General features: G+C 28.9%; 6 protein-coding genes across 6 annotated transcripts; 3 read left to right on the top strand and 3 right to left on the bottom strand.

The window, feature by feature from the left end:
• Nucleotides 1-14,055: 14,055 nt before the first annotated feature.
• On the bottom strand, nt 14,056-14,892 carry LOC114179090 (Plant invertase/pectin methylesterase inhibitor superfamily protein). The gene has a single exon (XM_028065307.2). The coding sequence runs from the start codon at nt 14,860-14,862 to the stop codon at nt 14,212-14,214; it is 651 nt and encodes a 216-aa protein (XP_027921108.2). The 5' UTR covers nt 14,863-14,892; the 3' UTR covers nt 14,056-14,211.
• Nucleotides 14,893-19,724: 4,832 nt separating this feature from the next.
• On the top strand, nt 19,725-21,864 carry LOC114179081 (pectinesterase-like). Its single transcript, XM_028065295.2, has 2 exons — nt 19,725-20,700; nt 21,055-21,864. The coding sequence occupies exons 1-2, from the start codon at nt 19,788-19,790 to the stop codon at nt 21,747-21,749; spliced, it is 1,608 nt and encodes a 535-aa protein (XP_027921096.2). The 5' UTR covers nt 19,725-19,787; the 3' UTR covers nt 21,750-21,864.
• Nucleotides 21,865-22,579: 715 nt separating this feature from the next.
• LOC114164858 (pectinesterase-like) lies at nt 22,580-25,323 on the top strand. Its single transcript, XM_028049633.2, has 3 exons — nt 22,580-23,600; nt 23,706-24,002; nt 24,829-25,323. The coding sequence occupies exons 1-3, from the start codon at nt 22,715-22,717 to the stop codon at nt 25,212-25,214; spliced, it is 1,569 nt and encodes a 522-aa protein (XP_027905434.2). The 5' UTR covers nt 22,580-22,714; the 3' UTR covers nt 25,215-25,323.
• Nucleotides 25,324-27,855: 2,532 nt separating this feature from the next.
• LOC146888565 (L-arabinokinase-like) lies at nt 27,856-30,086 on the bottom strand (the record flags this gene model as incomplete). Its single annotated transcript, XM_085672887.1, has 4 exons — nt 27,856-28,603; nt 28,900-29,103; nt 29,477-29,548; nt 29,970-30,086. Coding segments are annotated over 4 exons (456 nt in total), but the record flags the coding sequence as incomplete, so codon positions are not given.
• A 5,317-nt stretch (nt 30,087-35,403) lies between these two features.
• On the top strand, nt 35,404-40,705 carry LOC114179857 (NAC domain-containing protein 7-like). Its single transcript, XM_085670244.1, has 4 exons — nt 35,404-36,019; nt 37,915-38,098; nt 38,189-38,464; nt 39,718-40,705. Exons 2-4 carry the CDS (start codon nt 37,939-37,941, stop codon nt 40,329-40,331), a joined length of 1,050 nt encoding a protein of 349 aa, XP_085526370.1. The 5' UTR covers nt 35,404-36,019; nt 37,915-37,938; the 3' UTR covers nt 40,332-40,705.
• Nucleotides 40,706-47,835: 7,130 nt separating this feature from the next.
• SKS1 (SKU5 similar 1) lies at nt 47,836-52,628 on the bottom strand. Its single transcript, XM_028060145.2, has 9 exons — nt 52,334-52,628; nt 51,270-51,379; nt 50,902-51,172; nt 50,658-50,796; nt 49,715-50,081; nt 49,005-49,370; nt 48,844-48,922; nt 48,374-48,573; nt 47,836-48,287 (listed from the first exon to the last, which is right to left on the bottom strand). Exons 1-9 carry the CDS (start codon nt 52,472-52,474, stop codon nt 48,179-48,181), a joined length of 1,782 nt encoding a protein of 593 aa, XP_027915946.2. The 5' UTR covers nt 52,475-52,628; the 3' UTR covers nt 47,836-48,178.
• Between the last annotated feature and the right edge of the window lie 4,286 nt (nt 52,629-56,914).

Raw genomic sequence — 56,914 nt, forward strand, 5'->3', positions numbered from 1 at the left:
TTAAATTATTATATAAGTAAAAAGTCAATGAGTTAATTTGAGTATTATCATCACAAAGTCTATTGAAATATTAGTGATTTATTTTATTGGAGTATAAGAATTGAATATTTAATATTATAAAAGGATTTACAATTTATTTTTCAAAAGAAATGAGGTAAAGAATTTGCATCGTTAATGAAATATAGAAAGGTTTATATACTAAATAATAATAATTTTTTGTTGAATATTTGTAAATACTGGTCAAGTCAAGCTACATCAAATTAAATTTGTGTATTTTTTATTTAAAGTTATGGTTTCATACGAAACTGCGTGCTTGAATTTGTTGGGACATGAAAAGCTTAATTAAAATTAACGCTTGTCAATCCGTGATTTGCGTGAAAAAGAAGAGTCAGTAATACATTTTCCAACATTTAATAATTAGTTGATAATGGTTGAAATTACAAATTTTTGAGATAAAAAGTCATTGTATAAAAAAAAACAATCAAAAAATTATGTTTTAAAAATATGCAATATCAGCATTTTTCTCTTTGCATTATTAACTTACTAGTGAAAATTGTGTGTTCATTGTTTTATGCTAATAAAAATGGATAAAAGTATTATTACTATTGTTTATTATAATTCTGAAATTTAACATTAATGGTTTTTATTTATATAGAAGTTTTATGATTAAAAAATAACTAAGTTGAAAAAATGCTTAAATTAAAAAAATAGTTATATTTAAAGAAAAAAGCAAAATTTATAAAATAATTATTTTATTTTATTTTTATTTCAAGGTTAAATTTGAGAAACAAATATGGACATTAAAACCAAAAATCTCTTTTATGTATAGGTATAGATAAATGTGTATCTATATCTATGTTGTAGCCTTTTATTTTATAATATATTTTTAAATATTAAAATCAGCATTCATTTCAAGAAAATTATTGAATAATGATTAATTTTAATGACAACAAATTAATTATATTATAATGATAATTTTTTATACAATTTATAAATTAAAAATGATCGGTAACTAAAATAGTTTAACAAAATTATAATTGATCTCTAAATTTGTAACTAAAATAATTAAAAAAATTATAATTAGTTTAATTTAATTATAAATTTGTAACTAAAATAGTTTCTATTATAAATTGATAATTAAATTAATCACTAACATTAGTAATTAAGATTTTGACTATCAGAAAAATTGTGTATTATCAAGATTTATGATAAATTATTTAAAATAGATTCCAAATTTATTTGCATCTTTTTAAGTTTTAAATTAAATCAAGCAATGATTATATTTTGAATTTTTGTTACAGCTGGGTCATGATCAATGGAAAATAGGTCAAAGGTTTTCATGGGCATGAAGGCATGCAAACATGGCTTAAGAACCCTCACATGGAGTTGTTGGTTTTGTTATGAATGAAGTTGAAGAATTGTGTGGTGTGAGACAGAAACATGTTGATTCAAAGACAAATTCAGCACATTCATTGATGTTGATCAACAACATGTGACTGTTTCGATTCAATGTAGCATCATTGTTCTTACCATTCCCACTTGTCAATTAAGAAGGGTTTCGCTGTGATCATTAGGAATTCATTTAAAAAAATATCTGAAATTAATTAAGGTTTAATTGGTTAGGTTTATAGCATAAACTTGTGATACTACTTGTTAGGTTTACGGAAAAAATTTTATTAGAGAGATATAACACTAATGAGATCTCGGTCCAACCACATTGATATCACTTTCAATCAACTCAAAATTTTTAAGTAATGGGGTTATGAGTCTTTATTCTTATATAGTATTATATTTTGTCATTTATAGTCAATGTGAGACATCGACTCACACTTAACATCATTTAGTTTTAATTCAATATAAAATTTAAATTAATTTTTTCAGTTCAGTTTGATATTTATGCAGTTATTTTATTATTATAAAATTTTCAAACATTGAGAAAACTATAAATGGAGATATTTTGTTAATTTTTTTTTATATAATTGTTATCATGTTCATCATTTCAATTTTTTCTCATCTTCATAAATGCATTGCGTAATGTTACGGTTAAACATTACAATACAATTTCACTATCATATTATTGCTAAAATATGTTTTTTTTTATGGAGGGAAACCAAGGAAAATTGATGTTAAAATTAATTGACGAATTAATTTTATTAGTGACTCATTTGAAATATTGTGATGGACCCAATTGTGATTTAATAAAATTTAAAGACCTATTGGTTATTATTATGGGAAATGATAATAAAATAAAATAAAGATAAAGATAAAATAAAAACTAACTTGATGACATTGGTTTATAAAGGGAATCCGGTCGTCCAAGAGCATACAAGATTATAACATGAAAAACACAATCTCTCATAAATCAAGGTTAATGCTTTATTATATTTTATTGTATAAAAATTATAAATATTAAAGATCCTTAATTAGTTTTATAGAATCATGCATATATTAATGATTAAATATATACTTTTTGGGAAGGTACAGTAATTATCTCTTAACGTATAATTTTATATTTAAATATAATAATTAGTTTAGTTCGTTAGTTTGAGTTTCTATCTTTAATTTAAAATCTAAACTAAATCAATCGGTTAAAAAATAGTCTAAAAAATTAAAAAGATCAATATTTGCTAACATAAGATTGTTGTGATTATGCTGTTTTCAAATTATGTTTTCGAAATTAAGTTAGAACTTTTTTTAACTTTTTTTCTTTTACATTTTCGTATATGTACTTTCATATTTTAACATACAGAACTATTTCTATGATATATTATATATTTTTTGTTTCAATTAAGCAATTTTATTAAATACTATGACCTCGCATATATTATATAACCAGACCTTAGAACAAATAAATATAAGAAAATGTTATTGCAAAAGGAAAATGAACTTCGACAATAAAAAAAAAATGAAGCTTTGAAACCTCTATTTTCTTTATCAAACATTATTGTTTCGTACTTTCACATGGTTGGTTTGTTTTTTATTTTATTATTTAACTTCAAAAGAATGAAACAATGTCATATTTTTTTATAAAGATAATTAGAATTTTAGAGATTCATATATGATGTTATCAATGTTTGTGATATTATGATTGAAACTGCAAAATAAAAAATGTCACGTCTCTTCATTTAACAGTATAATCAAATGTCATAAATTTAATTGAAAAATATAAAATTTTCAATTTTCAATAAAACACAAAATTCAAATAGAAACTTAATTTAAGACGCCATCCCAATTAACAAAATATAAATAAATTCAAATGACATATACAAATATTAAATAAAAACATTTTTCATCCTTTTATTTATTATTATTATTTTGTTATATTATGTTGATGTGTTTGGATAGAGAGAAAATAGCCTACGTGTAATAGAAGTAAAGAAAACTAAGGGAAATATATATATATATATATATATATATATATATATATATATAGTAATATATATATATATATATATAGTAATTAACTTTTAATATATAATTTTATATTGGGTTAAATATTTTTTTTGTCCTTCAACTTTAAGTGAAAATTGGAATTAGTTTCTTTTCGAAACTTTTATCCAATTTAGTACTTCAACTTTAAATATATATGAATTTAGTTTTTTTTACCACATTTTGTTAAGTTTATTTGATGTTTTAAATACACTTTAGAATGACATATGAGTTATTTACATCGTTTGACACATTTTGCTTCACTGTTAGCTGAACAACACTTTGAAACTTCAAATAAACTTAATAAAATTGATTAAAATGACTAAATCCATGTATTTTTTAAGGTTGGAGGACTAAATTTGACCAAAGTTTCAAAGATGAACTAATTCTAAATTTCAATAAAACTAAAAATATATTTAACCTTTTCATATTTGGTTATATGTGTTTTGCGTCTTTTAGATTTGGAATTTGTGTTATGCGTCTTTAGATTTGAAAGTTGTGTTTTGAGTCTTTAAATTTGAACTAAAATCTTTAAATTTGAACTAAAATTGAAAATTGTGTTTGTTTTAAATTTTAATACAATTTGGTCATGTACTTTAAAAATAATATATATAGTCATTTTAATCTAATTATATGATTTTTTTTGACATGTTAAACAATATTTGAGAGTGACATTTTAATTATTTACACTATTTTACACGTTTAAGTTCAAACACCAGCCAAAAATATTATTTAATATGTGAAAAAAAGTTAATGCAATTAAGTTAAAATGACTATAATTTTTTTTTTTGAAAGTTTGGAGACCTATGTATCATAGTTTAAGACAATGATATATTTTAATTTTGCATGCAAATTTATGACTAAAATATATTTAACCTTAATTCTCTTATATTTAAATATAATAAATTATGCTTTTAATTTAAAATCTAAAATAAAACAATCGGTTAAAAAGTTATCTAATTATAAAGATAAATATTTGCTGAGATAATATTGTTCTCAAGTTATGTTTTCTAAAGTTAAGTTAGAACTTTTTTTAACTTTTTTCTTTTACATTTTCGTATATGTATTTATTTAGAAGAATAAATTGTCCAGAAATAAAAAGAAGTTACCTAAATTTCATATTTTAACATACAGAACTATTTCAATGATATATTTTTTATTTTTTATTATCAATTAAGCAATTTTATTATATACTTTAACCTCACATAGATTATAAATATTATAACCAAACCTTAGAACAGATAAATATAGGAAAATGTTATTGCAAAAAAAAAGAAAGAGTTCTTTCTATCTATCTCTTTCACGTTTATGGTTTATTAGACGTCACAAACAGAGAGATATTGACACATTAAATAATTCTTAGAGTGTGTCACTTGAAATAATAATATAGAGTGTCGTTTTTTTTTTTTTTTTCAATTTTAAAATGTGTGCTATTCCTATTGGTAAAAAGAGGAGGTTTATAATTAAAAAAAAAAAAAGATTCTTTAACGATCAACTTACGTATACAACTTTGACTCTTGTACTTCATTGAAAATGGTTTTTGTGATTACTGTGATAAAAAGATGAGGGCTTCATAACAAAACTTATAGAGTTCAATCTATATTATCAACTTAGATTTAAATATGCAAGAAGATTTCGTATAGGTTTAATTACGTGTCAGATAAGTTTTTAATAAAAATAATGAAACTAACTTACTGTTTTACATTAATCGCAACACTACTTTACATAATACACAGAGAAAAAGAAGTTGATAAAATAATACGGTAAAATAATAATCATAATCAATTAAAATGAAAATTAAATAAGAAAAATGTAATCAAAAGATACAAAATTTTAATGTTCAATAAATAATTTTTATTATTAAATATTGAATTAAAAATAATCAGTTTTACAATTGTTTCGACCCCGCCGTGTTCCACCGAAGGTAAAATGAAATAAGAACTTTCTCGATTTAGGTAAATTTAAGAGCATTAAACCCAAAATAGTTTTCTCCTTAGAGTGTTTTATTTATATAAAAAAAAGTCATACATGATCTTGACTTTTCCAAAGTCGGAAATCTTCGCCTTACAAAAAATATTCAGTAATCTTATCTTAATTATTTGCTGATAAACTTGGTCCAGATCTTGTTCGGATTTTTTGCTAAACTCAGATCCTACTCGGTCCAAATCTTGTTTGGATTCTTTGTTTGACCCAGATCTTGCTATACCCAAATTTTACTCGAATTTCTTGCTCGTCATCTCGGTCCATGACAAATATTTAAATAAAAATATTGTTTTATAATAAATATTTATTGGGTCGAAATCAAAATAATTATGTTAAGGTTGACTGTGAATCATACAAAAATGTAATTAAATCCTGTGTCCAACTGAATATATATATATATATATATATATATATATATATATATATATATATATATATATATATATATATAAAATTAAAAAAATGAGAAGAAAAAGGAAGAAAAGTGGTAATGAAGGCTCAAGTTAAAGTTGGAGGATAAGAATACCGAAATTTCGGACTTATAGCATGATTTTTGGTACTTTTCCTGGTTGCGGGTCCCAAAACCATGGAACAGATTTTGTTGAAAGTTTAATGAAGTGATTATGGCCGAAAATAAGGTACCCATTTGCGTCGAGTTCACCTTGGGAAAGGAAGAAAATAAAAAAAAAGATGGCCAAATATTCAAAGTTTGTTAATGGAAACTAAAGATTTCAATAATGTGAATATGACCTAATTCCTCCACCCGTACACTTTAGGTTAGGTTAGGGGTAAGTCCAAATTTCCACCTTTAAGAGATTAACACCAAACTTGGGATCTTTGTTCCTTTGTCCCATTCTGCGTTCTTCTTTCATTATTACTATTGTCGAAAATTCAGTTACATTATCATTGTCCTTTCTTCTTACTTTGCTCCTCGTAAAGATGTCTTTGGCGAATAAACAATTTATTATAAGAATAATATGTAGTGTCTCAACCTTATATATATATATATTGTTTGGATGATGAAGATAATATATGTCTTGAAAAGTTTTACATCATTTAGGATAAGATGAGTGTTAGTGATTATATATAATAAACTTTAAGTTTATGATGTTTCTTGTCCTGAAAGATATTTTAAATTTATATTTGACTCTTCTTATTTCTTAACACTCTTGTAATAAGAATATTGCGAGATTTGAATTAAATTATTATTTTCGAGAATGTGGATATTTGGAACCGAAGCATAGGTGTGTTTTTTATATGTTTTTTTGTGTTTATTTTATTTTTTTACTAATAAAATAATTTTATAAAGTTTTCCATATATATATATATATATATATATATATATATATATATATATATATATATATATATAACTTTTCCGTCAATTTCGTGATATTTCTTCTAGCTTTCCGTTGACCGAGCAGATTGGCTATTGTGCCTTTATTCCACATTTTCTTACCATGACAAAAATATATTCCTTAATTAAGTTGTTAATTATTCACAAAACAAAATGTTGGAATAAAATCTAAGATTGAAAGTTTTTACAAATGTTGTTTTTAAAGCTTAAGAAAATGAATATCTCAAAGACATATTAACAAGTAAATAAATCAAAATGACCCACAAAGATTGCTTCTTTTATAAAGGAGGGACAAATATTATCTACATCACTTTTCATAATTTCTTTTATGTTAAATAACCAACTTTACAATCACCTTACTAAAAAAATAATGGTCGTATTTCTCAAATAATTAAGAATCATGATAACATCAAATCTAAAAGAATTTTTATAAAACTCTCATGAAAAGTTCATAATTATTCTACGCAAACAAAAATTTCTAAATAATGACCAATAGTGACTGACTAATTCTTATTACCAAAATATTTACTATTTAATTTTTTTTTATTGTGATAATATATGGAATAATACAATGACATGTATATGTCATAGTCATCTTACAAATTAGTCTTAAGGTGATATTGAAGTTGTCAACATTGAAAATAATACTCAAATTATAGTCTTAAGTATGATAGTTGTCAACATTGACAATAATGTTTCAAATTAGTCTTAAGGTATTATTGTTGTCAATATTGACAGTAATGCTTAATTGGAAGAACCTGCCCTACTTCTAATTTTATTATTTAATACAAAGTGATATTTTTGTTATATAAACTCAATTTATAACTTTAAGATTATTGGGTAGGTTCTTGAGTTATTTCAAACTTTATAATTCGGTATTTAATAAAATTTTAATTAGATTCCTAAATTTTATTTGTTTTTTAATTAGGTATCCCCATTGATTTTGTGCAAGAAAAAAAATCAACCACAAAGATCTAATTAAGAAGAAATAAAAGTTACAAAATCTAATTGAAAAAAAAAAAAAGAGTTGAAGAGTTGAATTAGAAATTATGGAATAGTTCGAAAAATTGCATAATCATTTAACTAAACAATTTGTTTTTCCTTTGCATACGAGTTTCTTTTGTTGACATTAATTTTTCTACCTTTTAAATGGATCTCTTTTTAATTATGTTATTATTTTATTAGTTTTATATTACTAAAGAGGATTTACATATTTCTTTTAAAAAAAGATAAGATAAAATTGGGAAAAAAATATGTTTTTCTAGAGTGCACACTATAATAATTGAAATTTTAAATTTCTGTTTACGATCTATTTAGATATTTTTAATCTTTTGTAAAATTTATATTTGTGTTTTAAATCTATGGATATGAGTTTTAGCACCGCATTACAGTCATACTTGTTATAAATTCGGGAATTGCAATAATCTCTTATCTTTATATTTTAGTTAATTTTTATCTAGTATTGATGAATATTATGTTCGAGAGGTGAAAACTTTAAATCTCATACAAATGGATCAGAAGTTTAGGTATGAACATTAATTAAGGTATATACAATATGTGTTATTTTTGTGTTGATATGATAGAACCTATGATCCACATATACCATATGTGTATTAGATATAATAAGTATATGATATATTTATTTTTAAAATCATAGGATACGATATATAATAAATATGTGATATATGAATATTGAAAAATATATAATAATTCTTAAAAACATAATAAATATATGATTGTTTTTGTGTGGATCAAAATTAAAACTATATGTACTAAAGTTGTCAACATAAAAAATATAAATTATTGTCATCATAAAAGTACCATTTAAAGACAACTCTTAAATAACGATCAATTTTAGTAACAAAAAATACCTTAGAGAAACTAATTTTCTAATTAGAGATCAATTTATAAACTAATTATTTTGGTAGTCAAAACTTGACAGCTAATGTTAATGATCAATTTAGAAACCAATTCACAATTGAAACTATTTTAATTATCAATTTAGAGACCAATTATAATTTTTGAAATTATTTTAGTTGTTAATTTGATCATTATATAGTGACTAATTATTTTGTCACTAAAATTGTGTTGTAGTATATTACAAATTTATAAATAAATACTTCATTAATAAATATCGATAAAATATCTTAAAATAGATACATGACCCAAATTGTAACCTATTTTCAAATTTTAAAATTTTGTATCCGATAATGACAAAAAAAAAAAAATGAACAGAAAACTTAGCAAATCTGTAACCCCGTGGGTTGTCTTGTCCTTAGTCGACCAATTAATGAATTATTTAATCAATTAGTTAGACCCAATTTTTCTATTTGTACCATCAAGGAGAATATTTTATATATGTGAGAAAAGGGACAATTTTTATACTGTAGTCCACGTCAATTTTTTTGGGAAGATTTTTCAATATAGGTTGTTTTTATTTATGATTCTTTTTTAAAAAATTCACAAAAATTAATTTGTTTGTGTTTGTATGTGGTCTTTGAAAAGTATCTTTTTCTTTTTAAAAACTGATCATTTTTTTTCATATTTTAAAAATAAAGTATCCTTATGATTAAGGAATCTTATTCAAAAGCATCATAAGAAAACAATAGTACTCCTTTATACGAGAGAAAAACATTTGACGTGTGAGAATTTCTTGTCATTAATATCTACAACATTAATAATACTTATATTCAATATCTGCAACATAAAATTTTCTTCGACTCTTGATCATTATCATGTATGTGAGTTCGGATTTTTTCTTTAATTTTTTAGTGTTACTTTTCTATCGAACCTTTAAAATATATTAATATTGATATATTAAAAGTTTAATATATTTTAAAATATCAGAATTAATGTATTTTAATATATTTTGAAGACAGTAAAAAAAATAATACTCAAAAACAGATTACCCAAATTCCATAAAATTTCATGTTATATTGTCTTAGTGAGGTTTCATTCACTTGTTTCAATCATGAAAAATAATTTTATTTACAATTATCTCAAATTTTAATATCTATTTGTTTTTCATAATATTATTTTTAACAAAACATAATTTTGTAGGTGTTTGATGTAACATTTAAATTTTTATTAGGTTAGGAAATCAACCCATATATTTTACCACTTGTAACTCCGTGGTTTTCATTTTCACACCTATTTGTCAATGGGATAACAAGCCCATTACATTTTGCACTAATCACATCACATTTTTCTCTTTTCAGCCCACTTACATTGTGGACTATTGACCCAGGTTCATTCTTAGTCTTCTCACCCCTCTACATTTCTTTTCACACTCCTTACAAATTCTCTCCACTCACAAACCGTCACGTGTTACGTGTCACTTCATTTTCTTCTCTCCTAAATAACTCTTACTTTTTCTCTACTTTCTCCGCTCAGTTTTTCCATCCATTTTATTTATTATTTTCCACCAACCATTTTTTTCATCAAATTTTTTCATCTATCATTTTTAATTATTTTTCTCCACCTACCTTCTTTATCCATTTTTTTTGCTATTTATACCCCTCAACAAACTTTAACCTCACATTATCTTCTCCCTCACTCATTATTTTATCATCCTCCTAACTCCATCACTTTCATCAAATCTTCACCGCTCCATCTTTGATAAAATTCTTTTCTACCTTTTATAGGTCTCTAATTTTGTGAATAAAATTAACTTCTTCATGACTTTTATTTGTTTAATCCTGCAGTTTATATTGTTTTTACATTGTTTTGTATTTTAGTTATTTTTTGGTTTTTTGTTTTTTATTTTACACTTTAATCTCTATTATGAGTGTGTGAAATAAATCAATAGGAAGTAATTCTGGGGGAGAAAAACAAGTTAAAACTCAAGAAAACATGATTAGACAAGAAATATTAATTTTTAGACAAATACTCACGATGATGGGCACTAGAATCGCGCACAACACTGCAAAAAGGGAGAAAAAGACTCACATATAGGTATGAACTACCTTGGACCACCCCTAAACAGCCAAAAAACCAGCGTTGAGCTCCAGGCTGACTCGTTGGGTGAAAATGACAACCCAAATCTATAGTATTAGAGTTGCTAGGTGAAGATATGGCTCGTCCAGTGAGTTATAAGTCAGAGAACAACGATTTTTAGGTCTTATTGGACGAGAATGAAGTCATGTTTCTACGAGAATTTTAGGGCATTCGTCGTTTTGCACGAATAGACACACCTTGGGTGCTTGGGAGAGGTTTTTTTTTAGGTTTTTTAGGCCTTACTGGAAGAGGTTTTTTTGACACGTGACATGTACAAACACGGTGATAACGTCAACCTAACAGAAAGAATCAAACTGAACCTTCTTAAATAATTGGGAGACTAAATTGAAGCAAAAGATAATAATGGGACCAAAATGAACCAAACCAAAATTAAAGAAATAAATTAGTAATTATACCTAAGCTTAATTACAACTTATATCACTAGTGCAAAATCGCGTTTTTAACTCGTCTTATAGGCTTCGGTTACTATGGAACAAAAGCCTATAAGGACGCGATGACATTTTTGAAAATTTTCAAACTTTTTTGCCTCGGGTCCCTATCCAACCGAAGGCTATAAAAGCTTTTAGGCTTCGGTTATCACTCAACCGAGGCCTATAACTCGTCAATGCTTCCCATAATTTCAAAATTGCCACTGACAACAAAGGCTTTGACCTCGGGTGGAATAGGACCGAGGCCTATACGACTTTATGCCTCGATTATTAATGGAACCGAGGCCATAGACCTTATTTAGGGTTCCAAATTCCCGAACCATGCACCTGTTCATCTTCTCAGCGCTAACCCAAATTTTTCTCCTCTTCGTGAGCGTGGTGCAGATGCAGGTTCACGTGTGCAGGTGCTTCTGCTGCCATGACTGTAGCTGCATTCTCCGCTGCCATGGTTTAGGCGAGGTCCATGGTGTTTCGTTGCTGCAGATCTGTTTCTGGCTCACGCGTGGAGGCTCGCGGTGTTTCGCGCATGGTGAAGGTAGTGGTTGCTGCTGGTTCTGATGCGATGGCTGTCATGGTGAGGTGCGTCGTGACAGGTGCATTGAAGCATGGTGACGCGGTGATGAGCGACGCGATGGTGTGCTGCCGCAAGTGCGTCGCGATGAAAGTGTTGCTGCTACGTTTTTAGGTGCGTGAACGGTGATTCCATGGTGGACTACGCGCCGACGATGCTGCTGTTATGTGCGTCTGTTGTAGGTTGGTGGCGCGGTGGCTGAAAGCAGCACTGCAGCTGGTGCGTGGAGATGATGGTTGGATGCGTGAAGATGGCTTCAGTTCTCATATACCCGAAGCAAAAAAGTCCCTCTATGGCTCCCGTTCCTTTGCAACCGAGACCTCTCGTCCCAATGTCGGGTATAAAACCGAGGCAGAATGACGAAAATAACCGGGGCCAAAAGCCTTTACTGCACTGGTGTATATACATGTTAAAATATTTTTTTTTTAAATTTATACATCAAATCACTACACCTAAATATTCAAATTATTTTATTTTTTACAAGTGTAAAGAATTATAAGTTTAAAAATGTAAAAAGTAAAATAATTTGAGTATTTAGATGGAGTGATTTGATGTATAAATTTAAAAAAAATATTTTAACATTTAGCTATAAGTTTTAATTAAGCTTAATTACTATTTTGTTCTCAAATGTAAGATGACCAAATTAGATCATTTTAAAAGACAGAGGGACTAAATTGAATCAAAAATTTAATAGAGGACTAACTTGAAAGCAATCACTACTACTGCCATGTGGCACGACGATAACCTATCACGTGGTATGACAGTAACATAACACGTAACAATTTACATATTTAAAAAAAGAAATTAAAAAATTAAAAAGAAAATTAATAAAAAGAAAATTCTACGACTTGACACATGACATTTATGGACACGAGGTTAATGTCAACTTGACAGAAAAGACTTGAATCTTTTAAAATGATTGGAGGACTAAATTGACCAAAAAAATAACAAAGGTATCAACATAAACTAAACAAAAAAAAATTAGAAGACTAAATCAATAATTATATAAAAAAAATAGAAGAACCACATTTAGTAAAAAATAATTAAATACAAATATAAGAAATTAACCCTATTATTAATTTTATCATTAGATTTATTAATTTATGGTTATTATTTATTATTCTACTGTGAATTTACTTTTACCATTAACATTTTCATTGGTATTATAATAAAATAATAGAAAAAGGAAGAAGTGTCATAGTTCTTTTCATGAAACTACTAATCACTTCTAAAATAATTTCACAAATTTTTTCAAACATCATCGTTGAATTCTTATAGAGGAGATATTTAAATATATAAACTATAAATAAATATATATTAGAGGTAATGAGATTACTTTTAATTTAAATTCGGGGCATAAACCTTGAAGTCTCACTTTTTTTTTTAACCATAAACAAAATTTCTTTTTTTATAATAAAAATCACAAGAGATTGTCACATAACTCTTTTTTCCAACTCATTATTGTTTGTAAATTAAATGACTCCATAATTTGCAGCTTAAGGAACAACATTGGCTCTACGAGGCTCCATAAACCTCTATAATATATATACTTCCTATAATTTAATTGGAGTTGACTTTGCTTATCCTTAAAGTACATGATTCTATTATTCTTCAACTTCTTTAGCTTAGTTAAGTTTTCTTCTCTCATTCAATGTCACAAGAATTCCCAAGTTGACTTAACAGGTTACACATTCTTTTATTTCTGCATTAATTATAACTTGGAATGGGATCTTGTTGATACAGGAACTTGATCTCAAACCATTTTAAATACAATTAACACATATCATAATGCAAACACTATAGAAAATTCTCTTCTGAATCTATATTCAACTGAACTTAGCCATTAATTTTCACACTAATCACTTCATTTCTTAGTACAACACACAACCTGCTGCAGGCTCAATGCATGGTGCAGAAGAAAATTACCATACACTCAGTACATAAGTTTTAGGATTAAATATGTTTTTGTCCCTTAATTTTCAGTAAATTTTGGAATTAGTCCATTTCGAAATTTTGAACCAATTTAGTCCTTCATCTTTCAAAATGTATGAATTTAGTCATTTTAATAAAATTTTGTTAAGTTTATTTGACATCTCAAGTTCATAATAGTATTTAACTTCTTAACATTAGAGAAAAAATGTGTCAAACAGTATAAACAAGTCAAATACAATCCTGAAATACGTACGAAACATTAAATAAACCTAACAAAATTAGATTAAAATGACTAAATCTACGTATTTCGAAAGATGAAGGACTAAATTGGTCAAAAATTTCAAAATAGACTAATTTTAAAATTCACTGAAAGTTAAGGGACAAAAACATATTTAATCCGAAACAAATCAACACATCACAAACCAAATACAAAGTAAAAAGGAAAGAGAAAAAGAAAGGAAAAAGAAAAGAAAAGCCAATTATTGTAATACTAATCAGTACAAATTGTTGTTGATGAAATGCAAAGCATTGCTGGTCTTTCTTGCCACATCCAAAACACCATTTCTGATTTTTGCCGTCAAAGATGAATCAACATTCATCTCATCAAACCCATCAGAACAAGTTTGGTCATTGGTGATGGAAGCACTCACCCATGTCTTTATGTTGCTGATCTGAAACTTTCTCTCAGCACCATCCAAATTTCCCAATGAATCAAGGGAATCTTTGAGTTCACCAATGGAGTCCTTCACATTTCCAAAGCAATCTTGCACCACTTGTTCAGCAATCCTAGTCATGTTGTTTTTCTTCAAAATCTTTGCTATGTTGGTGGATGCACTTTTTGCTGCCTTATATGCCATGGAGAGAGACACACTGCACAGCTTCAATGGATCTGCTCCAATTTTTGCAGCATATGGGGATAAAGTGCTGTAGCATATTGATGGATATGTGGTTGAGTTGCATGAGGTTTTGATGTAGTTTTTGAAGGTTTGTGTAGTGCTTGTGTTTCCATAATTGCTGGCACTGTATTCAATCTTGGTTTGGGTGAAGTTGGTGGAGATGGTAGAATTTTCACAAGATGAAGTGGTGCTAGGTTTGGCTAGAAGAATGAAGAATGCAACAATGGTGAGAATTTGGAAGGAAGCCATGTTTAGATCTCAGCTTTTCTATTTCTTCTATGTTTTAATGTTTTCTTCACCTTGATTTGCATGATTTTTATAGGTGTATTTCTTTGAATATTTTATAAAAGAGTGAGACTTAAGAAATGTGCCGGAAAATATGAATTCTTTTATCGTTCTATGATTGATTTTTTAAAAGTTTTGTTTCTGTATGTACACATATAATTATAAGTAGTTTTATGCTTAAGGAAAAACTATAATATATAGGTTGAAATTTTAAACTAGTTTTGGTAGAAAATATTTATAGAAAGCCTAACTGAAAAAGGGTTTTCTTCTTCTTCTTCAAAAAAAATATATATGTTTTTGGTCCCTTAACTTTTAGTAAAAATTGAAATTAGTCCTTCTTCGAAACTTTGATCTAAGATTGTGGTTCTATATGGTTATATGACATTAGTCTTACACATATAAGACCTTAGACACCACTTTAACCTCAAAACCTTAAGGCAATATTGTTATGGGTCTTTATTCTTATATAGTGTTTAATTTTGTTTATTATATCCAATGTGAGACTTTGACTCACACTTGAACTATTTCCAACAATTTGACACAATTCTACCTCAACGTTAGTTGAATGTTAGCTAAGAAATGTGTTCGAAATGTCAAGTAAACTTAACAAAATTTGGTTAAAAGGACTAAATTCACATATTTCTAAAGTTGGAGGACTGAATTGCATCCAAGTTTCAAAAAGGGACTAATTCCAATTTTTACTGAAAATTGAGAGATAAAAAACATATTTAATCCTATGCATAATAACTACTCATAATCGAGTAAATTAAAATCTGAGGTGAATATATGAAAAAGGGAAATAATAAATATTGATTTCAAGTTAGAGATGGTGTAATATGTGATTTTATATTGTTATCTTATAGGGTGTGGGTAATTTTGTTTTTTATTTTATTTCTTCCTTTCAAAGTACGATAAATCCCTTTTACATGTACGTCTTCGTGACAAGAGATAATATTTTCTTATTGTTTTCAACAGAATCATCACTAGCCAAACAATGACAAGTTATGATAAAATAAAATAGTGTGATTATTAATATTATATATACTATGTATAATGAAATCCTAATTAATATTATTATATTGGTATAATCTCTCATGTTTATAAGATACTAATAATAGAGGCATTACTATAACAATATAAAAATAATCAATATTTTATTCCCATTTGTAATAATGTCTCAATTAATAATTAATATTTTAAACAAATAAAAAATCTTTTACACATAAACCAGTAAAGTTGTAAAACATTACTAGCATATGTTAATAATTATATCTTTATTTCTTATTTAGTTTTTAATTTATTAATAATTATGGAATTAAAACGGAAAATAAAAAATCTCCATGACTATTATTGTTTTTCTTGGTTTTTATAAATAAAAAGCCCAACAATATAGCAAAAAAAGAGTACCCATATTTGATTAATCAAGTAACTAATAAAGTCTAAACATTTAATGTCTTATACTTCACTTCCTTCAATTTATGTAACAATTAACAAAAATTATTTATGAATTATGCTAATATTTTTGCTACATATTAACTCATATTTATATTTATAGCCGGCATTTTAGACAGATAAGCACTTCCAACATTTACACGACACGTATAAAATTTTTAGGGTTTGAAAAGTCCTTAACCAGATTAACGTGCAGGCATTTCACGTTCGCATGCGTGAAACGCTGCACAAACAAAGGAAATTAAGGCCTGGCTAGGGTTTCCATCACAATTTTTTCACTTAATAATAATAATAATTATTATTAATTTATTAATTATGTCAACAATATGGGAGAGTCATGATGAACAAAGAAACTTTGATTCGGATCATAAAGTTATGCCTTGCAACTTCTTTTTCCTCTTTAATTCCATTCAATAAAACTAAATAATTCACTCGAGTTTATGTTTGTTTTTATTTTTTTCACTTTAGAATTAAATTCGAATATATTATATATATGCTCTTTCAAGTGTTGATAAAAAAAAAATACTTAGTTTTATCAACAATTGTAATTAAAGTGTTGGTGATCGAGCCATTATTTTGAATTTGATTTAAGAAAAATAAAATACGTGCCTATGAATTTAACCTAATTTAGCTTCGTCAGCTAAGGGTATAATATAATAGAAAGTGCCAAAAATACATATTTTAAAAAAGAAAGTCAAAATACTTGCTGCTAATAAACACATGCGTCCCCCTTTGATGCAGGTTTTTTTTTTCTTCTCTTTATTCTTGTTTACACACTGTTTTCCAGAATAATAAATGTAAAAGTGGAAACTAATTGATTTATAATTAATCATATACTAGAATTATTACGTCAATTGTTTATACATTTGTAAATTTAAGTAATATATATATTAAATGTTCCACGTAGTTTTCTTAATTAATAGTAAAAAGTGTAAATAAGTATGAAAATAGAACCTGTTTAATTACGATATTGAACATTACAAATTAGAAAAAAAAAACTAATGTAAAATACAAAATACAAAAGGACTTCGGTTATAGCATTGTCCTTTGATGTCTGGCGCTGTAAGGATAAAGTGTTAATTTCAGCAGTTTTTTCCTTTTAGATGATACAAGTTGAACGTTAGATAGAGTTCAAACCGACGTAAAAGAACGTCGGACTCTTATTTTCCGACGTTAGATAACGTCAAATTTTCTTTCAGATGTTAATTTTAAGGTTACCATATATGATGTCGGTATTTTTATAGATATCAAAAACTGAAAAAAATAGATGTTATAAGAACTTTTTGTGTTAGTGACTTATGTACAAAAATACATAATATTATTTTCTAAGTCACATATCGTTTAAAAAAGCTCATTAAAATTATTATAAATTAAAAACGATATTAGATGTTTTAAATATGTTTCACAACTTAAAGTGAATTTTCATAATATTATAATTAAAAATAGAGTGAGCATTGAGAAATGAATTCTAAAAAGGGTATTCTCTGATACTTAATTGTAGTTTTATGGAGATATCTCTCACCTATTCTACGTATTAGAGTGGAGGAATCCGATGAAATTTATACTACAAAAATATAACATATTTAGCGTTGGTTAAAAGCTCACACAAAACAAAAAAGTTAATGTTAACAAAAAGGAATAGTGTTGACTTTGCATTACAAGTTTCTTAATCAATTATATTATTTGTTGATGTTAATAACTATCGGGAATAATCCAAGTGTGAGTCAAAGTCTCACATTGAATATAATAAACAAAATTAAACACTATATAAGAATAAAAACCCATAATAATATTACCTTAAGGTTTTGGGTTTTGGGGTTAAAGTGGTGTCTAAGATCTTATATGTGTAAGATTATATATAAAATCACAATCTCTCGATAACAATAACATATGTTAAGAACATAATAAATTATAATAAATTATGAAGATTAAAATGAATTACTTACATAAATTTCATGGACAAGACTATCTAATTACTTACATAATCATGATCTCAATATCCCGTCACACTATTTTTTTTTTCAATTGTTTTTATCTGACTTATCTCCCCCAAAACCCCCTTGTTAACTTATTCTTCAATAGTTATGCACTATTATTGTCTCAAAAAATGTAATGAGAATTTTCGTAAAAAAGAATATAGTTAATAAAAATCTCAATTTTTAAAATATATGCAAGAAACTTCACGTCAAAATGGGTGATTATTTTTTCGAAATTTGAATATGTAATATTTTTTTTAATATCTTCTATAGAAAAGTATTCTCTATGATATGTTTCTATCACGCAATATATATAGTGTAAATCTTAATCCTTATATATTTATTGAAATTTGGACCCATACAAGCTGGCATCGTCTCCTTTATCTTTCTCTTTGAGTGTGTCCTTACACCATTCACCATTTATCCATTTCAACACATCCATTTTGTGGAATTTGATTCTTTGAATTTTTTTTGTTATGTTCTTCTGGTGTATTATATAATACATTGATTACTATTAATTTTAATTTTTTAGAATATATTTAAAATATTAACATATTATATTTTTAATGTTCAGTGGAGGACAATACTAAAAAAATCAATAGAGAATTTAGACTCGATTTTGTATTTATTTGGACAACGAGTAAGCCACAGATAAGAAAAACAAAGAAACTACCAATCAAAATATCGTTAAAAAAAGCCTTCAACAAAACAAGCCATATCCATAAACACGTTGACACATAGTGCATATCTTAGCAATGTCATTAAAATATACAATGTTTTTTTTTTGGTCAAAATGGCACATACATAATTTTGCTTATTCCTCAAACCACTGCACATGGGTTACCCTAAAAATTTCAGATAAAACACATATGCTTGAAAATGAAGCATGCGATAGTACAAGCTCAGCAAGTGAAAATGCTTCCTACGTTCAAAGAAACTACTCCTTCTCCTATTCCTCAACAAGTCTCCTCAATAAAGGATAATATATTCAATTTTTTCTTTTGCCACATCGTACATGCATGTGAAACCGTAGCATACAACTTCAGACCAACTCAACCATATTATCCTCAAAAATCAAAGTTTAATGTTGTGTTATGCCTCTGTTGTCACAGCCGTCACCGGAACATTAACAAGTAAGCTTCAGAGAGATATCTCTCTGTCAAGATCACAAGACACTTGTTTTTCTTGCAAACACAGTTAGCAAACCCTAATTCACTTGCACTCATTCAAGCAATTGAAAAATAACATTGTTGTGATCCTTTCATTCTTTCTTGCAACTTCATTCACAGTTTGTATCTGTGTCATTCTTCTATTCAGCTCACACGTTTACCCCTTCCACACTCCACATAAATATATATATACATCCAACACAATCTCATCACCAGAACCATTACAAATCAAAAACATATCAAACATTCTCTGTTGTGCAAGTACTACAATTCACGTACAACTTTGTTAATTATGGAAACCCTTATTGCAAAACTATGCATCACACTGCTATTCATGTCTTCAATCCTCTCGGTAGCATCATCAAGAAGAGAACCAGCTTCATCCAGCAACGTAGATTGGTGGTGCAACCTAACTCCACACCCTGTGCCATGCAAATACTACATCACCACCACTCAAACCAAGAACCACGATTTTACATTGATCAAGCACAGAACTATCTTCCGAGGAATGCTCGTTGAACATGCCCTGAACCAGGCTCTCATCATGCAGAAAGAAGCACTTCACTCTGACCAAACCAGCATGCCAACAAAGAACCACAGAACCGTTCATGGTGACTGCTTGAAGCTCTATGGAAAAACCATCTTCCACCTCAACCGCACCCTCGGGTGCTTCCACGGGAACCAAAACTGCTCCTCCGTTGATGCACAGACATGGCTCAGCACCGCCCTCACCAACATTCAAACATGTCAGGACGGAACCATCGAACTAGGTGTCGAAGATTTTAAGGCTCCCAACAACAACAACAATGTGACGGAGATGATAAGGAACAGCTTGGCCATCAACATGGACTTCATGAAACACGACCGTCACACCGAAACGGCTCACGAAGAAGCGTTTCCAAGTTGGTTTTCGAAGCCGGAGAGGAAACTGTTGCAGTCCGCAACGATAAAGGCTCATGCAGTGGTGGCGAAAGATGGTTCTGGGGATTTCAGAACGGTGCAAGATGCTCTCGATTCTGCGGCAAAGAGGAAGGTGAAGACGAGGTTTGTGATACATGTGAAGAAAGGGGTTTACAAGGAGAATATCGAGGTTGCTGTGCACAACGATAACATCATGCTGGTTGGTGATGGAATCAGAAACACTGTAATCACCAGTAGCAGAAGTGTTCAACAGGGTTACACCACTTATAGCTCTGCAACTGCTGGTGAGTCAGTTTTCATCTTTCTTTTTATTTTTCTTTTTGTCGAAGAACTCTCTCATCGACTAAAGATAAGACAATTTCATAATATAAACAGGTTTTGTAAAATTGAGTTAGGCTTAAATCTCACTTTTAACATGATATCAGTCCATTTAAAGCTTATCGTAATATTACCGACTAATTTTTAGTCCCACGCACGAATATACTCAGCATAAGGACGTATGTGATGCAAACCTCGTTTTACAAATCAATTTTATGGAGTTGAATTAAACTTAAAGTCCACTTCTAACATTTCTTTTTTCTTTAACATCGTTCTTAGATGAAAAACCCTAACTTTACTCTTGAATTACCGAATTTCAGGCATAGATGGTCTCCACTTCATTGCAAGGGACATCACGTTCCAAAACACCGCCGGAGCTCAAAAGGGTCAGGCGGTGGCGCTCCGGTCAGCCTCCGATCTCTCCGTCTTCTACCGGTGCGCCATCATGGGCTTCCAAGACACGCTCATGGCCCATGCACAACGCCAATTTTACAGGCAATGCTACATCTACGGCACCGTTGACTTCATATTTGGCAATGCAGCAGTGGTGTTGCAAAACTGTTACATTTACGCAAGAAAACCCTTAGAGGGCCAAGCCAACATGATCACGGCCCAAGGTCGAGGCGACCCATTTCAAAACTCTGGGATTTCGATCCACAATTCTCAAATTCGGGCCGCCCCGGATCTCAAGCCCGTTGTTGACAAATACAACACCTTCTTGGGTAGGCCTTGGCAACAATACTCGAGAGTTGTGGTCATGAAAACTTTCATAGACAGCTTGGTGAGCCCATTGGGCTGGTCCCCTTGGGATAGTACTAATTTTGCCCAAGACACACTTTATTATGGTGAGTATCAAAACTATGGGCCTGGTGCATCTACAACCAACAGAGTGAAATGGCCCGGTTTTCATGTGATCACGAGCCCTGCTGAAGCGTCCCAATTTACCGTTACACGCCTCCTTGCAGGCCCAACATGGTTGGGCTCTACCACTGTTCCATTTACCTCTGGGCTTTGAGCTTTGATATATTTGGAACTAAGTTTTTATACGTTGTAGTTTGTGTAAAAACGCATACTATTGATATTCTTTTGTACGCCATTTGTACTGTATTTTATTTTATTATTGTTATTCATTTATCGTTGTGAGAACATACATAATTTTTTATTTTTTATTTTTATTTTTTCTCATTTCTCCCCTTCACAACTACGGAATGTTGTTTCTTTAGAAAAATATCGGAAATTCATATTATTCTGCTAAGAAGTTTGATTAAGTCAAAATTGTCAAAAAAACAATGGTGAACGTCTATAGAACTTTACTGTGAAAAAAAATAGACAAATTAAAAAGACTATTATGTAAATATTCAGATTCCAACCCAAATTCATCTAACAGGTCATAACAGGTCCTAAATAATGTAGGATTTATTAGATATACTGGAACGATAAACTAAACCCATTTTTTAAAATGCTTGATTTAATTGATTAGCCTATAGTCAACCATAGTGGTATGTGACTACCCTTTGGCAACCCCAAGAAATCTGCTTAATAGAGTTTATATACAAGTCAAAATAAGTTTAACATTGCTTTAACCAGTTCATATGCACAGCCTTCAACGTTACTCATGAGGTCAAAACATAAATTAATTATATTTATTCAAAAATTAACTCAAACTTAAAATAAAGAGTTTATATGCTTTGTTTTTTTATATATATTATTTAACTTTTTGATTTTTAATTAATATAATATAGAATTTAAATTCACACTCCCATCTTCATTCCAAGAGGGTATACATAATTTTCAAGTAAATCTTATTTTGACTTAATTATGGATGTTAAACCATCACTTTCATCTCTACAAATTAATCTCGCCGGCATTAATCACCGAATTGCTTTTGATTCTTGAGTAACTTTTAACATATATTTGTACAATTATATAAGAACCCTAATTCTACCATTATTTACCTAGCCAAGAGAAATCTCAGCAACAATGGCCAAACAAAGCCTTACCCTAATCACTGTCTTCATATCCTTGTTTTCTTTATCTTCCCCATCCCCTTCAAGCAATATTTTCCCTAACACCATTGATTTCTGGTGCAACAAAACACCACATCCTCAAACATGCAAGCATTTTGCCTTGATAAATCGTGAGCCTCGTCAAGATGATATCCCTAAAACGGCATTTCAGTTCAAGAACCTCATTCTCAGAATTGCAATGCAGCAATCAGTGGAAGCCCAGATTCAGATCATGTGGTTGGGAACCAAATGCAGAAGCAAGCAAGAAAAAACAGCATGGTCAAACTGCATAACCCTCTACCAAGACACCATCAACCTTCTCAACCAAGCACTTAACCCTACCAAACAAAGCTCAACCTATGATCTCCAAACATGGCTCAGCACAGCCCTAACCAACATCGACACGTGCCAAACAGGGTTCCACGAGCTCCGAGTTGTCAACAACGTTCTACCCCTCATTCCCAACAAGAACATCTCAGAGATCATAAGTGACTTTTTGGCTCTCAACAATGTTTCTTCTTTCATTCCTCCAAAGACTCACAAAAATGGCTTCCCCACATGGTTATCTCCCAATGATAGGAAGCTTTTGGAGTCGCCACCATCGTTTATACCAGATGTTGTTGTGGCCAAAGATGGTTCTGGGAACTTTGAGACCATCAAAGAAGCTTTGAAAGTAGTCCCCAAGATGAGCCGGAAGAGGTTTGTGATATATGTGAAACGTGGGGTTTACAATGAAAACATTGAGATTGAGAATTCCATGAAGAATGTTATGCTGTATGGTGATGGTATAAAGCTCACCATCATTTCTGGTAGCCGAAGTGTCGGAGGAGGTTTCACCACTTTTGATTCGGCAACCGTCGGTAAGAATTTTCTTTGAATACAAATCTCATCTTAGAAGTAAATTTTGTGAGGTTGAAAAAATACTGGATTTAGAACTAATAAAAAAGTTACTGTATCTTTTACAGCGATTAGAGGAGATGGGTTCATTGGACGTGGCATCACATTTCGCAACAGTGCAGGTCCAGAGAAGCACCAAGCAGTGGCGGTGCGTTGTGGTGGTGACTTCTCAGTGTTCTATCGGTGTGGGTTTGAAGGGTACCAAGACACTCTGTATGTGCACTCTCAGAGACAGTTCTACAGAGATTGCTACATCTATGGCACCGTGGATTTCATCTTTGGCAACGCTGCTGTTGTTTTTCAATCCTGCAACATTTACGCAAGAAGACCAATGCAAAAACAGAAAAACGTCATAACAGCACAAGGTAATAAGGAAGAGAAAGAAAAGAGAGAACTAAATTTTATCGGAAAAATTATCCTTTCATTTCTATTTTTTTATTTTCATATTTTATTTTTTGACGTGATTTAGTGAAACTTAGTGTGTATAATTAATTCTTTAAAAATTAAAGATAATGATATATTAATCAATGACCCATACTAAATCATGTGAGAGAATAAAATATGAGAATCATAGTATCATTATAGTTTTATTAGTTAATGTCCAACTTATTTCACTCCTATTACAAAAAGAAAACTGAAATTATTGACGGATTTTTATAATTACTAACGGATTTTGACAATTACTGACAAATTTTAACTGTCAGTAATATCAGTTTTTCTTATAATATACACAACTCACCAATATATTAGATGTGTGTAACAAAATGAAGACTTTATTTTATATAGCGTTAAATATGTTTTTGGTCTCTCAAGTTTTAGTGAAATTTGGAATTAGTCAATCTTCAAAATTTTTAACTAATTTAGTCTTTCATCTTTAGAAATGCTTGAATTTAGTCTTTTCAACCAAATTTTGTTAAGTTTATCTGACGTTTCAAGTGCATTTCATGATAGTATTTGAATTGTTTACGCCGTTCGACACATTTTCGCTTCAATGTTAACTCAAATATTATCATAAAATGAGTTTAAAATGTCAAATAAACTTAACAAAATTTGGTAAAAATGATTAAATCCACACATTTCTAAAGATAAATAACTAAATTGGTATAAATTTTCAAAAAAGAATTAATTCTAAAATTCACTTAAACTTAAGAGATCAAAAACATATTTTACCGTTTTATATACTGTGAACAGGTAGAACAGATCCAAATCAGAACACTGGGATCTGCATTCAGAATTCACGTGTTATGGCTGCTCAAGACCTAGCCCCTGTGTTGAGTTCCTTCAAGACCTTCTTGGGAAGGCCATGGAGGGAGTATTCAAGGACAGTGTTCCTGCAAACTTACCTTGATGAATTGATTGAGCCTGCAGGGTGGTTGGAGTGGAAAGACGATTTTGCCCTTGAGACTTTGTACTATGGAGAGTTCAAGAACCTTGGCCCTAGGGCTTCCACAAGAGACAGAGTGAAATGGCGTGGCTTCCATGCCATAACAAGTGCAACCGAAGCTTCCAAATTCACAGTTGAGAATTTTATTGGTGGAAGATCATGGTTACCAGACACAGGCATTCCATTTTTCTAATTAAGATCACATGATTAAGGGGTGATTAATTAATTATTTATGTTCTTTTTTATAACTTGTTATAATACAAACTTGTTATGTAAGCTTTTAATCAAATTGATTACTCAAAAACCACCACCAGAAGTCCTTCAGAATGATTGATTTGATGCCTTATGCATCTTCGGTGTAAGTTCTATGTATTTAATTGCATTGAAATGATAACATTCGGTTATATATGTGTTTTAGTTCTTATAGATAAAAATTAAAGAAATGTCATATTAAAAGTACGTCAAAGAAGTGGCTATCAAAATACATAATTTTGGTTATTTTTTGAATCTTTGTATCAGAATACAATTATTGAATAACAGTAAGTTTTCACCAAATTTCTCACCAAAACACCAGCTATTCTTGAAAACATCCTTCGGTCTCTCGGGTACAAAAACATCTATCACGTACTTGGTCTTCTCTGTTAGATTTTGTTGTCAATCTGACAAATTTTGTTGAGTAAGGATGGTCATAAATTGATTTTTTCAAAATCCAGTTTTAAAATTGATTGGATATATAATTTATATCTATATATTAACTAGATAACACTTTTATTTTTTCTTTCCATTCAATTTGGTTTAATTCATTTTTTTTTCAATTATATTAAATTCAATAAGATCGATTTAATATACTTGAATATTAGATATATTAGACATGTGTTAGCCAATTCGGCTTGTCTGGACCTAGGTTAACTATTGTTAACTTAGGTAGAGGTCACTCAGCTCAACCTTTAGTTGGGATCAACTTGACTTAATCTTCAACCGCAGTCGACTCAACACAATGTTCGACTAAGATTCACTTGATAGAATCAACTTTGCTCGACCTTTGGCCCATATTGATTCACTCAACTTTTGATAGTGACCAACTCTGCTCGACTTTTCGGCCTAAGCCAACTCTATTCGACCCTTCGACCTAGGTCAATTTCACTCGACCCTTCAACCTAAACCAACTCACACTAGATCAACTCAACTGAACCTTTAGCTTGATCCAACTTGACTTGACCTTCATTTAAAGTTCATTTAAAGGTTTAATTAGCAATCTATATTTAACTCTTTGATTCTTTTTGGTTCCTATTTTCTGTTTTTATTTATCTGAGTCCCCATTGGTCTCGTTTGTTAGATTGACGTTTACACTATTTTGAAGTATCACGCGTTAAAATCTTGATTATCTTCTATTTTAATAGTGTGATGTGTAGTATTCAAAGATAGAAAATTACTCAGATTTTGATATGTAAGAGACTTAAATTTTGACACATGACATTTCTAAATTGTATTAACACTAGTGCAGTTTCATGTTTAGACAACGCCTTATATGCCTTGGTTCTCGCACAAACGAGGTAGATAGAGACATGGTGGCATTTTTGTGATTTAAAACAACTTTTATGCCTCGGTTTACAAACAACCGAGGCCTATGAATGTTTATTCCTCGGTTATATTCTCAACCGAGGCAGTAATGTTACCAAAAATTCAAACTTTCTCGCTTTTTTAAAATTTGAAAATAATGAGACAGTTTTATGCCTCGGGTCCCACTGAACCAAGGCCTATAAATGTTTACTACAGCGGGCTACTTCACCCGAGACCTATAAGTGGCAGAATTTTTCCACGTGCCTTTTTCTTTATATTTTGCGTGAGAATATGCCTCAATTATGCTTTGAACTGAGGCCTATTCATGTTTATGCCTTGGTTTCGATTCAACCGAGGCAGTAAAGCTAGTTAGGTTTTAAAATCCCAAATCGCAGTACTGTTCCAGCGTCTCCAACCTTCGAAAAACCAACGCTGGTTCAGTTCCAAATCGCGCCACCACTGTTTTGCCTCTCCACCGCACCGGTTGGCCATCAAATTGGTCGTTTTTGTTGCTCCTCCGTTGTCGGTATGAATCTCGTCTCTTTGTACGGTTCATTTTTACATTTTTTTTTTTCGTTTTTGATTCAGCTCTATCACTTTTTTTTTTGCAATTTTTTTTTGTATGTTGTTGAATTTGGGTGCACATTGAACTTACTCTAGAGCCTGAGCAACACCTAGAGCAATCCAGAGATGGTGAACCCATGATAGAGGTTCGCATGCCTTGCCGTGAAGGACGTTGTTTAGAGTGCTACGATGTTGGGGTGCTTTAATCAGGAAACCATGCAAATGACATCTAAGAGCTTTTTCTCCTTCTTTGAAAGACATTTGCACCATGTTTATCTTCACTAGTGTAAAATAGGCTTTTTATACCGGTTAAAAAAGGCTTTTTATACCAGTTCTAGCATCGGTATAAATGCAGGTGGTATAGAAGGTTTGATCTTTCTACATCGGTTCCATGACAGGTATAAAAAGTTATTTTTTTTATACCATTTCTAAAACCGGTATAGAAAGTCCTCTTGAAAATGAAAAGTCATGTAAGAAAAAATGACTTACTATGCCGATTATAGTTCCAACCGGTATAAAAAATTACACATTTTACACCAAGTATGACCTCAACCGGTATAAAAAGTGATTTCTTATTTTTTATGAAAAATTCGTTTATGCTTCTTACCACATACCAAACCTGTATATAATTACCCAAAACATCCAGAAAACAAATCTCATTCAATTTAATATTTACATGAAATAGAATCTAATGTTTATATAAAATATAATACTACTCCAAAGCGAATTACTATATAAGTCATAAAACACCTAACATCATCTTACATACTGTATATAATTACCCAAAACATCCAGAAAACAAATCTCATTCAATCTAATATTTACATGAAATAGAATCTAATGTTTATATGAAATATAATACTACTCCAAAACGAATTACTATATAAGTCATAAAACACCTAACATCATCTTATATAAATACTTAAAAGAAACGAAGCCCACTGCTCACGAACTTCCTTCAAGACTCCTTGATCCATCGGAGATGTGTCATTGAAAATCTACACAATGAATAGTTGAGTCAACAATCTTTTAGTGATAAACTGCTAAGAGAGAACCAGCTGCTCTCCTAACCCCAAAACTACCTTGAAACTTTTCAAGAATCTGTTCATGCCCTCTCCATTCTTTGATTTTCCCCCCAAATAAACCTTTCTTTATCTCTTCTTAGCATGACTACCACATCCTCCTCTTCCATTCTCAAACTGCCAGCAGTCAATTGTCATTTCGATCCCACTACTCTTTCCTCCTTCTTTACACTTGTTTCTTTCACCTCGTACACCTATAGGTCTATTTAGGCCCATCAATACTAACCCTCTATAGATTCCACCTTGTCCTCAAGGTGAAAATCTGGGAAAACCTTATCCAGAACACTGCTGCCTCACATATATCCAGAACCACTTATCCAGAACTCCAACTCAAATTCTTTGGATAAGCACTTGTAGAAAAGAACTCCAACTCCACCTGAATTGGGAATTTATTGTGATGTCTCACTAAGGCAAAGTTCTATAAAGAAAGACTCAGATGCTACCATGAGAAAAAAAAAATAGCATTTACTATGAGAAAATTTTTGTTTAAATATGCTTTTAGTTATAGTTTTAATTTAACTAAAACAATTGAAAGTTTGTTTGGATAAACAAACTTTATTTTCAAGTAGAATCTTAATCCTGAAAGCCTTAGTTACCTTTTATCCACAAGAGATATTCAGTATTTCTTAGTTATGATAATGTATTAAATTAAACTCATAATGAAATGAATACCTCAAAAATGTGTTCACTGCTCTTGAGACAGTTTCTACCAATTACACAAACTGTTCCGCCTGAACCACCACCAGTTATCTTGGCTCCATATAAAGTTCCACCTTCATATTTAGATTCAACACTGTGCTGCAACTCTTGCACTAAATGTACAAGCCTATCTGTTTCATCAGAGCCAAGTCCACAAGCACTGTAGCTGTAGTTGCACTGCATAAGATAGTTAAAACTCAATCACTTTCCCCGATTTGTGGTTTGGTGTTCTTCTTCAATTCCAATGCCAAAGTTAATATTCAAAAAGAGGACAGGAAAATAATTTTCTATCAAACAAGTAATAAGTCTGTTAATTGCATTTTAATTCAATTAACAATAAATAATATAGACATTCAACTAACTATTCAGATCTTCCTGTTATACAAAAAATGTTAAAAGGAAGTGAATGATTTATTATGGACAGACATTATTCATAAGATGTAAAAAATTGAATTTAAAATACTAAAAATAGGAACCAAAGCCAATATTATCATGTGTTCATCCAAAATTATTATCATGGTAAGTTGATCAACTGAAGCTGTAGATGTACCTGATATAGCAGTTCTCCTAAGGATGCAAGCTGATAGGTTGAAGATGCAGATGATAGAAGTGCTTTGAAGGTCTGCAAAAAATATGATGGATAATTAATTAAAATTCAAATAATTATTATAGGAAAAAGACATATACTTGCTTCATGATACCAGGTAAAAGTTACGAATATGAAAAAATGTGTTTAAGAGTCAACATCTCTTGTAGAATGTGAATTTGGTGTGACAAAGTATTCAAATATACCATCCTATGATCTACATAATATAACAGTTATTTGCCAAATATAAAGACCGAGTTATAGAATCTCACACACTGGCATGACTACATAATTAACTTTCCAAAAAAAAGAAATACAAAGAAATTTTCTGAAGTATAAAATTACGACATGAGAGTTTTGCTGAGACTTGTACATAATAATTGGGCAAAAGAATGCAAAAACTAGAACTAATCATCGGTTACTTGTAACCAATTTAATTATTTAATGAAGTCCTAACCTTGACTCGAAAGTTTTCATAGATTGGATGCGTTGTGGGAGCTTTAACTACGTAAGTACGCTTGTAATCAATAATAGTGACAACATCATTATGATTTTCATGTTGCTCAAAAATGTCTCACCAACAATGGACTCTGGAAGAGACTTAGCATAAAGAGCATCAAATCTGCAAACAAAAGTGAATAATACTTAACTTCCAAAATAGTAAGGATTAGTACTGATATCTAAAAGAGAAAGTAGAAGAGATTGAAAAGGGTCAATACAATGTTTAAGCATAATAATGATCCAATTAACAAGATAATGAGACCATTTTATAATACTCCTCGAAGTCATTGCATAAACAATCATAGGGTGATTATTGGTAAGTATCCTAGTAGTTCTATATGCAGAATTAATTTATCTGACATAATAATCCACTCATGATAACCTTTTTTATGGAAAAGAGAAAAAAGGATTTACCTATGATAAGTGATCTAAACATTAATTTTTATATAACTTACAATCATGCTTTTTAATTTATTAAAAAAATAATACTTAATTATACTTAACAATCACCCACTAATAAAAATTTGAAATTTAGAACTATCACACACAAAAAGTTTACAAACACAGAAAGGGAACTAGAATAAGCAACTAGAAAGCAAGATCAAATGACGTACTTTCAGATGCATTTCTATGTAACTCCATTGGGGAAATTCTGACTGAGTTTTTAGCTATGCAGAAGCACATGCATGGAAAGTTGGTTGAACAAAAGAATGAAAGCCCATTTCCACCGCCCTCATTAACGAGATTCATAAATGCTTCTGTAAAAATCACTTGTTAATTTGCATTTGTAGAGAAAAAAAAGATTACCAAGGAATCTCTATTCCTTCCTCGCCATATCCTACCTCCCATATTGGTAATTGAACCCTGGCATATATTTCATTTGGTTATCGGATTACTCTGCAAAAATAAACATATTCTCCAGAACTACAACATGTAGAGTTCATATAAACCAAAAACTAATTATGCCTTGGATGTATTAGTAGTATTGCCAATGAAGTATTTAGTGTGAAAGCTGCGAAGTTCCACAAGAACTAAGCAATCATTATACTAACAAGTGATATAGGCTGAATTTACTACAGAAAAATTAAAATATATAGATAGTTAGATGAAAAGGGTTAAAAAAGATTTATATTAGTAAATTATTTAGAAATCAAAAAGTCATTAAACTCAATACCTCACTGTAACGTGCATGGCAACGGAAAATTGAGTTTAATCTTTTACAACTAGAAAAGAAGAATCACCAGCACCATCTTTGTTCTGAAATGGGAAAGAAAAGCTACATGTCTTATTCACTTACTATAAGAAATATCACATTCTAAGTGAACCATGAAACAAGATTCTCTACTGATAATTGATACTTACCTTCTCATACACACTACAAATTACCACCAGAATGAGAAACAACGACAAGACCATCACCTCCAGGGACACAAGCAATGCATGTACAACTACTGTTCAATTCAAAATACACCAATTAAGAGTTTCAATCGGCATCTTTGGCATAACGTTCCAACACATTAAATTAAAGCTCTAGAAGTTAGCCATATACTTATAAAAACACACAATTCATATATCTAACTTCTCTGCCACTCAATGTAAAGCATTACAACCACTGATAACAACATTCACATAATTTACCGAGTTAATGAATAGATTTAACACAAATCTCAAGCAACAGAATTCCAATTTCGATCGACCAGCAGCATTCAGTACCCTAACCATCACATTAACAACCATCCATTAAAATTCTACCGTGGTTTCCTAGGGTTTTGAGGCAGAGAGAATTGTGAACTGAAAACCTAAACTTAAACCTAATGACAAATCTTGATAGAGGTACTAATCCGTTGTGACTGGGCTGTTTTTCTGCACGGTAATCGGTGAATCTCAAAAAGGGCGTTGAAGTAAATGATAGATTGGTCGGGCTCAAGCGCATCAATGACAACGAAGCTCGTGACGACGAAGTCGCAAGGCGCGATTATGGAGAACAGGGGAGTCGTCATCATCATCCTTGAGAAGAAAAGGAAATGTCATCGTCGTCCTTGAGAAAAAAGAGACGAAGCGCCAGGCATCATTGTCGTTGAGAGAAGGGAAGCATCATCATCGTAATAGAATTGAATTTGGGTCGATGTTATCTTAAAATCAACTTAACCTTTCTAGCGGTTAAGAAAATTAACACAAAGTAGAATTATTTCTAGCGGCTTACTTTAACCGCTAAAAAGTCATAATCACTAAAAAATATTTTTTTTAGTGTATAATATTTCTTTTAAAAATTAAAAAAGAAATATATATATATATATATATATATATATATATATATATATATATATATATATATACACGAAATTTATACCAATTCTAGCTATAATTGGTATAAAAAGTTGTTTTCAATATTGTAAAAAATGTTATCGCATTAATTTTTATACCTATTGAAAGTATAATTGGGATAAAAGATCTCACATTATTTACAAAATTGTCATCCGTCTCTTATTTTATACCTGGTGGATTTGAACAGGTATAATAATGTAGGTATAAAAAACTTATTTTGCACTGGTGCTTCTTCATGGCCAAAATCTTCAACAAAAAAGAACATGTAAAAACATGTTATACAGTTTGAAAGCAGCAATTTGAAACCTGAACATGATAACTCAAGCTCTGCTAGAATGTTGGATTCACTGGAGCAATTAGTAGCTAACTTCATAGAAAGTATATTCAATTTTGTTTTTTTTTTTGAATTTCTGATACCCATTTGGCCTCGGTTAGGTGAAAACCGAGACAGTAACTATCAAATATGCATCAGTTGATAACCGATGCATAAAGTACTACCTTTTTACCTCGACAGTATATGCCTCGGGTGTGCACCTAAAGTCAAAAGGTAAAAATAACCGCTATCATTTCTCTTCCCTGCACTAATGTAATTACAATTTTGACTACATTTAATCTCTTTACAAAAATAAGAAAAACTCAATTAAATATAAAACAAATACAGAACCAAAAAATATTAAAAATTTAAATATAAAAACTAAATTACTAATTAAATCTTATTTAAATAAGAATAACCCAATAATAAATAAAGGCGTCAAATTTATTTCCTTGCAAGAAATACATAATTTTCTTAAAACATTGAAGCTAACTTTCTTTTTTAATATACTTTTATGAAAAAAAAATAATTTCAATATAAAATATTTTTTCTTTTACAAAAACTCTGCATACCCTTCAATATAAGAAGAAATTACGAGTGACATTACATGTTGATTACGTAGTGAGATACAATTTGAAAGTATGAGTAGACTTAATTACTAACTTTAAAGTATTGCATTCATCCATTACTTTTGTCTCACTACAAGTTAAATAATTATGGGTTTAAGATTTTCCACTTTTTACGAAGATAATGATTAAAACAGGTAGCATCATTGTAGTTCTTCTGCCTAGGAACCACCTTGAAAAATTAGGTGTCTGAAAGTATGATTAACCTAATTATATGTGGAACAACCATCACTTATGCAGAATTAATTAGAAAGAGACATTAACAGAAGAACATGAGATTCAGAGTCACTCATTCTCAGTATCATCATCACAACACTGTCATCACAGTTTACAAATATTCAACAACATTGTGGAAATGGTAGGGTCTATGAACACACTGGGAACATAGGAGGGGCCACCATGCCTCATTTGTGTGAGAATTAATTCACTTTTTTTTTGTTTTTTATTTTATTTTACTCAGTGTGGAAGCTGTTTCATTACGTCAAGCAGATTAAAATGTTTTTTTTTATTGCACATGGAATATGGACCATAGGAGATAGCAATATATAAGAAAGAATAAGGAGAAAAGATAATAAATGTAATAAGTGGTAATGTTTTGAGTATTTTTTGGTAGTTTTATTTAAAAAATTAAAGATTGGTATGAATTATTTAAGGTCAAACTTACGTATTTAGGAGAATATATAATAGGACAATAATACTATGCCTCCCATCTTTTGACTCTCATCTTTTACATTTTGATGTGTTTTAATGTGAGTCATTGATTAATGTACCATTATTATTTTTTTTTAAAAAAATTAATGGTCCATACTAAGCCACATCAGGAAATAAATGATAGGAGTCAAAAAATAGTAATCAAAATATATATAATTTTCTTATATAATATATACTTTTTTAAAAAAATGTGTTTTTTTCTTTTATGTAAAGTTGAGGTGTTATTAATGAATGTGATTACTGATCAACTCTAAACTTTAAACGCTTGTTTGATACATTTTTTTTTATCTTTCTTTTTTTCATTTCATCGCATTGCTTTTTTTATACATATGTTTTCACTCTCTTTTCTTCATTACTAAAAATGAGGAAACTTAAAAAAAAAAATGGTGTACTTAAGGTGAGTGTAAAAAAGAGGAAATCAAAATGCATTGTTTTTTGTATTTTTTTTATTGAATTATAGTTTCCCTTATAATAAGTAATGTAAGTAAAAGATTAAACTTAGAGGTTAATGTATGAATTAAAAAGATAAAACTTAAAATGCTTAATTACTACCACATTATATCTATCATGGTGTAAAATTTATTTAAACCTAAATTTTATTTTTTGAATGTGTATTTTTTTTTTTGACAAAAACCGCATACAATCTCTGCAATTTTTTTAAGAAAAATTGTAAATCTTCTAATACTATATTATTAGACAAAATTATAAATATTTTCATGATGCATGTCTAAATCTAAATCTAAACTCCTATACATTCAAGAGATTTATTTAATATTTCTAGTGTCAACACTTCAATCAATTCTTCATTTTCATAACATTTTTTTGTGTTTATATTTTTATATTTACTCGATATGCTAGAAACTAACCATCTTCAATAGTTTTTAAGCAATTGATTTATATATATATATATATATATATATATATATATATATATATATATATATATATATATATATATAAACTTATAATATTGCACAAAAGTTTCTTTCTGCATAAAAAATGGGAAAAGGTTTGGTAACACAATAAACTCTAAAAATATTTGGAAAAGAAAAAAGTGCAAATACAACATGTGATATGATGTAATAGAAAAAGAAAGATTGGGAAAACAATAAGTGTTAATAGATAGATATACTTGTATGCCATCACTCAAGAAATTAACGTGTAAAAGTTTAGGACCTTGCTATTTTTGGCACCACATTTTTTTTACTACTATTTGATACTGTTTCTTATTATTATTCACTTTTTTTTCTTCTAGAAATATAAAAGTTAATTTCTGTTAAAACTATTTTAACTTTATAAGAATTGTCAAATGGTCGTGAAATGGTGTCATACAACTTTTTTCAAAAGTTTATATGAATTGAATTTTTGCCATCTTTAAATTGGTGTTTGGTCCGAGACATTAGTTCCTCTTCTTCCTTCACCATTTGCACTTTGCCTCTCACACATAAATTCAGAAATAGTGAAACTTGTTTCTGCAGATTCCTGATAAAATAGACAGAAAGAAAAACCCTTTTCAGAGAGTTTTCCTTTGTTGCATTCTTCACTCTTTGTTAATCGGTTCTGTCTCTATCGGTTGCGGGTAGAGGTGGCAGCACAACACTCTTTTCCTTTCCTTTCTTCTCTTCTCTTCTCTTTCTCTGCCATTTTTTTCTCTCAAAGCTTTTCCACCAATTCAGCTCTCCCTGACAATGAGATCTATCTGATCTCACCCTTCCTTTTCTTTAAGAGAAAACAATCCAATAATCCAACAACAACAACTATATATATACTTCATCACTTGCTTTTTCTTTCCTTCACCCTTTTCTTCTTCTTACTAACCTCTCAATCTCTTCTTTCTCTCAACTTTCTTGTTGCATACAAAGTCTTCTGTCTTTTATATCACTACAAGAAAAACTGATATTGTCGACGATCAAAATTCATTGATAATGTTTAAAATTCGTCGGTAAATCAATCAGGGAGAAACTTTCTCATCTTTGGTGGAAGATTTTGTACTGCACCACTTGATCTGCTACTTCCAAGAGAGAAATCAAGGTAGATATTTTCATCTGTTGCTTGATCTATGAGATCTCTCACATCACACTTTTTTCTCTTTCACCTTACTTCTTAATATGGTGCACATACCTATATATGTATATTTTTGGTTCATTGTTGTACACATACTTACATGTTTGTGCTGCAACTAGATAGGTGCAAAGTTTTAGATATTTTGCAGATTTAGAACTTCTGGTGTCTGTGGTTGAAGAAAAGACTGTGATTAATTCATTTTTTTTTGCGTTTTGAATCTCCATTTTCTTTATGCTTGATGATATGGTTCATGAACTTTATCATTTGGGAGCATGGATTATGAATTAGTGGGAATCACAATGAGTGTGTGTTCTCTTATGTGTAGTGGATCGTGCATGTCTATTGAGGCATGTCTGCTGACTATGTAGGCATTTCACATGCATAATAATCATGGCCATCCATGCTTTTTTCTACATCTATCTATATCTATATGTATCTATATATTTCTATAACAAGAATCAAATTTGGATCACACGTTTTGTTGAACTCCACAAGTTTCAACATTTTCACATTCTTTATTAAATACTGACATGGAGAAAAGTGCTATTCCCTAGTCTCGTCTTGTGAATTAGGGAATTTTTTTTCATAGATCCAACAATCATTCTATTTTTCTGTTTCTACTCTTTTATGTTAATTATTCCGAGACATCTCTGATTACAAATAATGGTGTTCCTCATTTCTGTGTTGCATAATTTAATTTTTTTCGGCTAATCTTTTGCATATATAATAGCTAGCTAGATTGTAATTGCATACAAGAAATATGAGGAAATACTTTCATTTTATGCTATTTTATGCTAAGGAAATATATATTGAAACATTTAAGCTTTGTTATCTCTAACTATTGTTACTAATATTAGATATAGGACTGCTTTCAAACAAAAAAATAATATTATCAGATAAAAAATGCAATAATTATTTTATGATGCCCGTAAAAATTGTTTTATAAGAGTAAGTAATGTGTAAATATATATAATTGCTCAAAAGAAGAGAATTGTAGGAGTAATAAGTAAAACACTATTATGTTAGAAAGTTGAAAGAAATTATGGAAACAATTTTTGTTACGTCCTTCATGGTGAATTAGGTTAAAAAATTATTCTCTGCATGTTTCCAGAAATGAGCTAAGGAATAAACCCTAATGTCATTAAGCTGCTAGCAGAGTCTAGATCTGCATAAAATTTATAAAGTAAGCATTATATTAGACATAGATCAAGTATAGAAATTAATATACTTTGATTGGACTTTAGAGGTTTTAAACCTTCTGCATGCATTTCTTACCCTTTGTTCCATTTATTTCCTTAGAACAACACAAGCTTATGTTTAAAGATACAGTAGAACACTATCTGCATGATGATCAATTGTTTTGGCATTCAGAAACATACAACTTTCTCTTGTGCCAATTGTTCTATTGTTTTTATGATGCTATATTTATAATCAACTTGTAGAAAATGTGGATTGAAAGCCAAGCATATACAAATTGTTAGGTCTATAGAGAGGGTTTTACTGGAGATATACAACATCAATGAGATGAGTCCGATCACATAAGACATTGATACCACTTTCAATCCAAAATCTTATAAGGCAATATGTTTATGGGTCTTTATACTTATATAGTGTTTTACCTTTTCATTTCTAGTCAATGTGAGACTTAGACTCACACTTGGATTCCTAACAAAAATATACTTGATAAAAATAAGTTTCCAACTACATCACTAACATTATAAATTAGGCATAGCAAGAAAACACATAAGATGATGGGTTTTTTCCGAGAGATTGATGTTTCTTATATGGTGTTTATCTTTGTTATTTTTATTAACGTCAGACTTATACTCACTTGGATTCTTCTTAACACTGTATTGATGCAGAGATAAAAAGGAGAGAGGGAGAATATGAATAATTTTTCTCATGTTCCCCCTGGTTTTAGGTTCCACCCAACTGATGAGGAACTTGTTGACTACTACCTGAGGAAGAAAGTTTCCTCAAGAAGGATTGACCTAGATGTGATAAAAGATGTTGACCTATATAAAATTGAGCCATGGGATCTTCAAGGTAATAGTAAAAAAATTGGATTGTAGAATTAAAACCTAACAAGAAAGACACTGATATATACATACATTTTGGTGTTTTGGAAATATGAAGAACTTTGCAGAATAGGAACAGAAGAGCAGAATGAATGGTACTTCTTCAGCCACAAAGATAAGAAGTATCCAACAGGAACTCGAACAAATAGAGCAACTGCAGCAGGGTTTTGGAAAGCAACTGGAAGAGACAAAGCTATCTATTCAAAGCATGAGTTGATAGGAATGAGGAAAACCCTAGTTTTCTACAAAGGTCGAGCCCCCAATGGACAAAAATCAGATTGGATCATGCACGAGTATCGACTTGAAACAGATGAAAATGGCACACCCCAGGCAAGTTTCAAAAATTATTTTACATTCATATATAACTAGTGAGAAACAAGTTATTCTTCTCATCGTTTACTTCAGTGCAGTAACACTTAGGACAATAATATTTTAACTACTAAATTTTGACAATTTTCTTTTATAACATAGTGTGACATATCCTAACAGGTTTTAGAAAATTGAAAATTAAAAAATGAAAAAATAAAAAACCACTTCAAGAATGACACCTAAGGTTGTAAGAGAAAGTTGTCAAAATTTAGTAGTCAAAAAATCATTTTTCTAAAACTTAATCATTCATTACATTGTTTTTTCATTATTTATGTATGTAGTTGGTGCATCATGTATCTGACAAAACTATTGCACTTGATTGCACCAGAAAGCATGTTGAGTGCTCTCATGTATATGATGTCTGTATGTCATGCTTATTTCTTTTAAGATTTCTTTAACTGGAAAAAAAGTGTACAAAACTCTATGATAAACATATAGGGCGTGATTAGATCAAAATAAAAGTGCTCTCAAGAGTTTCTCTTCTGAGAATACAAAAATTAAGAATGTGGATTTATGGAAGTAAGTGTAATTATTGTGATCCTTTGTTAGCTTTTGTAACTCTTAAGCCATAACTTTTTCTTGTTTTCTTGGTTACTTTCTACATGAATGCCTTTTTCTTTTGTTGGGAATGGTTTCTTTTTCTTGAATGAATTAACCGAAGATGGAGTCTTATGGATGGTTAATATATTAGTCGTTGGAGTTTTATCAATAGTTAATATATTGGTTTAATTAGTCGAATGGTACTCACTTTCATCTACATGTGTCACTTTGGTATTCGTTTTTAAACATGTGTTAATTGAATCCCAACTTTTGAAAAGATGTCTCAATTAAGTTATTTTCAGCAAAAAAATTATTAACACCGGTATTGATATTTAAAATAACTTACAAAATTAAGTATTGATACTTATATTAAGACTTAATGGTAAAAGTCATGAATTAAGTTAACGACTTTAATAATTTTTGTTTGAAAGGGACTTGATTAAGACACTTTTTCAAAAGTTGGGACTAGATTGACACATTTTTAAAAGCGGATATCAAACTGATACATCTAAACGAAAGTGGGTACCATCCAACTAATTAAACCTAATATATTAGTGAAGTTTTATGAATAGTTATATAACAATATTTGTAGTCGTTTTTGTCTGTTTTGAGTACAACGAACGATGATCGAATTGATTTAAAGATTTAAAGAAATGTGATGTGGTTTAAAGCAGGAAGAAGGATGGGTCGTGTGTAGAGTATTCAAAAAGAGACTAACAACCATGAGAAAACTGAGTGAGCATGATTCTCCATGTTGGTACGATGAACAAGTTTCTTTCATGCAAGACATGGATTCACCAAAGCAAAGTTCTCAACCTAATAATTTGCCCTACCAGTTTCCATATCCATGCAAGAAAGAGCTAGATTTGCCCTACCATCTCCACCTTCCATTGGAGAACCAAAAACTGCTTCAATCTGCATCCAACTCAATCACACCATATGCTGTAGTAGAACAAAACCATGTCATGCACCAAGTCTCAATCATGCACCAAGTTCAACACTCTGCTCAACAACAAAATTTTCAGACAGTGTTTGGAAACAGTGGCAATGAACAAGTTGCAGATTGGAGAGCTCTTGACAAGTATGTTGCTTCACAACTCAGTCAGGAAGATGCACCCAAAGAGAACAGTTTCTCAAACACCAACACCAACTCCACCAACAACAACAACAACATGTTTCTTGGGAAGAACAATGACAACATTGAACAGTTGGGAGACATGGAGAAGGAGGAAATGATGCCTGAAAATGCCTCAACTTCAAACTCAAGCTGTCCAATTGACATGTGGAAATAGTGGCTGCTTCCATTGATGTTGACTTTATACTATTGATATAGAGTACTATTAGTTAATATCAGAAAAGAAGGAAAAAAAATAAATTACAATTTCTTGTACATAATAAGTGAAATCAAATACATGACATTAAAGCTAGTGCATGTGTGAACTCTTTGGCTTCACCTCTTGCTAGCAACAAGTGGAAATTTATTGGAATAGAAAAATAATTAGTAGATATATGATCATATATTTCCCATGAGAGATATAAGCTTTGCTGCAGAATTTGTAGTTATTGTGTGGTTTAAGAAGATGGCTCTAGCCACTAAGATGTTGTTATGTTTGTATTTTAAATTCAAATCAAATAGTTATAGAATAAATGAACTCTTTATCTTTTTTATGTTGGTAATTATTTTGAATTTTAGCAACTTATTGATTATTCACCTTCTTAATTTGTATATATAATATGGAATAAATGTTTCTGATAAGTTCATATATTTTATTTGGTCATGAAGTAATATATACAAAAGAAAAAATAAAAAACAGTAAACAACTCCTCATCTATATATATATATATATATATATATATATATATATATATATATATATATATATATATATATATATATTATTTATTTATTCCTGCAAACAAATCATTGTCATGACTAAAATTTACACTATAGTTAGTGAGAGTGAATTTTGATTTCATCATTTCATGTAATATATAATAACATAATTTTAGGAGAATTATCATGCCTACCTCTATCCATATTATCTTATTATTTCATAGTATAATTTCTAATTTAGAATTGATTTAAAGGAAATTTTCAATTGATTTTATCTGAAATATATATATATATATATATATATATATATATATATATATATATATATATATATATATATATATATATATATTTCTTTTAAAGTTTGTTTAGCCAAGTACAAAGTTTTTCCTGGTGTAAAAAGATCTACAATAAATCAAACAATTATTATTATTAAAAGGTAACATTTTTTATACATTATTATTTATGAAAATTGTTGTAAATGGTTACCTATTCGCAACCATCATAAATTAAATCAATGTAGTATGTCCAATTTCTAGGTCGATCACTGCTGGAAATTTTTATATTATATGAAATTTTTCTTATAAATTTATTGAAAAAAATTATAAAAAAAAAAAATTTTTCTGTTATTTTTTCTAAAAATGTTAATTGATAGGTAATTTCTTCGTAGATAATCATTTCTTACAAAATTGCAAGTATTTTTTATAAAATTTATTACGAAAAGTATTTTATACATAATATTTTACAAGAAAATTAGTAACAATTTTTTACAAATTTTCTTTCATTATAAAATTTGTAAGTATTTTCTACGAAAAAAATTTTAAAACAAAATTAACAGGAAATATAATTTTTTTTAATAGTATTATAGTCACAAACAAAAAAAAAAAGTTATTTTATGGTGTATTTAAAGAACAGAATATTTGTGATAGATTTAAATATGAATTCGAGTGAATTGTTAATTATTTATGTTCACCTGAGCATGTGGGCACATCCTTGTACTGCATGTTCCCTTTCCTTGGCAGCAAAGATAAAAGAAAAGGTATAATTATTAGTTACAGTTTGTTGGTCCAGTATCAACCAACACTATATAAGAGAGGGGAGAGAAATTAAATAATAACATAACCCATGTAATGAAAAAGAAACAAGTTAAACATAGAAAAGTGTAGGATGTAAAGAAATTATAAATATATATAAATTTGAATTAACAAAGACATTTTCTCACCACAAGTTATATCTGTTCCAATTTTTAATAAGTAGAGATAGAAAGAGTGTAAAATTGAATGGATTTTATAAATATCAAGAATAAGATTGTGTGTATGCATTTTTAAATATTTATATTATTATAAATTAATAATATATGTTAATTAATTAACTTAATATATAAAGAAAAACTAGTGAGATTAATAAAAACTACTTGACTATTAACAATATAAAGTATAAATACAATAAAGAAAAACAAAAAAATAGAAAATATTTTAAAATATGAGTTACTTCTACAACATAACTTAATAATTTTTTTTTAAATCAGTTAATAATTATATTACAAAAATAAAATTGGTGTAAGAACTGTTTACGAAAAGAAATATTTCTTTATATAGATAGAGAGCGATTTCAAATTAAATTAAGATTATATTTATTCGTATATTATAAACTGATTTTATTTTTAATTTATATGAGTTTCATATTAAAAAATGTACATCTTTTACAAGTAATTAAATATTTATAAATAATTCGATAATAAATAACATAATAAAACGAAAATAAAATAAATTATGATATTATATTATGAAGTCAATTTTGTGGTAATGTACTGATTTAAAACTTATTTTCTAATAAATCAAAGGGAAAAAAATGTATAAGATAGTTTTAGACTGTGGTCCATTTGCATAATAACATACATCACTATGTGTATGTGTGTGTACTACAATTTTACACGATAATTATTTAAAAAAATTACCAATGATGAAATAATTGAAGCAATAGTAAGAATAATAAAATTTGGTTTGAATCTGAGTTTTGGCCCACTATACCAGCAATATTAGTAACACATGCTTTGCTGCCAAGTCTCGCAATATATACAAACAAGTTTTGTAATCATATGCTTTATATATCAAATCTCTCCAACAAGGTTTAGAAGCCAAGCAAAACATCAACCATACATTTTTTTATTTCTTCTCTAGTTATTTCATGTACCACCTAATCATGCAACCAAATTATTAGAGCAGAAAAAGGTTATTTCACAATCTAGATGAGGCAAAATGATTTTAACAAAAAATAATTTTTGTATTTCTAAAAGAAATTTGATGTCAATAGTAGTAACACATGCTTGGTAAATATAATTATTGTGAATATTTGACATATGTAACATAGTATTGTTGAGACATTAAAAGATTTGATGTTAACTAAATAAAATAAAATGTTAGGAATTCAAGTATGAGTCTAAGTCCCACATTGGTTAGAAATGAGAAATATAATTATTGTGAATATTTGACATATGTAACATAGTATTGTTGAGACATTACAAGATTTGATGTTAACTAAATAAAATAAAATGTTAGGAATTCAAGTATGAGTCTAAGTCCCACATTGGTTAGAAATGAGAAAGAAAGTAGAACACTATACAAGAATAAAGATTCATAAACTCATTGCTTTAAGGTTTGGGTTGAGAGTGGTGTCAATGCCTTATGTAGTTAGGCTCAGGTCATATTGGTGTTTATTCTTTCAGTGAAACTCCTTCTGTATACCTAACAAGTGGTATTAGAGCTGATGGTTAAAAACCAACTCAGCAGTACAGAAAAGAACAGAAAATGAGTACTCGTGTCAAGTGAAAAAAAAAATGCCAACTTTGACAACATTACTCTAGAAGGAGCATGATGTTGACTAGGTTGGTAAACAAAACAAAGATTAAAATAATATAAACAAAAAAAAAAAGTGATCACAAATATATAAGGTAACTTAGCTGAAGCAACAAAAGAAGGTGAAAACTGAAAGAAGAAAAGTAATTAAAGTCTATATACATGAAATGAAATCAAGCTTTAGAAAACTTGTACTTTAATGAAGCAACAAATGAAGGAGTTTTGAAACTGATAAGAGGAAGTTGAAATAAGCATGGAGAAGCTCAGAAAAAACTCAGGTATAACTTATACACACACACACCAGAAGAAACTATAACCTAGTATAGTAGTAATTGAGCATGAAGATGGTGGATTGAAAGAATGAAGAAACAGAAAGAGCCATATATGGTGATGATAGATAGGAATCTAGGGTTTAATATATATAAAGAAGAAACAGAAGAGGGTCTTCATGGAAACTGATTTTTGGAGGAAAAAGAAAAAAAAAATCATTTGTGAATTGTTTTAACATAAGTCATGGTTGGTGATTTTATCTTCTTAAAAAAGCACTCTCTCAGACAACACACTCATGAGAAGAGGGATAGAGATGCATAAAAATGGGAGACAGTGAATGAGTTCAAGAATCAAATAATGGAGGAAAACAAAGTTCTAAGTCAAAGTTAATTATTTATTATAATTTCACATGCACTAATTTTTTCTTTTGCATTATTAAAAAAATTTATATTTTCTGCCAATTTTATTTTGAAAATTTTTTTGTAAGAAATATTTATAAATTTTGTTATGAAAAAAAATTACAAGAAATTTCTGTCAAATTTTTTTGCAAAATATTTTGTATAAAATACTTTTCGTAATAAATTTTGTAGAAAATACTTGCAAATTTTATAATTTTGTAAGAAAGAATTACCTACGAAGAAATTACTTGTCAATTAAAATTCTTAAAAAAAATAGGATGAAATAGTCTTTTCTTGCAAAATTTTTAACAACTTTGCAAGAAAATTTTCATTTAATATAAAAAATTTTAGTAGTGTTAATTAATAAATATATGAATTTTCATACTATAATCAACAACCTTGTACTCCTTATTTATGTCAAAAATAAAAATCTAATGACAAAAAAAGTTAGTGGACTTTTAGTTATATATTTTATTTATTTATCAAATATTTTTAATAAATAACAAAATTATGTGGATCAACAATTTTGTGAGCTTAAGGTGTGTGGAGTATTTATTTATTTATTTATTTATTATTACTATACATTGTTTGTAATGGAAGAAATGAAGGATTAAACATGATTCATTGAAATCCAAGTAAATCATATGCATGTGGCTGCTATTATGTTGGCCTTCAGCTACACAATTATCATCTAAATATAAATGCCCACTTGGAGTTGTTGAATGTTACCACATCCATTGAATCATATAAATACATATTCATCTAAAATCCAAAAATGAGAACCAATTCAATTGACATATTCATCATACAATTCAAAATATATGTATCTAATAATTAATCAGTTGACCAATTCTTATAAGAATTACATGCATGAAAAAATAAATAGAAATTTCTAAAAATAATTAGAAGTAAATGCAAGTGCCCTATCTTCTTATTTTGTTCAATAATCCCTAATTTTTTATTCTAATTCAAAATAAAGACATTTAGTTTTTCTATTTTAAAATTTTCAAAATTTCGGTCTAATCCTTAATTTGACACATAACTTGTTTATTTTAATTTGGTGTAATTGAAACTTGGATCTTGTATATTCAGTTAATGGGTCATAAATGAAGACTCAGTCAATAAATGAAGATTTTTACCAAAGTTAAAATATAAAGGATAAATGTAGATAAAATTGTGGATTACATCAAAATTATAAATTGTTAAAATAAAAATGGAAATTAAAATTATATATGGTATACTTTTAGTGTATACTTTTTCATTTCATTAAAGTTTCTAATTGCATTGAAACCTCTTGGTTATTTTTCTCATGCATCCTTTTAGTTATTTCTTACTAAATGAATTGTTCACCTTTCACTATTAAAAAAAATTCATATGTCTTGTTAATTTTGTTTTATTTTTTTTTTTAGGAAATACTTATAAATTTTTTTATGAAAAACAATTTGTAGGAAATTGCTATCAATTTGTTTGCAAAATATTTTATATAAAACACTTTTCGCAACAAATTTTGTAAGAAATATTTGCGAATTTTATAATTTTGTAGGGAATAATTACCCACAAAAGAATTACCCATCAATTAAGATTCCTAGAAAAAATAATAGTAAAAAGTCTTTTCTACAAATTTTCTTAACAAATTTGAAAAAAAAATATCCATATAATATAAGAATTTTTAGTAATATTTCATTGTAGGCGCATGTCAAGTTCATGGTTATTGGATTGTTTTCCTCACCCCATTTTTTCACACTAGAAGAACCCTTTTCTACTAATTCATTTCTCAATCTAATAATTTCATTTTTACATCATTTTTAGTTGAATTATGTACCCATTATTTGTATATAGATTTAAAAAACTCCCCGCTCTCTTGTTATATTCATACTTCATTTTTTTATTTTTTGTTGTTTATATAGAATCATAGAATGCAATTTTATATAGTCAGACAATTCACGAAATTTTCATAAATCTTCAAAAAAAAATGAAAAATTATATAGAGATAAAAGAGATCATAAATCTTAAAAAAAAAATGAAAAATTGTATAAAGATAAAAGAGAGAATATAGGAAAAAAAAAATAACTAAATATTATTGTTATCCTCTCAGACTTCTCTTTATCGATCATCTCTACTTTTGTTTCTTCAATAGATTTCATTCTAGCCCCTTCCTTCACTATAATTTTCCTTAAATGTCTCCATTTTAATAATCTTCTAATCTCTTCAAATATCTTTATTTAGTGCTCATCATTATGTGAATAAAAAATATCTCACTTAATGAAAAACAACTTCTTTGACATTCAAACAATCACTTGATAACATGTTTTCAAAAATATAGAAATAAAAGAACATTTATAATTGTTGAACATTTAAATATAAATATAAATAAGTCTCACATCGACTAAATAAAAAAAATTAAATAGTATATAAGAAAAAAAAACTCATAAATTTATTATCTTAAATATTTTAATTGAAATTAATATTAATTAATATTAATTCTTTGTGCGGATCGGAGTCAGATCACAATTATGAATTCTATCTGATTAATCCTCTCTTAAAAAAAAGACTCATCAGTAATTATAAAAATAAAAGAAAAAAAGTGGACAAAATAGTAAATATCAATTGGTTGTATAAATTTACCAGAGTATGAATACATGTCATTGCTCATTATATACAACTACACAACCATCTTTAACTACATCTTCTACTTATATACTTTATTAGTGACCATTTGGAACCTCAAATTCTCATAAAAACTGAAAAATTGACTTTGTGGCTTGCTGGAACATTCCCACTTGAATGAAACTCTGCACGTGGTGTTCCACACAATTTTAATGTTAACGCATATGAAAAGAATGAGAATTGAATGTTAACAATTTTTCTCTATCCACTAAAACATATCCTAAATTTGCTTTCCTCGTTGAAACGAAAATAAATTTTACCATCACAAAATTTTGTTTGAAAAAATATAGAAAGACTTTTACTTTATACAAAAGTTAGATCAGAATTGAATTAATATATTCAAGCACAAACTTATAGATCATAAAAGAAATACTTTAATTCTCTTCAAATTCTTGAAAAGTAATATAATTTTCAACTTTACAAAAACATAAATAAAAATAAAATTTGAAAGAAATCGACAAAACTAAAAATAAAGAGAGTGGGTAGTGATTATGTTGGCAATTGGATTTGGTGAGCAATAAATGAAGGTGCGTTGGGAAGTGAAGCTACAAGGAGACAAAGACAAAATGAATAAACAATTATGAAAGTGTTCCATGATGTGCACTTAACCATGTCCTAGGTGGACCTCTAAGATTGTTTGTTACTATACACATTCAACAAAAATTACTTTTGGAAAGGGTTTCATCTCCACTCAAAATTTTCAATAAATTATTTATCCGTAACTAATTATTTAGATCTATGGTCTAACAACTAAAAAACAATTACAGCAAAATCAAACAAAAGCCTGCTACAAACTTATACAATTATTAATCTGTTTAATTCCAACAAGTACATTTTCTAAACAAAGAATTAAAATGCACCCAAATTTGAGTACACTACATGACAGAATAATAGCACGGATTGAAATTTGAAATTGACCAAATCCAAGTAGCCTTTTAAATGAGCTTTTGGTGACAACCATCTAAACAAAGAAATGTGTATAAAGCATGACATAGCTAAACAAAAAACATTTGAACTTTCTTTAGACAAAGAAATTAGTAATCCACCCTTTTCACAATCCTATAACTACATTGTTGAGAATCATAAAAATGTCAACAGAGCAGAAGAACAGAATCTTAGCTAGCTTGGATGAGAAAAATCACAGCAGAAAAAATTCCCAGAAGCAATGAGAAAAGGTTCAAGCTATGTCCCAGAGTAGAAGCTGCAGAAAAATGAGAATTCGTCCTGCACGTAAAAGACAAAGTACATTTAAGAAGAGAAGACAAAAGGTAATAAAACAGTATCAATGCAGCATGAGAAATAAGGTGTACTTCTGCAAGCTCTTGAGGGCACCACAATATAGAACATTATCTGGTGCAGCCATCTCAGTGTCACCATTTTCTTCTGGATTGATGATCCTAAGATAAGTTTCTTGGCCTAGGTACCACCTGTCCAGGTTTTCTGATCTCAGGTTCCATGATCCAACGTTGTCAAGGGATATCAGGATCGCTGTCCATCCTCCTGGAAAAACCTGACCAATATCAACAAACAACCATTAACATAGAATTCACTCTCTAAATCATACGAAAAACTTGAAACATTTAACACTTCTAAAATGAAACTATTTTATTACATATACAATTATATTATCAGTTTCTAACTAGATCTCATACCAAGTATTATATGCATCAAAGCTTCTAGTTTTCACGAGCATTGGAAAAATACATGAAAACAACTTCACTGTAGAAATAGTCCAATCCCACCAAATAACCCTTTTACATTTAGGGTGGCAATTTCTTACCTGAGTTGTGCTGCGAGATATTGCATCCCACTTGTTATAAGAACCTCTAGAATTTTCTGTCCAATCACCATAGTCCATCCTGGATTCAAGAAGTCATGTTATGTGACCACAGACAATATTGTGTACACCAAAGAACAAAAGGAAGGAAAAGAGATTCTCACCCAACTACAAAAAAGGAGTAACCATCCAGATGAAAGTTTTGAATAGAGGAGTCATTGTTTAGCAATATAACCTCAATGAAGCCCTTGTACGTAGCATTGATAATTGATCTGTCAATTTTTGGTGTTCTGTTCATTGGCTTGCTGGGAAAATCAAGCTTATATATTCCTCTTAATTGATGCTGGTCAGCAAGCCGAAAGGGAAGGTCAGGCTTGAGAAATGAGATTCCATTAATAGCAGCCCGATTTTTACCGTTAATCGGCACCAGTGAAGTAACCTTTAACACATAAGTATCAGTTATGTTGATGGATCCATACCGAAAGGATCCTTGCGGGTTTGGACGAGCACCACTAGCAGATGTATTTTGTCTGCTCAACAGAACATGAAAGATTCAGTGCATACACAACTATATGTGAAAACATAAATAATAAACAAAATACAGAAACTTGTATGTTTATGTCCTTTAAACTTATCATAATCTTTCATAAAAATGATTTAGTAGTGCATGAATTTGACATCACATAGCCTCATACTATCAGTTCAATTTTCAAACCATTTGCTGAGGAATCAGTTCATTTAGATTGAATACCATATACCAGAATGAAATATATCGACTTTATACGGAATATCAGATGAACCAAAGGACAAATAGATCAAAGGATAACACAACATTAACTGCATTCTCCATGATATCAAATTCTGAATGACAAACCTGACACTTCTTGCTTGGTTCATCGAAGCAGTCTTGTCATAAAAATCATCTGGTGGGGGAGGCAGAGGACCACTTGCTGGCCCCTTGGAATTTGAATAGTGTAAAATTGCAACACCAGTAACCTTCTGCCACAATGATTCATTCACAAACCTGGCACTGGCAACAATATAGTAGTCTGTACTTGCATTCTGGTCAGTGGAAAGCAGAAAAGAGTAAGACTGGCCAGCATGAATATCGAAATTGGTAAAATTTGATTGAGTTGTGTAATGCCCCTCTGTCTCCACCAACAGTAGATTATGATTTTGAATTCGGAAATTCAAAGAAGTTGAGATCCCCACATTGTGGACACGAATTCGGTAAGTCTTGCCTGCCATGTACATTTGTACTTTCAGTCAATACTCAAATGTTCCACACCACTATGAAGATAATTTCTAGATGAAAAAGCAATTGTAATACTTAAAGGGGGGGAAATAACTCAAAATGGATTTTACGAAACACGTGAAGCCAGCAAAGGCCAATCTATATTATCATGCTATACCATACCATTAATCACAACAGACTCCAAAATCATTAGTAGATGCAATATGGTTATCTTCCTGTGCTAAACTACTCCGTTACAGTATAAGAAAAAGGAAGCAAAAGCATACACTTCCTGTGCTAACAGAAATCATGCAGCAATCAAAAACAGGACACGGTCATACATATCAAAAAATGATCCTTTTGAGACCGTGCAAATAATGTTACAAAGAGGACAGAATTGTTCAGTAAACTAACAGGTGAAAGCAATTTAAGGCACCAAATTGTCCAATAGTAAGTATACATAAAAGGGAATACAAACTGAAAAGATCTTGAGAATAAGGAGAGAAAAAAAGGTCACAGGTTTCAATAGTGACCTTCATGATACCTTTGAGGTTAAATATAATAGAAGGGGACATGATATTACCTGGATCAACTGTGATTTTTTCATAATCAATGCCACTAGGAACAAGAGTTGTGTTGTACTGGAAAGGTCCCTTCCCATTGATGAGAACACCATCTGGTATCCCTAGGCCTTTTCCACCATCAAGTGTTGCTCTAAGGGCCTACATTTTCAAAATGAATGCAATAGGAATTGAAAAAATAATCACAAGGCACTCCATCTCCCATATTCACAAAAAGGAAACATTTAACATAAGCCAATGACTAACCGTGTGGTTCTGAGTATACCAATCACCAATGATAATGAAAATATCTTTATCTGGCTGTGGAAAAGGAATTGGGATGATTTCCCTATTATTGATAACAAAGGGACCAAAGCCACCAGAGGCTCTTTGGAAATTAAGAGAAGGGAAGTAAAAGAAACTTCCAATTTGATCCTTGACTTGGAATTGGTATGTCCAATTCCATTTGGAAGGAATTGGACAATTTGTGCCAAGGACTCCATCTTGCCATGAATTTCGCCGCATTTGAATCCCCGGCCTACCATAATCATCAATCACAACTTTGTTGAATTATAAAACACACAGATAATAAAGAAAGTGAAAAGTAACATAATATAACACTGGAACCAACCAACCATGTCATTAGAAGTTCTTCATCCAATCCATTGAACACATTCACAACTACATGGTTATTTGTTGTAACATTGATGAGAGGACCGGGAAACTTTCCGTCGATGGCTATGACCTGTAATCATATTTTTCCAACACTGAAATCAGTCAAATTTTGATCTAAATATTATACTTGAAGTAAAATTAAGTAAAGCAAAAGGGATAAATGTGTTTTAGGCTCCCCAGTTCCCGGTCAAAAATAGTCTTATTCCTAATACTTAAAAAAAATGATTTTGGTCCATGTACATTTGACATTTGGTGAATTTCGTCCTCATCAATTTTCAGTCTCACTGACAAAGTTCTAGCAATCACCAAGAATAAAAGACACGGAACCAAAATCCTAGTTTTCAGAGTATAGGGAACTAGAACAAATTTTGACTGAAAATTGAAAGACCTAGAATATATTTTACCCTAAATCAAATTACCAAAAAAAAAAAATAACTTACATAAAATGAAATAAGAAATTGAAGAAATTAATGGAAATGACAAAATAACAGAGAAGTGAAAATTGGGGAAGGGAGTCTAAAAAACCGTGTGTAAAAATCCCACAAATCTCAACTAAAATCCCACAAGGGCCTCACCCCAAGCCTTCCAAAAGCTTCAATATTCACTCATACAGCGTAAAGCATGTAGTTCATCAAGAAAATAGCTTGTTTAATCTTTATTTGGATAAAAGAAAAAACAGAAGTAAAACCAAAACTGAAAAAAAAAAAAAAATTGCGAAACAGAGACTACTACGATTTGACGCATTTTCAAGCTATGCAGAAGAAGCCCAATTCCATATACTGGTTTCACATGCATTCTTAACATTTAAAGAATACTAGCACACACGCATGAGGACGTAAGCTGAAGAGAGATCGTAATTAAAAAATTAAACACGTGTGATTGACAAATAGTACAAAAAGAAAACAAGAGCAACAACCCGAACGAAACCTTCAAAGAAAAGAAGTGGGTTCGATGATTTGCAGTGACCCAGATGAAAAAGCGACAAAATTTCAATGGGAAAGAAAGAACAGAAGGAAGAAGAAACCTGTTGAGGAACACCCAGAGGGGAAACAGTGGTGTAGGAGACGCGAAGTTCAGTGTAAACCGTTGGGTCGCCACCAAAACAGAGTCTTGAAAGCAGAGCAATGTGCACCAACAGAGTGAAGGCAGAGAGAAGCATCTTCATGGTGATTTTTTCAAGTGTGTGCGCAGAACACCAAAACGTTACCAATGGAAAGTTATTGCTACGATTTATATAGCATCTTATGATTGTGAAAAAGTTTCTGGGTTTCTACAAAATCAGAGAGAGAGAGAGAGAAAGAGAGAAGAAACGGCTATTTGCATATTTCTAACGCATGACTTGTTATAAGAAAAATAAATAAAATAAAATAATAATAGTAGTAATAAAAAATAATAAAAATAAAATTATTATTTCAAAAAGATAGTGCTACTATTGGGTGGACTTTAATTGATTATTTTTTTACCAGTAATTAGTAATTGGTTGAGTCTGTTGATGTTCTTTTTGAAAACATAAATTCAAAAATCTATATTATACTTTGGTCTCTTCAGTTTCTATTACTAATTTTCATGTATAGAGAATTTGCAATTTTGAGCATGCGAGTTCTTATACTGAGCATATGAGTTTTATTAAAACCTAACCTGATATGCCATAAAAAAAAAGGAAAATTATTTTTGATAAAATTTATTTTGATAAATTTGACAAAGTTTCTATAAATAAAATTAAAAAAATTAATTTTTTTAAGTTTTAACCAAAATAAAATAAAAAAGGTTTTTTACTTGTCAAAATTTATAAAAAGAAAAACTTTATTAATCTATCATTTTCCCTAAAAAATATAAGACTCACATCAGAATAAAAGAATCATTTTTAATTTTGAAAAATTACGCCAATAATTATTGAAAGGAGTGTGAAATTTTAAAACCTTGGCACTAATTAAAAGTGACGTGATATATTAAAATTCATTGAATTTAAATTAAGACGGTGACTCTGAAATTAAGATATTTTAAATAATTAATTAATAATTTTGGTTTAAGTTTCAATACTGTGTATGCTTTTATTTTGGTTTAATTGAATAAAACTGTAATATTATTAAGGTAATTTGTCTGTAGTGTTTTTAATATTATTCTTTCATCATAAATAATTTGAATCAACACTTAATTAAAAGTTGAACTGAAATTATTGAAAGATTAAACTTACCATGAAAAACTAAAATATAAAATTAAATGTCAAAAGACGAATAAAATTTAACGTTAAAAGACGAAAGTTTAAAAAATGTCGCGTCATTTTTAATAATTATTGTACATTAGATTCTTTCCAATTTCTTCTTTGTTTTTCAGGTCAAAACGAACGTTTTCCGTTTAAATTTATCAATTTATTTGGACTTCTTTTTATAAAAAAAAAAAAAAAAAACACTAGCTTCAGAGAAAAAAGAAATAATCCAATATAAAATGCTAAATAAAAATAAATATTTTTAATATTTTGAAAAATTAAGTATTAAATATTATCTTTATTCAATGAGAAAATTAATAGAAAAATATATTAGCAAAAAACTGAACAATTACGTCACACAGTAAATTACATGTGTAAGAATTTCAACCTAAAACAATTATATTTTGTAAGATAATTAGTTGGCTCCATATATCTCATTCAATCAATTTTATCGTGAAAAAAAATAAATGTAGGACTGAATAGTTTAATTTTCTTTTGTGTGTAATTTTTATTTCTACTTTTTTCATTAATTATTCATGTAACGATTAAAAATATAAAACTAATTTAAAATTATAGTTAGTATAAAAAATATTTGGATAAATGTTTATGAAGAATAATGATTTTACTTTCACTTAAGAAATCTTCTTAATCTACACAGCAATTAAGGAATTTCCAACCATGAACGATTTTAACAAAACAAGGAAAGAATCGTAAATTTTTTTATTAAACAAATTTAGCATTCTATAAATTTTAAAGATATTTTACTGAATTTCTCTGATCCCTCTCATAATACTCACTTGAAGATAAAATTTGGGGAAAAAACAAATAATCTAATTTTGATTCATAGTCTTATTTAAATTGAATTATATTATAAAATTTATAGTGTAAGTTTGATTGAAAATAAATATTATTCAAAATAAAACATTGCACTATTTTATTTTATTTCTTGTCTTTTAGAAAATATTTAGAATACAAATTGCAAAAATAAATATTGGCATCGATATGATCATCAATTAAAAATAAAAAATATGTACTTTTAAAAACATATTTAATTATACTTTTAACATCGGAAATTTAAAGCATGATTATTTTTAGATCTGTAAATTAAAAATAATATTAAAACCAGTTTAATTGTTGGACTTTAATGAATATCATATATTCTTATTTTTTTGAATATCAAACAATTAAAATGATTTTTTTTTTTCAAAATTAGTTTGAATACTTAATTTCTATATTTGAAGGACTAAAATTGTATTTCTTAAAATTTAAGATATATTAAAAATAATTTTTAAATTAGAAACAAAAAGAATTGAAAGGTTAAAAAACATAATTAAACCTAAAACTAATCATGCTCTTTTAGTAAATAATTAATTCAGGTCATCCATACTTAATTCCAATTTGAAAACATTAAGTTCAAATTGTATAAATGGAAAACATTCAACCATAAAAAACAATTTTCTGTATATGTGTGAACTAATTTAAAGAGAACTATAATAAAAATTTACATATATACTATTAATGGAAAGAGAGTTATAATTATAAAATATATATATATATATATATATATATATATATATATATATATATATATATATATATATATATATAAATGTGGTATTGAATAAAATAGTGATGCAAAAGGGTGAAAATAGGTTTGTAATGAATATATATTTTCTGTTGTTAGGTTTTCTATTGCCTATTTATTTGTTGTGCCTTTGATATATTTTTAGTATAGTTTATTTATTTTCGAAAGATTAAATATATTTTTAGTCTTAAAATTAGAATTAGTTCAAATTTAAAATTTCCATACATATTTGTTAAAAAATGAAAAATGTTATTTTAAATTAATTATGTTAAATTGTTTTGATTTGTCAAAATTGTGTTTGTCTTATGTTAGGATTTGAATACATAATTTCAAACGTTAGAAAAATATATTTTTTAAAATATAATATTTTTGGTTAAAAAACTTAGCAGTGAAAATGACAATGAATAATTTCTTAAAAATATTATTTATTAATATTAAAAAGTATACTTTCGTAGTAAAAATAAACTAATAATTTATCAAACAATCTCAACAAATCACTTTAAAAAAAAAGTTAAATATGTTTTTATCCTTAACTTTCATTAAATTTTAAAATTAGTTCATTTTGAAATTTTGGACCAATTTAATCTTTCATTTTTCGAAATATGTAGATTTAGTTTTTTTAATCAAATTTTGTTAGGTTTGTTTGATGTTTCGTACGCATTTCAAGATTGTATTTGAGTTGTTTATATTGTTTGTCACATTTTTACTTTAATGTTAAATTAAATATTATTATGAAATGTACTTGAAATATCAAATAATTTCAAAATGACTAAATCTACGTATTTCGAAAAGTGAAAAACTAAATTAATTCAAAATTTTAAAATTAACTAATTTCAACCATCGTTAAAAGTTAGGAGACCGAACAGATATTTAACCCTAACAAAATTCATAAACTCTTCACACATTATCTAAATTCAGTTTCTTCAAATGTACACAAAAATAGATTATGGGAGATGAATTTAGAAAAGAAGCTTAAAATGATAATAGTGGTGATAAGGATGTGGAAAACGTAGGACTAATAATAAGAATGATGACAAAAAATATTGAAACCTTTTTGAGTATTTGGACTCTGAAAAAGGGTCCACATTCTTACTTAAATGCATCACTTTCTTGCCCCACTTTACACTCTAGATGGACCCTTATCTTAATATATTAATAATTTTCTCACTTTTATAAAATAAATAATTTAATCTCTACATTTAACAACATACTTTCTATTTTTTTTAATTTAATTTTGGCACGAATTATTATTTATCATTAAAAATAAAAATAAAAAAAACACCAGTTGCTTTGAATCCAACATAATTGTCTAGTCCAATTTGAATTTAATATTTTAAATTTATATTTAATTATTGAACATCCTTTCATACTACGTTGATAAATTGCTACATTTGTAATGTGTATTGCATTAACGTTGTTTTTCTATGTATTCACAAAAAATGTACAAAAAATGTGGTTTGATAATGACGTATTGATTGATGAAAGCATTGATTGACGGTATTTGATAAATTTGACATTTGTTATTTTCAGTAATTCCAACTTTTCATGTTATATTTATATTATTAAATTTATTAAAATTTATATTATTGATGTTCATAAATTAAAATTGATTTCATATAAATATATTAATTAGCAAGTTAAATTAATTTATCTTAACATTTTTGCATTGCATAAATATATCATTTCAAAAATATTCCTTAAATTTATTTTATAATGATTTTCAATAAAATACAACTAATTATATAACTCAATTATTTTTTTCAACCCTATCAATCTTATTTATTATAAATATTTTATTTAAATTCATTCAAATT

The sequence above is a fragment of the Vigna unguiculata genome, chromosome 1 (genome assembly GCF_037176805.1).
Source record: "Vigna unguiculata cultivar grain cowpea cultivar isolate G323 ecotype 2 chromosome 1, ASM3717680v1, whole genome shotgun sequence".
In the NCBI taxonomy this organism is placed as follows: domain Eukaryota; kingdom Viridiplantae; phylum Streptophyta; class Magnoliopsida; order Fabales; family Fabaceae; genus Vigna; species Vigna unguiculata.

Coding starts and splice junctions, on each gene's coding strand:
- LOC114179090 (XM_028065307.2), bottom strand. CDS start 14,862: ATGGCTTCCTTCCAAATTCTCACCATTGTTGCATTCTTCATTCTTCTA.
- LOC114179081 (XM_028065295.2), top strand. CDS start 19,788: ATGGAAACCCTTATTGCAAAACTATGCATCACACTGCTATTCATGTCT. Junction 20,701..21,054: donor TTATAGCTCTGCAACTGCTG/GTGAGTCAGTTT, acceptor ACCGAATTTCAG/GCATAGATGGTCTCCACTTC.
- LOC114164858 (XM_028049633.2), top strand. CDS start 22,715: ATGGCCAAACAAAGCCTTACCCTAATCACTGTCTTCATATCCTTGTTT. Junction 23,601..23,705: donor TTTTGATTCGGCAACCGTCG/GTAAGAATTTTC, acceptor TATCTTTTACAG/CGATTAGAGGAGATGGGTTC. Junction 24,003..24,828: donor AAACGTCATAACAGCACAAG/GTAATAAGGAAG, acceptor TACTGTGAACAG/GTAGAACAGATCCAAATCAG.
- LOC114179857 (XM_085670244.1), top strand. CDS start 37,939: ATGAATAATTTTTCTCATGTTCCCCCTGGTTTTAGGTTCCACCCAACT. Junction 38,099..38,188: donor TGAGCCATGGGATCTTCAAG/GTAATAGTAAAA, acceptor GGAAATATGAAG/AACTTTGCAGAATAGGAACA. Junction 38,465..39,717: donor AAATGGCACACCCCAGGCAA/GTTTCAAAAATT, acceptor TAAAGCAGGAAG/AAGGATGGGTCGTGTGTAGA.
- SKS1 (XM_028060145.2), bottom strand. CDS start 52,474: ATGAAGATGCTTCTCTCTGCCTTCACTCTGTTGGTGCACATTGCTCTG. Junction 51,173..51,269: donor GAAGAACTTCTAATGACATG/GTTGGTTGGTTC, acceptor TGATTATGGTAG/GCCGGGGATTCAAATGCGGC. Junction 48,574..48,843: donor TATCTCGCAGCACAACTCAG/GTAAGAAATTGC, acceptor GATATTGGTCAG/GTTTTTCCAGGAGGATGGAC.